Source organism: Triticum aestivum, chromosome 3B (genome assembly GCF_018294505.1).
Source record: "Triticum aestivum cultivar Chinese Spring chromosome 3B, IWGSC CS RefSeq v2.1, whole genome shotgun sequence".
NCBI classification, from domain to species: Eukaryota; Viridiplantae; Streptophyta; class Magnoliopsida; order Poales; family Poaceae; genus Triticum; species Triticum aestivum.
Window position 1 is genome coordinate 627,337,772 of NC_057801.1, and position 72,089 is coordinate 627,409,860.

The window sequence follows — 72,089 nt, forward strand, 5'->3', positions numbered from 1 at the left end:
ATTCGGAGTATGGTGCCAACTTTTTCTGGGTTAGCATCGATTCCTCGTTCTGAAACGAGAAAACCGAGTAACTTTCCGCCAGGTACTCCGAATGTGCACTTTGATGGATTGAGCTTGATATCATACCTCCTGAGATTGGCAAATGTTTCAGCTAGGTCAGTCAACAGGTCGGAACCCTTTCGTGACTTGACCACGATATCATCCATGTACGCTTCCACATTCCGACTGATTTGAGTGAGTAAACACTTTTGAATCATTCTCATGAACGTGGCTCCGGCATTCTTGAGACCGAATGGCATGGTGATATAGCAGAAGCACCCGAATGGAGTGATGAAAGCTGTTTTGATTTCGTCAGGTCCATACAGACGGATCTGATGATACCCGGAATAGGCGTCTAAAAAAGACAATCTCTCGCATCCCGCAGTCGAGTCGACAATTTGGTCGATGCGAGGGAGAGGAAAATGATCTTTTGGGCAGGCCCGATTGATATGTTTGAAATCAATGCACATGCGAAGTGAGTTGTCCTTCTTGGGAACCATGACGACATTGGCGAGCCACTCGGAGTGGTATATCTCTCGGATAAACTCTGCTGCAAGGAGTCGAGCCACCTCCTCGCCAATGGCTTTTTTCTTCTGAACGGCGGACCGTCGAAGATGTTCTTTAACAGGTTTCGCTTTTGAGTCGACTCTAAGGCGATGCTCAGCCAGCCCCCTGGGAACACCCGGCATGTCAGCTGGCTTCCATGCAAAGATGTCCCAGTTCTCACGGAGGAACTGGATGAGCGCTTCTTCCTATTTAGAGTCGAGTGTTGTGGAAATATGGGTCGGAGCTGCGTTGGGGTCAGTCGGGTGGATATGAACTGGCTTCGTCTCCCCTGACGACTGGAACGCTGACTCTGTGGCGGGCTTCTTGGCCCGCAGCAAATCACTCGGATCTGCATTTTTCTTGTATTCTTCCAGCTCTACCACTGTTATCTGGGCATCCGCAATCTTCGAGCCTTTCTGGAAACACTCTTCTGCCTTCTTCCGGCTGCCAGTGATAGTGATCACGCCTTTGGGGCCAGGCATCTTTAATTTGAGGTACACATAACATGGTCGAGCCATGAAGCGGGCATAGGCTGGTCTTCCCAAAATAGCGTGGTAAGCGCTCTGGAAATCCACGACTTCAAATGTCAGCTTCTCTTTGCGGAAATGCTTCGAGTCGCCGAACACTACATCCAGAGCTATTTGACCGAGTGACTCAGCCTTCTTTCCAGGAATGACTCCGTGAAAACTCATGTTGCTGGAGCTGAGCCTGGACATCGGAATGCCCATTCCCTTGAGCGTCTCTGCATACAGTATATTCAACCCACTGCCGCCATCCATCAATACCTTCGTCAGTCGAGTGCCTTCGACGACTGGGTCGACCACCAGCGCTTGCCTCCCAGGGGTGGCAATGTGAGTGGGGTGATCGGATTGGTCGAACGTAATGGGAGTTTGCGACCATTTCAGATAGCTTGGTGTCGCCGGGGCGACCATATTTACCTCTCGGTTGATCACTTTCAGTCGACTTTTGCTCTCTACATCAGCAAAAATCATCAGGGTGGAATTGACATGAGGGTACCCTCCATCACTGTCCTCCTTGTCCTCGGCCTTGTCCGACTCCTTCTCTTTGTCCTTGGGCTGTTTTCCTTGAAACTGCTGGATTAAGAGCCGGCACTGGCGAGTGGTATGTTTCGGGTAGATGAAGTTACCCTCTTCGTCTTTCTTCGTGTGGATGTGACACGGTAGATCCATCACGTCATTTCCTTCTTTATCCTTTACCTTCTTGGGGTTCCAAGATCCTTTGGGCTTCCCTTTGAATTTGCCCTGAGTCACGGCCAGAGCCTCTCCAGGAGCAGCTGGCTCGGCCTTCCGCTTCTGCTTCCGACTGGAGTTTCCTTTTTCCGATTGACTCGGCTTATACTTGCCACTCCGGAGCCTGTCCTCTTCTTCACCGTTAGCGTATTTGGTGGCAATCTCCATCATTCGACTCAGGGTCATATCTCCGGTTCGACCAAACTTCAGGCTCAACTCTCTGTTCTTGACACCATCCTTGAAGGCGCAGACCGCTTGATGGTCCGACACATTCTCCACGGTATGATGCAAAGTGATCCATCTCTGGATGTAATCTCTCAATGTTTCACTTGACTTTTGTACGCGGACTTGCAGCTCCGTCAATCCGGCCGGTCGCTTGCAAGTTCCCTCGAACGTCCCAGGTGTAAATGCTGCTACGAGCTAACTGATTCAACCACGCCCTGGCCGAACCCACTAACATGAGTGGCAAATGCTTCATGGCCACCTCATCATTACCACCACCAATCTGTACCGCCACTCGGTAGTCTTCAAGCCAAGTTTCAGGCTTGGACTCTCTGGTGAACTTACTTACCCCAGTCGCCAACCTGAAGTTGGGGTATCACTGCGGCTCTGATGGCTCTGCTAAATCATTCTGGACCTGAAACATGGACTCGGCTGCTAGTGGGCACATCTCTGTCATGGCCACCTCTATGAGCTCTGTTCCGATCGACCAGACCCTGCACGATGATGGATCACGCGTCAAAGCCTGGTTCTCTGGGGTCGACCGGAGCTCTCCGCCCAACACTAAGCTGGCGCCTGTCATCTTGCTGCCGATGGGCGTTAGACCCACTTCTCGGGGGAGGAGTGGGCACTCGACGCCTATTATCACGATCAAATCGGTCATCATAGTGGTCCCACCGGCCTTCACGTCCCACGCGCCTCGGAGGTGACCTTGGGCTGTGAGCCGACTGAACAGTATTCGCAGCGATGGATCGACTGTGAATCCTGTTGCGCGACTGTGACACAACTGAATTCTGATCTCCTGCCGTCCGGAGCAAATCCCTGATCTGCATCAAGCCTCTTCCAGCCTCCGACTGGGAGGGCTGAATTGACTCCGCTATACGGGCTGCAGCTGCCAAATTCTGAATCGGGGTTCGATATACCTGAGTCAGTTGCGGAAAGAGCTGACGTCGGCTGGAGTCAGGTACTCGTTGACGCGCACGCTCGTCGAGTGCTCGCTGGAGGTTCTCCAGTCGAGTGCGTTCAGCCAAGTTGGCCAAACGCGCCTCTTCCAAAGCACGAGCCTCAGGAGTTTCTCCTGCGATGGGAGTATGCAGGGCATCCATGTTCCGGCGGCGAAGATCTTCTCTTTGCTAAGAAGTGAGCGGCTCGGGCTGATATTCTTCGTGGGCCTGAGCGGGGTCGCCTCCATCGTCCATCCCGTCGATGCGGGGGAAACCGGGAGGGCTACGAGGCCCGTTGACCATCAGGACCTCCACCGCTGGATCACTGCTGTCGCACTCGGATGCAGTCTCTACGGAGCCAGTCGACAGATCGAACAGGCCGTAGAGAGATTCGTCGGGCTCAATTGCCGTGACTTGGATGGTGGCCGATTGGCGAGCCACTGCGTGTCTCGCCCATCGCTGAAGCCTCGACCGAACGGAGCGCTTGCGCTGGCAGGAGACAGGGAGGGAGGATGACACAGGAGTCGACCGGTATGGGGTCGACGGCTGGCGCAGCAAGACACCGCGGACACACGCCCGAAAGTGCGTCGCCCCGCGGACGGGGAGCGCGTCGATGTCGAGTGGTGCCTCCTGGAGCCAAGCGGAGTCGTCAGCGATAAAAGCGAGCGCACCGAGACGGATCTCACGGCCCTCGACCAGAGCTCTGCCAGAAACCATGATGAAGGCAATCGGACAAATTGCAACTTCTCCAAAAAGTCGCTAAGACACCGGCCCCATGGTGGGCGCCAACTGTCGTGGTTCTAAGTCTGACAGTAGAATGGGGGGTAGGTATGGAGAGGCAAGATCCTAGCTATGGAGTAGTTGTAAACACGAGTGTTTTACGAGTTCAGGCCCTTCTCGGAGGAAGTAATAGCCCTACGTCTCGGAGCCCGGAGGCAGTCGAATGGTTTCTGTGTATATGAGTTACAGGGATGCGAACCCTTTACACTGAGGAGGGGGTGGCTTATATAGAGTTCGCCAGACCCCTCCGGCCCTCAGTTATGTAGGGTTTAAAGTACATTAAGATAGGGGGTTACTGGTAACGCCCTCATAAAGTGCCATGAAGACTATTAAAGCTACTTAATGACAGACCGTTGCGTGCTGAGTGACTTTAGGTCTCCTGGCCGTCGAGTGGTTAGCTTCATGGTCGAGTGGCTATCTTCATCGTCGAGTGTCCTTGAGTTCATCGAGTGAAGTCCCTCTTGGTCGACTGGAAGGTAGCTTCTTCTAAGGATGTCCTTGGGTAGGGTATCCTAGATAGGTCCATGACCCTACCCTAGGTACATGACTTCATCATTAGGTACTGTTGATTTTTAATTTTGTAAAGGAGAAATTACCCAAAACCGCCATCTCACAATGTCGGCCACCGTCTCGCATAAGACATCGTCGACCCTCTCCTCCGGCGAGGCCGAGGCAGCCACATACAGCTCCCAGCTCAGTGTTAGCTATGGAACCTCATCCTCACCACGCAAACCCACCCCGGGAAGTGGTGCCGACAAACCACACCAAGGACCTGGTGGGCCTGCGGACACCAGAGGCATGTTTCCAACCCCTGCGGTATGACAAGGCCAACACATTAGATATTCATTTGAAAAAACATGAAGGCAAAAGGTTAAAAAAAGAGTAAATGCACTTACTTCTCCTCGTTAGGCTCAATCAACCACCTCTGGTAGCGGGTCGCCAGCATGGACCAAAGCTTTGTACAACCATGCTGGTAGACCTTCTTGCCCCCTCAACCAGCTCGCCCTCGCTATAGCTATCATTACAAAAGATGTCCTCGCCACCATCAGCATGGCCACTAGTCTCCGGAGTCACGTGGGACAAAGAATCTGGGACCCGGGTCTCATCGGACGAAGGCTCGGCGACCCGAGGCTCGTCAACCCGAGGCTCGTGGACCGGACTCCGAGACGGGTCCAAGTCAGACGAGTCCACCTGAGATGGAGCACTCTGGTGGTCCGGAGAATCAGCTAGGAGTGGCGGCGAGGAAGGCGCAACAGCCTTCCTACCTCTCCCGCCGCCATGTCCACCTCTAGCTACACCCATCTTCTTCTTCCCCCGACCTCTCCCGGCCGAAGAAGAAGCGCCCGCCGGTGTCTGCATGCTGTCTACCAGCGCTCTCCGAAGGTGCTGGGGTGGAATAATAGAACCCTTCCCAGCATGCACCGAGGAAGGAGGCTCGGAGCGCTCTCAACCTGCGCCCACCATCTGTCAACACCTGCAATCACAAAGAGTAAATGAAATTAGTACAACATAAACATAATAAAAAAAATTGTGTATCATCATCATGAACATAATAAAAAATTAAATACCTAATAACATGTGTTAATTAATAATATATATATATATATGTACATAATAATAATTGAATACCTGACCTAACTCATAATTCACAAATATATGACCGTGTCGGCCTCTGGAAGGCCGAAGAGCACCTTTTTGGGAGGTGTCGGGGGTCGAGGTGTCGGGGGTGTCGTGTCGGGGTCGGGGTGCTGAGTCAGGGTCGGGGGTGCCGTGTTGGGGTGTCGTTTCGGGGTCGAGGTGCTGTGTCGGGGTCGGGGTCGATCGGGGGTGCCGTGTCGGGGTCTCGGGGTATCGTGTCGTTGGTGTCATGTCGGGGTCAGGGGTGCCGTGTCGGGGTCGGGGTGCTGTGTCGGAGTCGCGGTGTCAGGGTGTCGAGGCGGGGTCGGGGTGTCGGGGTCACGGGCCGTGTCGGTGTCTCGGGGTGTCGTGTCGGTGGTGTCATGTCGGGGTGCCGTGTCGGGGTCGGGGGTGCCGTGTCGGGGTCGGGGTGCTATGTCGGGATCGCGGTGTCGGGGTGTCAAGGCGGGGTCAGGGTGCTATGTTGGGGTCGCGGTGTCGGGGTGTCGAGGCGGGGTCGGGGTGTCGTGTCGGGGTCGGGGTGTCAGGGTCAGGGGGTCGGGGTGTCATGATCGGGATGGCAAATCCTCGACCCCTCGACCCCTTTTCCCCTTTTCCCCTCGACCCCTCGACACCTCGATCCTCGACCCCTAGACCCTCGACCCCATTTCCTCTCGACCCTCGACACCTCAATCCTCGACCCCTAGACCCTCGACTCCTTTTCCCCTCGATCCGCAACCCCTCGACCACTCGGCGACCCTCGACCCCTCGGCGACCCTCCTTTTCTACTTTTCCTACTTCTTTTTTCCATCTTCTTCTTCTACTTCTTTTTTTCATCTTCTTCTTCTTTCTTCTTCTTCTTCTCCTTCTTCTTCTACTTATTGTTTTTTTCATCTTCTTCTTCCTCTTCTTCTTTTACTTCTTTTTTCATCTTTCTTCTTTATTCTTAACAAACAGAAAAAAATACCTAAACTAATTAATCTAAATAACCTAGACTAATTAAACCTAAACTAACTAAACTAAAAAACCTAAACTAACTAAACTAAATAACCTAAACTAATTAAACCTAAACTAACTAAACTAAAAAACCTAAACTAATTAAACCTAAACTAACTAAACTAAAAAACCGAAACTAATTAAACTAATTAAACCTAAACCTAAACTAACTAAACTAATTAAACCTAAACTAACTAACCTAAACTAATTAAAGAAAAATAGAAAAAAATAGGAGAGGGGGTGGAAGGGGCTCACCGTGGGGGCGGCGACGGGTTGGGGAGGGGGCGGCGATGGGGCTACGACAGGGCGGGATGGCGACGGGGTGGGGAGGGGCGGCGACGGGCGGCGCTCCTCGGGGGCGGTCAACCCGCGACTGTGGCGGGGAGGCTCGGGAGGGGGTGGGGAGGCAGGGAGGGGGCAGCGGCGACGGTGTAGGGTGGCAGTGAGGGGGCGGCGGTCTGGTGGGGAGGGGGCGGCAATGGGGCAGCGACGGAGCAGGATGAGAGGGAGGGGCCGGCGACAGAGAGGGGGTGGGCCGGTGGGGCGACGGGCGACGACGGTGCTCGTCGGGCGGGAAGAAAATAGGAGAGGAGAAAGAGAGAGGGCGACGGCGGGGGCGTGGCCCGTTAAATTATTTTGAAGCTTTGTCGTCCGCCTCGCCTTTGCTGTCTGCTCGCAGATAGCAAAGAGGTGTCCCGTTAGGGTTTAACAGCTTGTGGGCCAAACCCCCTCTTTGTCGTCTGCTAGCGGACAACAAAATGTTGGCTGATGGCAAAGCCCTCCTTTGTCGTCCGCTACCTCTTTGTCATCTGCTTTCTCGTGGCTGATGGCAAAGCCATTCTTTGCCGTCTGCTAGCAGACGAAAAAGAGGGGGCAGACGACAAAGAGGGGGCAGACGGCAAAGAGGGGGCGGACGGCAAATCTGCTTATTCCAGTAGTGCCTTCCTGAAAAGATGATGAATTTTAATTGCAAAGTTGACTGAGAACATAGTTTGTTGGTTTCTAATGGAGCTTATACTTTATACTTCGATGTTGTGATGAATTGTTACTTGTTCATGAGAAGTCTATGATAAAAGCTTTATGTTAAAGTTTTATTCCTATTATAATAAGTTATATGATGTTGCTATGTCCATGTTTTTATTTTTGTCGACACCTCCCTCTCTCTCTCTCTAAGCATGTGGACATATTTTTCGATTTCTGTTTTCGCTTGAGGACAATCAAGGTCTAAGCTTGGGGGAGTTTGATACGTCCATTTTGCATCATGTTTACCTACTGTTTTTATGTTGTTTTGTTGCATAATAATACTTTTTGGAGTAATTCTAATGGCTTTTCTCTCATAATATGCAAGGTATGCATAAAGGGGGAGAATTCTGGCAGCTGGAAAACTGGACCTGAAAAAGCTACGCCAGGTACCTATTCTGCACAACTCCAAATGAGCTGAAACTTTACGAGGACTTTTTAGGGAATAAATAAGATTTTTTAGAGACAATAAGTACTAGAGGGGGCCCACCAGGTGGGAGAAACCCACCTGGGCGCGCCATGGAGCCCAGGCACGCCCTGGTGGGTTGTGCTCACCCAGGTCCACCTCCGGTGCCCCTCTTCTGGTATATACGTTATTTTGACCTAGAAAAAAAAGGAGAGAATTTTCGGGATGAAGCGCCGCCGTATCGAGGTAGAACCTGGGCAGGAGCACTTTTGCCCTCCGGCGGAGCGATTCTGCCGGGGGAACTTCCCACCCGGAGGGAGAAATCATCGTCATCATCATCACCAACAACTCTCCTATCTTGGGGAGGGCTATCCCATCAACATCTTCAACAACACCAACTCCTCTCAAACCCTATTTCATCTCTTGTGTTCAATCTTTATACCGGAACTATAGATTGATGCTTGTGGGTCACTAGTAGTGATTATTACATCTTGTAGTTGATTACTATATGATTTATTTGGTGGAAGATTATATGTTCAGATCCATTATAATATTTAATACCCCTCTTATCTTGAGAATGATTATCATTTGTGAGTAGCTTGAGGTCACGTGATAAATCATGTTGCAAGTAATCATGTGAACTTGATATGTGTTCGTTTTTTTATGATATGTATGTTGTGATTCCCTTAGTGGTGTCATGTGAACGTCGACTACATGACACTTCACCATATTTGGGCCTAAGGGAATGCATTGTGGAGTAGTTATTAGATGATGGATTGCAAGAGTGACAGAAGCATAAACCCTAGTTTATGCGCTATTCCGTAAGGGATTGATTGGATCCAAAAGTTTAATGCTATGGTTAGAATTTATTCTTAATACTTTTCTCGTAGTTGCGGATGCTTGCAAGGGGGTTAATCATAAGTAGGAGGTTTGTTCAAGTAAGAACATCACCTAAGCACCGGTCCATCGACATACCAAATTATCAAAGTAGCGAACACGAATCGAACCAACATGATGAAAGTGACTAGATGAATTTCCCGTGTACCCTCAAGAACACTTTGCTTATCATAAGAGACCATTTTGGCCTGTCCTTTGCCTCAAAAGGATTAGGCTACCTTGCTGCACTTTTGTTACAACTACGGTTACTTGTCCGTTACAAATTGTCTTGCTATCAAACTACTCTACTACTTACAATTTTAGCACTTGCAGACAGTACCTTGCTGAAAATCACCTGTCATTTTCTTCTGCTCCTTGTTGGCTTCGACACTCTTCCTTATCGAAAAGGCTACAATTGACCCCATATACTTGTGGGTCATCACAGGACATGTGGGTCGCGGCGAGCGTGGGTGATGCTTATAGCCGGCGGGCTCTCTCGCCGGAGCTCGCCGACCACCCAACTCCCGTGCGCCTGTGGTGAGAGCGGAGATGAGAGGGGTCGGGGTCAGTGGCGGAGCTTGAGCCAAAATTATAAGGGGGGGGGCATGGGTTGGAGGGGGGCAACATGATTACTTCCAGCTGATTTTTAGTAAAAAATAGACTTAACACAAAGGAATATATACATGTTTTATTGTTAGCTTGGGGGAGGGCAGTGGCGGACCTAAAATTCCAGGCTCGGGGGTGCCATGGTTGGAAGTTTACACTAAACATCACCATAGTATCAACAAATAGTCTCAAAACATCAACAAATTGATGTGGGGCATGACTCAAGTTGGCCCCACGAAGCTCGGCCACTGGTCGGGGTGGATTTTTTGCTGCGTAGGCTCACATGGTTATGTCGATGATAGAAGGGGAAGACGATATTTGATGTGCGTGAGCGAATTGAACGGCGCGTGGGCGACCGGTCTGGTGTTCGGATCGGCCGCCCGGCGCCTAGCACCGGCTCTTTTGGCAAAGTACATTCCACATAAACTTGTTCCGATTTTCGGATCAGCAAAAAAAAATATCACATTTAATCTGCCGGGCCAACTGTCATTTCATTGTGAACCATCAATCAACAAATTGAAACGGATATATCAGTATCTTCCAATCTGCCACAAAGATCTAGTGACAAGGGCAAATATCTTTGCCTTCTTCCAAACATATCACAGGAATCCTTGGCGCTCGTCGCGTGGGCCTCGGTCTCGCCCTCGGCGCAGTACCGGGACATGTGCCCGCCCAGCGCCTTATGTACACCCTGCCCAGTAGCGGCACGGAGCACCGCCGCGCTCTTGCATTTGGCGCAGTTCTCCGAAGGCGTCAGGTTCAGGTCCAGGCAGATCCCGGCGTCGTCGCACGAAGCCACCACCATCTCGGTCGCCGCCGCCGCCTTGCTGCTCGGGGCGTTGGCCCCGGCCTCGGCCTCGGCTTCGACGCGGTGCCGGCGCATGTGCCCACCCAACGCCTGGCCGACGGCGAACTCGAGCCCGCAGATGGGGCACTCGTGCACCCTCGGCCTGGCCGGCTGCGGCGGCGCCTGGGGCGCCCGGCGGCCGAGGCAGAGCGCTGCGTCGTCGTCGACGCCGACGAGCGCGTGCTGCGGGGGTGGGTGGTGGAGCCTGGGGCGCTTGTGGCTGGCGCGGTGTCCCCCGAGCGCCTGGAACGTGGGGAACTGCCGGTTGCACGTCTTGCACTGGAACACGCGGCCGCCGGTCATCGCCTGCGCCGCCTCGGCGACGCCGCGGTGGTGGTGCTGGTGCTGGTGCTGCTGGGCGAGGAGCATTAGCAGGCGGGTCGTGTCGAGGCTGCCCAGCTCCATGTCCCACACGCCCCTGCCTCTCTTGCTCATGGCCGATGGCTCTCGACAGTCGGCTCTGGACTCGATCGCTGGCGGGCTAGTCCCCCGACCAAAAGTCGCGGCGAGCTACTCGATCGTGTAAAATCACTTTCGGCTAATCGGCTGATTGCTGCACTGTGTAATGCATATGTGGCTCTGGGTTGTCTTGTCTGGCCGATGCCTCTATATATAGTGCCTACTTGGGGTTTGGTGCACGTACGAAATGGGGCACGCACGCACGACCACTAGTGCCCACCAAGTCTTGGTTGGAGTACGTACGGCTGGCTTCTAGACGTGGACGTGTGTGCATGTACTTTTCTGGCTGTTTGACCGCTCCCGCGCGGTGTGGGAGTCTATGGTACGTACACGTAGTCCCGATCTACGTTCAATTTCGTCATGTGAGTCTAGCTAGTGGCAGTAGCTAGTCTAGTCAACATGTGTGTGTTCGAACGAGCTGACTCTTCTAGAGCGGCTGGCTGCCGCGTGTTGAAATATATTGCCCGCCTTTTTCCATCAGTTCGGACTTTTGGATGAGTTGGCTGAAGCATGAATTCAATATGGTATCCGAGCCAAGAGGTCTTGAGTTTAAGATCCTGCCAACGCATTATTAAATAAAACGATTATGCGGCCTACATCGATCCCAAGTCTAAGGACTAAAATAGCCTAGACATGAGGGGGAGTGTTGAAATATATTGCCCACCTCCCTCCATCAGTTCAGACTTCTGGATGAATTGGCTGGAGCATCAATTCAATACCGCGCGCCGCGGCGGAGCATGTGCGCGGGTGGCGTTCTGCCTTTGGTTCATTCACCGTGCGTGCGTGTTTTACTTCCGCGCGGGCGGCGATCTCGACCGGCCTCTGCGCGGGCGGCGGACCGGGCCGCTGGTAGACCCATGGATTTTTTCGGATAATCAACTTTTGGTCTTCTTTCTTTCCAAAGAACGAATGATCAAGTTTGGTAATGACGAGAGCAACTTTGCAGCAGCCTAATCAAATGTTATCGTGTGTCAGCCCGTGTTCTTAGCCATGCCATTTGTCAGGAATCATATTCAAACAAACATAATTAAAGGTCTTGTGGTTTAGAATTTAAAACCAACTGGTTGACTAACCCGGCCAATTAATTAAGGAGAAAAGAGAAGATCGGAAAGAGAGACGAAGCTTGGCTGGGCTGCAAGGTATTGTTGGTGACATTGGACAAATGATGCCCTGCATATGCCGTCGTTAGGAAGGGTGCAGTGCACTGCAGTCTGGTCTTGGCGGCAAAACGATTTGACCAATCTAATCCGAATGAAAATGACTGGATCTTACGTCCCGCAACAAATCGTATTTCTAGCTCATTAGTGCGTCGCATGTCGTATTACCTCCGACCAATGTATTTAAGACAAGTAATCTGGGACGGAGTGAGTAGTATGTATGAATGTATTTTGCTTGGTTCGCCGGGGTCCCAGTCCCACCCAATTCCTTTCTGCGCGTAAATAATTAGATACTTCGATGATCAAGTACACTACGTCTCTAATCATGATGTAGCACAACTAATGCACGTCCTTTAATTGTTTTCTAGGCCCAAAATTAAACAAATGAAACTAATAGCATATGCACACATTAAAAAGATGTCGTCGGAACCCTTCAGCCTCACAAAAGTATGGCACAACCATTCTCGAGTATAAGAGCATCTTTAATAGCCGCGTTATACTAGCGCCGCGCCGCAAATTAGACCGTTTTAGCGCGCGCGACGCGGCGGGTCGCTCCAGCGGACGCGCAAAAACGGCGCGCGCGCTATAACGGGTTGGACGCGCAGTCGAAAGCACTATCCCGCGCGGTGTATTTCGGGCGCCTGCTACAACGCGCGGCACACTCGACCGCTCGCGCCGCACTCTCTCCTCTCCTCCTCCTACGCCCCGCGCGCGCCGGCGCCCTGCCACCCATGGACGCGCCCACCGGCACCCCGCTCACCCCGCTGTACAGCCGCGACCCCCCGCCGTCGTCGTCGCCGCTGCCGCCGCCGCCGCCGCCGGAAATCCTAGCGCGGGGAGCGTTGGCGGCGCCACCGCCGGAGCTTCCCCGAGTGTCGGCCTCGCGCGCAGCCTCTTCTTGCCGTCGCGGATGACCACGGCGACAGGTGGCGTCGCGCCGGCGCCGTCCCGTGTCGCCGCCGCACCGTCGAAGCTCCCCAATGCGGCATGGGTGGCGGTGGCCTTGGCGCCATGGGAGGCATGGGTGGCTTGGGAGCCATGGGAGGCATGGGTGCACCTCCGGCCGCCATGGGAGGCATGGGTGGATTTGGAGCACCCTCTGACAATATGGCCGCCATGGGAGGCATGAGTTTCGCTTCTCTTATGGGAGGCATGGGTGCACCTCCGGCCATGGGAGGCATGAGTTTCGCTCCTCACACACATTCCCATGAAGATGCCGTTGAAGATCTTGCCAACACCGTCGGAGCTTCACCTGATGCGATGCGTGATGAGGATAGGGAGGAAGATTCATCTTCGGAGGCAGAAGAATCGTCTTCCGAATATGAGGACGAAGACGAGGAAGATGTTTGATGTGTCTTTCGTTTATGTCTTGAACTTTAGTTTGCATTTTGAACTTGGTTGGATGAACTTGTGGGCATGGACTTTTATTTTCGTCAACTTGTTTGTGACAAATTTCACATGTTCATTGCATTTTGATGATTGTTTCAAACTCATTTTGTTGCTAAAATGACATGCCCGGCGAGTCGCGCGGGCTGTATTTTTGCGCGCTGCTGGAGCGGCGCGCGTGCTGCATTATAGCGCGACCGCTGGAGGCAGCGCTGGCGGCCGCGCTAAACCAGTCGAAACGCGCGCGGCAAACATGTTTTTTGCGTGCGACGCATAGCGCGGCTGTTGGAGATGCTCTAAGCTCTTTGCATAGCCGAATCCTCACCACGCGGAGAATCTGACAATCAACAACTATCCCATAGCCAACCTATCAACTGTGACTTGTGAGCAATGAGACGGTTGTGCATCTATGTAAGGATCGCCCTTCCTCGCAAGAGGTATGGAAGACAGTCAATGTTTAGACAGGCCTTTCACTGTAGTCTATGTGACAGAGAGGAGGAATCGTCATTCCATGCGCTGCTAGTATGCCCTAATGCTGCTCGCATGTGGGACACAATGCAACTGTCATGGCCTTTGCCTAATAGGTCGGATATCACATGCACTGGCTCGGAATGGTTGCTGCATCTTCTTGCTGAATAGGACGAACATATCAAGAGCAGGATCATCATGGTGCTATGGCGGACATGGCATCTTCGGAATGAACTTACGCATGGTAAAACCATCCCCCCAGTGGAAACATCTCGGTCATTTCTTTCTAGCTATTACAACACATATCAACAAATCTCGTTGAGTGTCGAGGAGATTTTGAAAGGGAAGACTCTGGTGATGGATGTGAGGCATGGTGCAGAGCCCCAATTTGTGGAGAGCAAACACCGTCAGCTATGGCCAAGTCTGGCGGTGCATGAGGTAGCACTTTCAGTAGATGGCTCGTTTGAGTCTGAAGATGGGTCGGCTGGATCGGGCATGATTCTTAGGGACAGTAAGGGGGCTGTCATCTTTGCCTCGTACCATAAGCTCTTCCATTGCAATGATGCCCTCGAGTCAGAACTACAAGAAATGAAAGAAGGTCTAAAGCTCGCCACTGAGCACTCTCAAGCTACAATCATATTACAATCTGACTGTGTTGTGGCACTCAAGATGCTTGCGGATGTCTCCTCCAACAGATCAGCATATGGCCATTTGGTGTCGGAAATCAAGAATTACATGAGTAATAGGGTTGTTATTCCTGTTAAAATTCTTCGTGAATAGAATAGGGTTGCACATTGTTTAGCGAACTTTGGTAGATGTGGTGATAGCACAGCCTGCTGGTTGGGCCGTCCACCTCCATACATCAGCAGTCTAGTCGATGAAGATTGTAACACTATCATTTTGGAATAAAAACCCTATGATTCTTCGTAAAAAAGAAAAGAAAAGAAAGCATTAACCAATGGTGGGATGACTTACTTTATCACCCCTTAGATCATAAAGCACATGTCTGGTACTAATTTGAATTATGAGTTGTGGAACATTTGGAAGAGAAAGAAACAGTGTAATTTTATTGTCCCAAGATAGACCTATGAGGAGGTGACTCATCTAGCTTTGGCAGAGATCCACATGCATAATTCTTGTATCTTTTTACTGCAGGAGTAGTTTGCATGCCATCTCGGGGATCCAGCTAAGCCTCGCCAAAAAAACAGTTCTAAATGTGTGTAGCAAAACTCTTATCTTGTACTCCCACCGTTGCTAAATATTTGTTTTTCTAGAGATTTCAACAAGTGACTACATACGGAGCAAAATGAGTGAATCTACACTCTAAAATATATCTATATACATCCGTATGTAGTAGTCTATTTGAAATCTCTAAAAAACAAATATTTAGGAACGGAGGGAGTAATTGAAAGGCATAATAAAAAAGGAAATATACCGTTTCTTCTGTTTGTATGGCTCGGTTTCAAAGTAGCTAAGGTTTCAAGCCAACACAATCATGCGAGGCTTATTTGGTTGCAGGATTTATTTATTTGTTTACGAAATTTGGTTGCAGGATTTCAAAAACATATGGAAATAAGAAAACATAAAATTAATGCTACTTACTGTAGGAAAAATAAACATTCTCACAATTTTTAGTCCAACAAAACAAACAATTATTATAGGAAATTCTTGCCACAAAATGAAACGGGAAGTAGTGGCTGAACCCCAGCTCGGTGCACCAAAGCTACACCCACGCAAGAAAACATAGCAAAATCTTTCAAAAAATTCTGAAACTTTGGAATGACTATGAACAAATGTTAGAAGTGCTTGCAAAGTTTTGTGGTCAAATGATATCCGAGGAGCATTGTACATTTTTTTTTACAAATTTTGCCCAAAAGTGCACATACATTTTGAGTATTTTTTTTTGTACAGAGGTACTCGAATGTCATTTGACAAACAAACTCTGCAAGCACTATCATTCCCACAAAGTTTTAGATTTTTTAAAATGGTTTGCTATGTTTTCTTGGGTCGGTGTAGCATGGGTGCACTGAACTGGGGTGTAAAAAAACCACTCTCCAAATGAAATTCTTCAAAAAAAATTCACAAAACTACTTTAGATGGAAGTGGACAGGCCGTTAGGGCGGCGGGGCCCTAACCCTAGTTTTTGTGGGATGCTGGTGGTTCCTCCTTCGTTCGATGAGGCCCAGTCTTTATGTTTGCTCAGTCGACGAGCGGATGTGGAATGAAAAAAGAATGAACCAATGGCAAGGTGGGTAATTTTCGTCTAACATCGTACATCAAGGTGATGGAAGTTTGGATTGGACGGCTACGAGGTTTGCACTACACGAACGTTGTTGTGGTTGTGGTGAAAAATACCCTTGGTTGGGCTTCAGCTTCTTCAAATAGAAATTTGGTTTAGAAGATCAAAGCTTATTAGAGACCTAACTAAAAGTCTTAAATTTTGTAGTACGTACATAACGACTCCTAGCACATGATTATGACTCGTGCATGGTGGACGAGTCCTGTATAGTGTCACCAACCAATCCCTGCCTTTTCAACAGAAACACCACGAGTGGAGAGGAGAGGACCAGCTGGTTAGAAGCGGATCTTGGACTCGATCGGACTAACAACACGCTTACGACTCGGCATTCAGCAAGGAACATGATATATACACCGCCACGATTCACGAGACGTGCTCGTTGAATTTGATTGCATCTAGAGTAGTGTAGATGATTACGCGCGGGCTAGATCATGCTTCGCATTAGTCCCATGCATGGCCACATGAGTTACTGGCACTGCACTATTCTGGCTGAAGTGCAAAAGACAACCTGGCTTGTTCGATCGTGGGACTTTTTGGATTTGTTAGTGGCCGAGGTGTCCGCGTTTTTCTTTATCTTCCTGGTTGCTTGGATTTGCAGATTAAAAAAGGTCTGCAAAAATTAGGTCGTCCGTGTCAAGTTACCCTCAACTTACCGTCGGTAAATTCAGCATGACGCATGCGATCCCATAATTTCGGCAGCCTAGTTTCTTTATCTGCAAATCTTAAGCATATGCGAACTGGCTACCTTGTCTAGGATGGAAATTCTGCAGCTTAAAAAATGTCTATCAAAATTAGGCCGTCCAAGTCAAATTACCTCCACCAACCGGACGACATCGCAAAGTCAGCATGATGCCTCAATGATCTCATAATTTGCAGTAATCAAGTTGATTTTGTTATCTGGGAAAAATTAGGCCCATGGTAATACTACTCGATTGGGAGGATACATGGTTAGGAGAGATGCCTTTGGCTTTGTAATATCCCTCCTTATATAATATTGTGCAGCGTAAGAAGGATTATGTTGCTACAATATTAAATTCGATACCGCTTAATATTCAATTTAGGAAATCACTAGTAGGGGAACGTTGGAATGCTTGGTTGCACTTGATTCGTAGGTTGATGGAGGTTCACCTATCGGATCAGCACGGTATAATTCACTGGAAGTTAACTACGAATGGAATATTCTCAGTGAAAACCATGTATTCGGACCTAATTGATTCCGGGCCATTGTCGAGGTCGTTGCACATTTGGAAGATTAAAGTTCTGCTTCGTATTAAGATCTTTATGTGGTTTGTCCATAAAGAAGTCATTCTAACCAAAGATAACTTGGCAAAACGGAGTTGGGTTGGCAATTCTAGGTGTTGTTTTTGTGATCAAAATGAAACGGTTAAACACCTCTTTCTCAAATGCCCTCTAGCAAAATTATTATGGCGATCAATTCATACAACCTTTAACGTTGAACACCCAAAGAGTATAAACACATTATTTATATTTGGGACGTGGCTTAATGGAGTGCACGTACACTTAGCTAAACATATTCGGATAGGAATATGTGCACTACTCTGGGCTATATGGAACACTAGAAATGATATAATTTTTAATGGAGCACAATTCACATTTTTTTTGCAGGTTATTTACAGAGCTACAACTTGGATCCGTTTGTGGTCCTTACTCATGTGGACTTCAGGGAGCTTATGGTTATTAGCTGCAACCGTTGGGAGACGATAGCACGGGCTATCTTCAGCCGATTTGGATGTTGAACTAATAATAGGCTAGTGAAGGAAATATGCTCTAGAGGCAATAATAAAGTTGTTATTTATATTTTCTTATATCATGATAAATATATATTATTCATGCTAGAATTATATTAACCGGAAACTTCGTACATGTGTGAATACATAGACAAAACATAGTGTCCTTAGTATGCCTCTACTTGACTAACTCGTAAATCAAAGATGGTTATGTTTCCTAATCATAGACATGTGTTGTCATTTGATAAATGGGATCACATCATTAGGAGAATGATGTGATGGACAAGACCCATCCGTTAGCTTAGCATTATGATCGTTACAGTTTTATTGCTACCGCTTTCTTCATGACCTATACATGTTCCTCAGACTATGAGATTATACAACTCCCAAATACCGGAGAAACACCTTGTGTGCTATCAAACGTCACAACGTAACTGGGTGATTATAAAGATGCTCTACAGGTGTCTCCGAAGGTGTTTGTTGGGTTGACATAGATCGAGATTAGGATTTGTCACTCCGTGTATCCGAGAGGTATCTCTGGGATCTCTCGGTAATGCTCATCACTACAAGCCTTGCAAACAATGTGACTAATGAGTTAGTTGCGGGACGAAGCATTACGGAACAAGTAAAGAGACTTGCCGGTAACGAGATTGAACTAGGTATGATGATACCGACGACCGAATCTCGGGCAAGTAACATACCGATGACAAAGGGAACAACGTATGTTGTTATGCGGTTTGACCGATAAAGGTCTTCGTAGAATATGTAGGAACCAATATGAGCATCCAGGTTCCACTATTGGTTATTGATCAGAGATGTGTCTCGATCATGTCTACATAGTTCTCGAACCCGTAGGGTCCGCGCGCTTAACGTTCGATGACGATTTGTATTATGAGTTATGTGTTTTTGATGACCGAAGTTTTGTTCAGGGTCCCGGATGAGATCACGGACGTGATGAGGAGTCTCAAAATGGTCGAGACATAAAGATTGATATATTGGAAGGCTATATTCGGATATCGAAATGGTTCCGGTGAAGTTCGGGTATTTTCCGGAGTACCGGGAGGTTACCGGGACCCCCCGGGGAGTTGTTGGGAAGAGGAGGCATGGGCCAGGAGGTGCCCCCCCAAGCCCAGTCTGAATTGGACAAGGGGTTGGCCCCTCCCCCCTCTCCCTTCGTTCCCCCTTCTCCTTTAGGTGGAAACCTACTAGGACTTGGAGTCCTAGTAGGATTCCCCTTCTCCCGGCGCGCCTAGCTTGGCCGGCCGGCCTCCCCCTCCCTCCTTTATGAAGGAACTATGCCATAGACGCAATAATAAAGTTATTATTTATTTCCTTATGATAAATTTTTATTATTCATGCTATAATTGTATTAACCGGAAACATAGTACATGTGTGAATGCATAGACAAAACATATTGTCCCTAGTATGCCTCTACTTGACTAGCTCGTTAATCAAAGATTGTTATGTTTTCTAACTATAGACATGTCTTTTCATTTGATGAATGGGATCAAATCATTAGGAGAATGATGTGATGAACATGACCCATCTGTTGGCTTAGCATTATGATCGTTATAGTTTCATTGCTACTGCTTTCTTCATGACTTATACATGTTCCTCAGACTATGAAATTATGCAAATCCCGAATACCGGAGGAACACTTTGTGTGCTATCAAACGTCACAACGTAAAAGGGTGATTATAAGGGTGCTCTATAGGTGTCTCCAAAGGTGTTTGTTGGGTTGGCATAGATCGAGATAAGGATTTGTCACTGCGTGTTTCGGAGAGGTATCTCTGGGCCCTCTCGGTAATACTCATCACTATAAGTCTTGCTAGCATTGTGACTAATGAGTTAGTTGCGGGATGAAGTATTACGGAACAAGTAAAGAGACTTGCCGGTAACGAGATTGAACTAGGTATGATGATACCGACGATCGAATCTCGGGCAAGTAACATACCGATGACAAAGGGAACAACGCATGTTGTTATGCGGTTTGACCAATAAAGATCTTCGTAGAATATGTAGGAGCCAATATGAGCATCTAGGTTCTACTATTGGTTATTGACCGGAGGTGTCTCGGTCATGTCTACATAGTTCTCGAACCCATAGGGTCCGCACGCTTAACGTTCGATGACGATTTGTATTATGAGTTATGTGTTTTGATGACCGAAGTTTGTTCGGGGTCCCGGATGAGATCATGGACATGACGAGGAGTCTCGAAATGGTTGAGAAGTAAAGATTCATATATTGGAAGGCTACATTCGGACACCGTAATGGTTCGGGTCATTTCGGATAAGTTTCGGAGTACCGGGGGTTCCCGAAACCCCCTCCGGGAAGTTATTGGGCCTCATGGGCCTTATTGGAGAAGAGAGATGGCCGACCAGGAGGTGGCCCGCGCCCCCCTTGCCCCAATCCGAATTGGACAAAGGGAGGGGGCGGCGCCCCCTCCTTCCTTCTCTCCTCCTCCTCCTTCCCCCCTTCTCCCACTTGGAATAGGAAGGGGGGAATCCTACTAGGTTTGGAGTCCTAGTAGCACTCCCCCCCATGGCGAGCCTCCCCCATTGGTCGGACTCCTCCTACCCCTCCTTTATATACGTGGGGAAGGGGGCACCCTAGAACACACAAGTTGATCTTTTAAACGTGTGCGGTGTCCCCCCTCAACAGATACACATCTCGGTCATATCATCGCAGTGCTTAGGCGAAGCCCTGCGCCGGTAACTTCATCATCACCGTCGCCACGCCGTCGTGCTGACGAAACTCTCCTTTGGCCTCAACTGGATCAAGAGTACGAGGGACGTCATCAAGCTGAACGTGTGCTGAACATGGAGGTGTCGTACGTTCGGTGCTAAGATCGGTTGGATCGTGAGACGTATGACTACATCAACCGCGTTGATAAAACGCATCCACTTTCGGTCTACGAGGGTACATGGACACACTTTCCCCTCTCATTGCTATGCATCACCTAGATAGATCTTGCATGATCGTAGGATTTTTCATGAAATTACCACGTTCCCCAACAGTGGCATCCGAGCCAGGTCTATGCGTAGATGTTTTATGCATGAATAGAACACAAAGAGATGTGGGCGATAATAGTCATACTGCTTACCACCAACATCTTACTTTGATTCGGTGGTATTGTTGGATGAAGCTGCCCGGACTGACATTACATGACCGTGTTAATGAGACTGGTTCTACCGACGTGCTTTTGCACAAAGGTGGCTGGCGGGTGTCTGTTTCTCCAACTTTAGTTGAATCAAGTTTGACTACGGACGGTTCTTGTTGAAGGTTAAAACAGCACACTTGACGAAAACTTGTTTTGGTTTTGATGTGTAGGTAAGAACGGTTCTTACTAGAAGCCCGTAGCAGCCACGTAAAACTTGTAACAACAAAGTAGAGGACGTCTAACTTGTTTTCGCAGGGCTTGCTGTGATGTGATATGGTCAAGACATGATGTGATATAAATTGTTGTATGAGATGATCATGTTTTGTAACAAAGTTATCGGCAACTGGCAGGAGCCATATGGTTATCGCTTTATTGTATGCAATGCAATCGCCTTGTAATTTCTTTTACTTTATCACTAAGCGGTAGCGATAGTCGTAGTAACAATAATTGGCGAGACGACAACGATGCTACGATGGATATCAAGGTGTCGCGCCGGTGACGATGGAGATCATGACGAAGCTTCGGTGATGGAGATAATGAGCACAAGATGATGATGGCCATATCATGTAACATATTTTGATTGCATGTGATGTTTATCTTTTATGCATCTTATTTTGCTTAGTACGGCGATAGCATTATAAGATGATACCTTACTAAATTTCAAGGTATAAGTGTTCTCCCTGAGTATGCACCGTTGCTACAGTTCGTCATGCCGAGGCACCACATGATGATCGGGTGTGATAAGCTCTACGTTCACATACAATGGGTGCAAGCCAGTTTTGCACACGCAGAATACTCGGGTTAAACTTGACGAGCCTAGCATATGCAGATATGGCCTCGGAACACTGAGACCGAAAGGTCGAACGTGAATCATATAGTAGATATGATCAACATAGTGATGTTCACCATTGAAAACTACTCCATCTCACATGATGATCGGACATGGTTTAGTTAATTTTGATCACATGATCATTTAGATGAATAGAGGGATGTCTATCTAAGTGGGAGTTCTTAAGTAATATGATTAATTGAAATTTAATTTATCATGAACTTAGTCCTAATAGTTATTTTGCATGTCTATGTTATTGTAGATCAATGGCCCGTGCTACTGTTCCTTTGAATTTTAATGCGTTTCTAGATAAAGCTAAGTTGAAAGATGATGGCAGCAACTACACGGACTGGGTCCGTAACTTGAGGATTATCCTCATTGTTGCACAGAAGAATTACGTCCTGGAAGCACCGTTAGGTGTACCGCTCGCGCCAGCAACTGCATACATTGTGAATGCCTGGCAGACGTGTGTTGATGACTACTCGATAGTTTAGTGTGTCATGCTTTACGGCTTAGAATCGGGACTTCAAAGATGTTTTGAACGTCAAGGAGCATATGAGATGTTTCAAGTGTTGAAGTTAATATTTCAAGAAAATGCCCGAGTTGAGAGATATGAAGTCTCCAACAAGTTCTACAGCTGCAAAATGGAGGAGAATAGTTCTGTCAGTGAACACAGATGTCTACTACGCAACCTTCTTCTTGTAGACGTTGTTGGGCCTCCAAGTGCAGAGGTTTGTAGGACATTAGCAAATTTCCATCAAGTGGATGACCTAAGGTTTATCAATCCGTGGGAGGCGTAGGATGAAGATGGTCTCTCTGAAACAACCCTGCAACCAAATAACAAAGAATCTCTTGTGTCCCCAACACACCCAATACAATGGTAAATTGTATAGGTGCACTAGTTCGGCGAAGAGATGGTGATACAAGTGCAATATGGATGATAGATAAAGATATTTGTAATCTGAAATTATAAAAACAGCAAGGTAACTAATGATAAAAATGAGCGTAAACATTATTGCAATGGTAGGAAACAAGGCCTAAGGTTCATACTTTCACTAGTGCAAGTTCTCTCAACAATAATAACATAAATGGATCATATAACTATCCCTCAACACGCAACAAAGAGTCACTCCAAAGCCACTAATAGCGGAGAACAAATGAAGAGATTATGGTAGGGTACGAAACCACCTCAAAGTTATCCTTTCTGTTCTATCTATTCAAGAGTCTGTAGTAATATAACATGAAGCTATTCCTTCCGTTCAATCTATCATAGAGTTCATACTAGAATAACACCTTAAGACACAAATCAACCAAAACCCTAATGTCACCTAGATACTCCATTGTCACCTCAAGTATCCGTGGGCATGATTATACGATATGCATCGCACAATCTCAGATTCATCTATGCAACCAACACAAAGTACTTCAAAGAGTGCCCCAAAGTTTCTACCGAGAGTCAAGACGAAAACGTGTGCCAACCCCTATGCATAGGTTCATGGGAGGAACCCGCAAGTTGATCACCAAAACATACATCAAGTGGATCACATGAATATCCCATTGTCACCACAGATAAGCACGGCAAGACATACATCAAGTGTTCTCAAATCCTTAAAGACTCAATCCGACAAGATAAATTCAAAGGGAAAATTCAATCCATTACAAGAGAGTAGAGGGGGAGAAACATCATAAGATCCAACTATAATAGCAAAGCTCGTGATACATCAAGAACGTGCCATGGAGAGAACACGAGAGAGAGAGAGAGAGAGAGAGAGAGAGATCAAACACATAGCTACTGGTACATACCCTCAGCCCCGAGGGTGAACTACTCCCTCCTCGTCATGGAGATTGCTGGGATGATGAAGATGGCCACCGGTGAGGGATCCCCCCTCTGGCAGGGTGCCGGAACAGGGTCCTGATTGGGTTTTGTTGACTACAGAGGCTTGCGGCGGCGGAACTCCCGATCTATCTTCTCCTTTGATGTTTTTAGGTTATATGGGATTATATAGGTGAAAGAAGTCGGTCGGGGGGTGCTCGAGGGGCCCACGAGACAGGGGGGCGTGCCCTATAGGGGGGCACCCTCCTATCTCCTGGCCTCCTCGAAGCTTCCCTGGCTCGTACTCCAAGTCTCCCGGATCATGTTCATTCCAAAAATCATGCTCCTGAAGGTTTCATTCCGTTTGGACTCCGTTTGATATTCCTTTTCTTCGAAACACTGAAATAGGCAAGAAAACAACAATATGGGCTGGGCCTCCGGTTAGTAGGTTAGTCCCAAAAGTAATACAAAAGTGTATAATAAAGCCCGAAATCTTCCAAAACAGATAATATAATAGCATGAATGCTTCATAAATTATAGATACGTTGGAGAGTATCAGCATCCCCAAGCTTAATTCCTGCTCGTCCTCAAGTAGGTAAATGATAAAAGAAAGAATTTATGAAGTGTGAATGCTAGCAGGTGCACAAGTTTGTTCAATGATAATTTCAATCACCTTTTCTAGCATGTTTGTATGTCATAACAGTAGTTCATCTCATAAAACTTCTCACGGTCAAGTAACAAGCTATTCACATGTTAGAACATAGACCATAAACTTTATTGAAAACTAGCAAACTTCATTCTCAGTCATCAAACAATTGCAATTCATCTTATTTTCAGGAAGGGTCTATGTCAGAGCTTTGATTTAGCAAACTCGACATACTCAACTATCATATAGTCTTCTACAATTGCTAACACTCACGCAATACTTATGGTTATGGAGTTTTAATCGGACACTCAGAAAGATAGGAGCTTATAGTGTTGCCTCCCAACGTATTCACCTTTGGGTGATGTCAACAATAATAGTTCATGCTAACTTACATCCAATATGATATATATATCAGGATCACCCCAACACATGCCAAAGGAAAAAAAATAAAAAGGAAAGGTGTTGATCACCATGACTCTTGCATAAAGTAAAAGACATGAAGTAAAAGATAGGCCCTTCGCAGAGGGAAGCAGAGGTTGTCATGCGCTTTTATGGTTGGATGCACAAATCTTAGTGCAAAAGAACGTCACTTTATATTGCCACTTGTATATCGACCTTTATTATGCAGTCTGTTGCTTTTATTGCTTCCATAACAAGATCCTATAAAGCTTATTTCCTTCACACTAATAGATCATACATATTTAGAGAGCAATTTTTATTGGATGCACCAATGACAACTTACTTGAGGGATCTTACTCAATCCATAGGTAGGTATGGTGGACTATCATGGCAAAAACTGGGTTTAAGGATATTTGGAAGCACAAGTAGTATCTCTACTTGGTGCAAGGAATTTTGGTTAGCATGAGGGGGAAAGGCAAGCTCAACATGTTTGAATGATCCATGACAATATACTTTAACTGAGATGTGAGAAAACATAACCCATTATGTTGTCTTCCTTGTCCAACATCAACTCTTTAGCATGTCATACTTAATGAGTGCTCACAGTTATAAAAGATGTCTGTGATAGTATATTTATATGTGAAATCTCTCTTCCTTCAATATTCTTTCATGAATTGTTCAAATGACCAATACAATGCTTGCTAATCTTCAATAAATTTACAACCTCTACTTCTTAGATGTGAAGTCATTACTCCCCATGGAATAGGCAAATGAAACATATATAATTTCAGATTTATGACATTCAACTCATTTAACCATTTACTCATAGGATATAAGTGAAGCACATGAGTAAATGACAAACTACTTCAAAAAGATATAAGTGAAGATCAATGAGTAGTTAAATAATTATGTAGCTATATGAAGACTCTCTCTCATTTAAAAATTTCAGATCTTGGTATTTTATTCAAACAGCAAGCAAAGCAAAATAAAATGACGGTGCAAGGATAGCACGACTCATGTGAAGAAGCAAAAAACTTAGGTTCAACCAATACTAACCGTTAATTGTTGAAGAAGAAAGGTGGGATGCCTACCAGGGCATCCCCAAGCTTAGATGCTTGAGACTTCTTGGAATATTATCTTGGGGTTCCTTGGGCATCCCCAAGCTTGAACTTTTGTGTCTCCCTAATTCCTCTCATATCATGGTTTCTCTATTTCTCAAAAACTCCATCCACATAAAACTCAACAAGAACTCGTGAGATAAGTTAGTATAAAACAATGCAAAACCTTATCATTTTCTACTGTAACAAATCACTAAAATTATTATTCAACATTGCATACTAAATGACTCTGCATATTTAATACTCCTATCCTCAAATAGAATCATTAAGCAAGAAAGCATATGCAAACAATGCAAACATAACAGCAATCTGCCAAAACACTATAGTCTGTAAAGAATGCAAGGTTTGTCATACTTCCCTAACTCCAAAAATTATAAGAAAAATACTACGTATCAGATCTCAATATGCAAAAAGATTCAATATTATATCACTCTCTGACTTTTCTAGGGAATTTTTGCAACAGCGGTAAACTTTCTGTTTTGAAACAGCAACATGTATACTTGCAAAATAAGCATGGTAAAGGCTATCCTTGACATTTTTATTGAAAATATAGATGCAAAACATTATTATAAATAACAGAAAGCAAATACTAACAAAAGAAAATGACGCTCCAAGCAAAACACATATCATGTGGCGAATAAAAATATAGCTCCAAGTAAAGTCACCGATGATCGAAGACGAAAGAGGGGATGCCTTCCGGGGCATCCCCAAGCTTAGGCTCTTGATTGTCCTTGAATATTACCTTGGGGTGCCTTGGCCATCCCCAAGCTTAGGCTCTTGCCACTCCTTATTCCATAGTCCATCGAATCTTTACCCAAAACTTGAAAACTTCACAACACAAAACTCAACACAAAACTCGTAAGCTCCGTTAGTATAAGAAAATAAAACCAACACTTAGGTAACGTTGTAAACTCATTCTAAATTCATATTGGTGTAATATCTACTGTATTCCAACTTCTCTATGGTTCATACTGTAATGCCCCGGATTCGATGCGCCAGGTGTCTCCCAGTTATTCGCTGCAGCCTGCCACGTGGCCCTCCGCCACCTCCCGCCGCTGTGGCCCGCGGAGCCCAGGGAGGGCCCGCGCGAGCCTAGGGAGGGCCCGCGCGAGCCCGCACCCTGCCGTCCGATCCCGAGCGGATCCCGCGCGGCTCCTAGCCGCCCGCGCCCAGCGCCTCCACCGCCGGTCGCCGGATCCCTCGCCGCCTCCTCGTCGCCGGTGCACACCCGTGCCCGCCGGATCCCGCGCCGCAGCCTTGACCCCGCCGCCTTGGAGCCCGCCTTCGCCGCTGCCCCGTCTTCGGTCGCCGTCCGTACCCCTGGAGGCCGCGCCCCTCGCCGGCGCTTCCCCGCGGCCGGATCCGTCGCCTCCCGCCCAGATCCGCCTGCTCCCTTCCTCGCCGGCGCCGCCACGCCTTTGTCGTCGCCTCGCCTCCATCGTCATCAACCACCGTCGCTGCCATGACCTAGCTCAGGAGCGAGCAGAGGAGCCGCTCGCTCCCTTGTGCCGTTGACCTCGGCCCCGTGGGCCACGGCCTCTTCCGCCGGCCTGCCTCCTCGTCCATCCTGGGCCAGGCCCGTGGTGAGCCGCCCCCCTATCCCATGCCCTAGGCGTCTTTTAGCATTTGGGCGCCCGCCTGTTTTTTTCTTCCAGAAACTGCCAAGTCCCTAAAAATCAATATCATGTGTGCATATTCATCAGGCCATAACTTCATGTGTGCTGCTCCATTTCATGCATATAATATGTCAAAATGTTCATTGAGAGATGCTCTTCATTTCCTTCCATTGTGCCATGTTTGTTTGAGTCCATCTTGATGCCCTAATCATTGTTGCAAGAGTGCTATATGATGTTAACTGCTGTCTGTTAACAGAACTTGATGATTTGTCTTTTTCATTGCATTTTGTGTGTGCATCCTATGAGCATGAGCTCTAAATGTATTTTGTACTACATCATGCCATCTTTACAGAGGTGCATTCCATGTATTTTTGTGAGTCTTGTACTGACTGCATCGAGCTTGTTAAGTAGGGTACTTGTTGTTGCTGTTTTGCTAGGCTGAATCTATTATTTCGTGATGCTATGTAAACCTGCTGCTATAAGTCATTCTATGCATAATCTGGAGATGTTCACTAAGGATGTTTTGTTATACATGGCATGCTCTATCCATCCATGCCCTTGGTTGCATTTATAGCTTGTTGTAGATTGTTCATATATTGCTCCAAATTTGCTAAATAATGTTGCTGTCAGCCTGTTAACATGAAGTTCAGTTTTGCCATGTGTTTTGCTAGTGATCCATGCACTCTATGAACTTGTTCTTACCATGATTAGCTTAATAAATATGTCATATTACTGTTGGTCACCTTGTCATGCCATGTATTGCTCTGTGGTGAGTGGTACAAGCTCACCAACATGCCTACTTATTGTTGTTCCTGCCATGTTTGAATCTGTCATATAACTTGCCATGTTTACATGGGTGCCATCATATCTTATATTCCTTTTTGGCTCATGTTCAGTAAAGGACTTTTGTTCTATGCAATTAGTAGATTCATTCCATGCCTTTTTTGCCATGATAAGTTCCTGTAGCATGTTGTTTGATAGCTCTAAACATTGCAACCTGATATTATTTCTGATAAGCCTATAAACTGTTATTATTTGCAATCTTTCCATGTGTTTTGGAGCATGTTCTATTGATTTCTGGAGATAGCTCAGTGTTCATGTTTTGTCATGATTTACCTGTACATCATGGCCATGCCTTTTGTTTTCGTTTTAAGGTGTTGTAGCATGTTGTTTTGATGCTTGCAATATGCCTAATTGCTGTTTTGGACATCTTGTCCTTTAAACTTGTTTCATGTGTGTGTTGAACCGTTGCTCCGTTTTGAGTGTGCTCTATATGAAACTTGCTTAGTTTTGCATGTAGTGTCATATAATCATGTTGCATCCTTGTTTTGGTGTGTTTGCTTGATGTTTGAATGCATTTTGCATCAATGCCATGTTTAACTTGTTTTGCTAATATCTTCTAGGCCGTAGCTCCGAATTAAATGAACTTTATATGTAACTTGACTAGAATCTCGTGTAGATCATCTTGGTGCATCTTAACTTGCTGTTTAACAACTTCAACTTAATGTTTGTTCAGTTCTGGACCAATATCGAAAATTGCATATGAGGACTTACCGGAATTGTTATATGTTGTTTCCGGCCTCTTTTAAACTTGCTTTGATGTGTTGCTCTTGTATGCATCATCTCTTGCCATGAGTAGCTTCATGTAGTCTTGTCTTGCATCATACTTGGTTGAGCATCATGTCTTGTATATATGTGGTGTGTTTACCATGTTGTGTGCTTCTTCTCGATAGTTCCCGTTTCGTTGCGATCGTGAGGATTCATTCGACTGCGCTTGGTTCATCTTCGTGGCTTCATCTTCTTCATGGACTCGTTCTTCTTCCTAGCAGGATTTCAGGCAAGATGACCGCTACCCTGGATCTCACTACTATCATTGCTATGCTAGTTGCTTTGTTCTATCGCTTTGCTGCGCTACCTATCACTTATTCTTCAAGCCTTCCCAAATTGCCATGTCAGCCTCTAACCTTTTCACCCTTCCTAGCAAACCGTTGCTTGGCAATGTTACCGCTGTTGCTCAGCCCCTCTTATAGCGTTGTTAGTTGCAGGTGAAGTTGAAGATTGCTCCATGATGGACAGGGTTATGTTGTGATATCACAATATCTCTTATTTAATTAATGCATCTATATACTTGGTAAAGGATGGAAGGCTCGGGCTTATGCCTGGTGTTTTGTTCCACTCTTGCCGCCCTAGTTTTCGTCATACCGGTGTTATGTTCCCGGATTTTGCATTCCTTACGCGGTTGGGTGATTTATGGGACCCCCTTGACAGTTCGCTTTGAATAAAACTCCTGCAACAAGGCCCAACCTTGGTTTTACCATTTGCCTCACCACCACCTATACCTTTCCCTTGGGTCGGCCAACCCGAGGGTCATCTTTATTTAGCCCCCCCCTCGGGCCAGTGCTTCTCTAAGTGCTGGTCCGAACCAGAGCCACTTGCAGCGCCACCTCGGGGAAACTTGAGGTCTGGTTTTAGTTGTACGTAGTGTTCATCCGGTGTTGCCCTGAGAACGAGATATGTGCAGCTCCTATCGGGATTGTCGGTGCATCGGGCGGCTTTGCTGGTCTTGTTTTACCATTGTTGAAATGTCTTGTAAACCGGGATTCCGAGTCTGATCGGGTCTTCCTGGGAGAAGGTATATCCTTCGTTGATCGCGAGAGCTTATCATGGGCTAAGTTGGGACATCCCTGCAGGGTATAAACTTTTGAGAGCCGTGCCCGCAGTTATGTGGCAGATGGGAATTTGTTAATGTCCGGTTGTAGATAACTTGACACCAGATCCGAATTAGAACGCATCAACCGTGTGTGTAGCCGTGATGGTCTCTTTTCAGCGGAGTCTAGGAAGTGAACACGGGTTTGGGTTATGTTTGACGTAAGTAGGAGTTCAGGATCACTTCTTGATCATTGATAGCTTCACGACCGTTCCGTTTGCTCTCTTCTCGCTCTTATTTGCGTATGTTAGCCACCATATATGCTTAGTCGCTGCTGCAACCTCACCACTTTACCCCTTCCTTTCCCATCAAGCTTTGCTAGTCTTGATACCCATGGTAATGGGATTGCTGAGTCCTCGTGGCTAACAGATTACTACAACAATAGTTGCAGGTACAGGTTATGCGATGATCATGACGCGAGAGCGATGTTTTGCTTGCTTTGGAGTTCTTCTTCTGCTTCTTCTTTGATCAGGGGATAGGTTCCAGGTCGGCAGCCTGGGATAGCAGGGTGGATGTCATTTGAGTTTCTGTTTGTGTTTCATCCGTAGTCGGATGGTGCTCTTATGTAAGATGATGTTGTATTCGTGTTGCATTGTATGCCTTTTGTATGTATCCCCATCTATTATGTAATGTTGATGTAATGATATCCACCTTGCAAAAGTGTTTCAATATGCGGTTCTATCCTTGGTGGGACCTTCGAGTCTCTTTAGGATAGTATCGCATATTGGGCGTGACACATACTCTCCGATACTACTCATAGATTCATCAAAATAAGCAAACAACACAATGAAAACAGAATCTGTCAAAAATAGAACAGTCTTTAGTAATCTGTATCAAACGTATACTTATGGAACTCCAAAACTTATGAAATAAATTGGTGGACCTGAGTAATTCGTCTATTAATCATCTGCAAAAAGAATCAACCTAAAAACACTTTCCAGTAAACAATGACAGCTAATCTCGTGAGCGCCAAAGTTTCTATTTTTTACAGCAAGATCACAAAGACTTCACCCAAGTCTTCCCAAAGGTTCTACTTGGCACAAACACTAATTAAACCACATGTCACCAGAGGCTAGATGAATTATTTATTACTAAACAAGAACAAAAAGTAAAGAACAAAAATAAAGTTGGGTTGCCTCCCAACAAGCGCTATCGTTTAACGCCCCTAGCTAGGCATGATGATTTCAATGATGCTCACATAAAAGATAAAAATTGAAACATAAAGAGAGCATCATGAAGAATATGACTAGCACATTTAAGCCTAACCCACTTCCTATGCATAGGGATTTTGTGAGCAAACAACTTATGGGAACAATAATCAACTAGCATAGGAAGACAAAACAAGCATAACTTCAAAACTTTAAGCACATAGAGAGCAAACTTGATATTATTGTCATTCCTACAAGCATATGTTCCTCTCTCATAATAATTTTCAGTAGCATCATGAATGAATTCAACAATATAACCATCACCTAAAGCATTCTTTTCATGATCTACTTGCATAGAAATTTTACTACTCTCCACATAAGCAAATTTCTTCTCATGAATAATAGGGGGAGCAAACTCAACAAAATAATTATCATGTGAGGCATAATCCAATTGAAAACTAAAATCATGATGACAAGTTTCATGGTTATCATTATTCTTTATAGCATACGTATCATCACAATAATCATCATAAATAGGAGGCATGCTTTCATCATAATAAATTTGCTCATCAAAACTCGGGGGACAAAAAATATCATATTCATCAAACATAGCATCCCCAAGCTTGTGGCTTTGCATATCATTAGCATCATGGGTATTCAAGGAATTCATACTAATAACATTGCAATCATGCTCCTCATTCAAATACTTAGTGCCAAACATTTTATAGACTTCTTCTTCTAGCACTTGAGCACAATTTTCCTTACCATCATTCTCATGAAAGATATTAAAAAAATGAAGCGTATGAGACAAACTCAATTCCATTTTTTTGTAGTTTTCTTTTATAGACTAAACTAATGATAAAACAAGAAACTAAAAGATTCGATTGCAAGATCTAAAGATATACCTTCAAGCACTCACCTCCCCGGCAGCGGCGCCAGAAAAGAGCTTGATGTCTACTACGCAACCTTCTTCTTGTAGACGTTGTTGGGCCTCCAAGTGCAGAGGTTTGTAGGACAGTAGCAAATTTCCCTCAAGTGGATGACCTAAGATTTATCAATCCGTGGGAGGCGTAGGATGAAGATGGTCTCTATCAAACAACCCTGCAACCAAATAACAAAGAGTCTCTTGTGTCCCCAACACACCCAATACAATGGTAAATTGTATAGGTGCACTAGTTTGGCGAAGAGATGGTGATACAAGTGCAATATAGATGGTAGATAAAGGTATTTGCAATCTGCAATTATAAAAACAGCAACGTAACTAATGATAAAAATGAGCGTAAACATTATTGCAATGGTAGGAAACAAGGCCTAAGGTTCATACTTTCACTAGTACAAGTTCTCTCAACAATAATAACATAACTGGATCATATAACTATCCCTCGACATGCAACAAAGAGTCACTCCAAAGCTACTAATAGCGAAGAACAAACAAAGAGATTATGGTAGGGTACGAAACCACCTCAAAGTTATCCTTTCTATTCTATCTATTCAAGAGTCCGTAGTAAAATAACATGAAGCTATTCTTTCCGTTCAATCTATCATAGAGTTCATACTAGAATAACACCTTAAGACACAAATCAACCAAAACCCTAATGTCACCTAGATACTCCATTGTCACCTCAAGTATCCGTGGGAATGATTATATGATATGCATCGCACAATCTCAGATTCATCTATTCAACCAACACAAAGTACTTCAAAGAGTGTCCCAAAGTATCTACCGGAGAGTCAGGACGAAAACATTTGCGAACCCCTATGCATAGGTTCATGGGCGGAACCCGCAAGTTGATCACCAAAACATACATCAAGTGGATCACATGAATATCCCATTGTCACCACAGATAAGCACGGCAAGACATACATCAAGTGTTCTCAAATCCTTAAAGACTCAATCCGACAAGATTACTTCAAAGGGAAAACTCAATCCATTACAAGAGAGTAGAGGGGGAGAAACATCATAAGATCCAACTATAATAGCAAAGCTCGCGATACATCAAGATCGTGCCATAGAGAGAACACGAGAGAGAGAGAGAGAGAGAGAGAGAGAGATCAAACACATAGCTACTGGTACATACCCTCAGCCTCGAGGGTGAACTACTCCCTCCTCGTCATGGAGATTGTCGGGATGATGAAGATGGCCACCGATGAGGGATCCCCCCTCTGGCAGGGTGTCGGAACAGGGTCCGATTGGGTTTTGGTGGCTACAAAGGCTTGCGGTGGCGGAACTCCCGGTCTATCTTCCCCTTCAATGTTTTTAGGGTATATGGGATTATATAGGTGAAAGAAGTCGGTCAGGGGGTGCTCGAGGGGCCCACGAGATAGGGGGCGTGCCCTATAGGGGGGCCCTCCTATCTCCTAGCTTCCTCGAAGCTTCCCTAGCTCATACTCCAAGTCTCACGGATCATGTTCGTTCCAAAAATCACGCTCCCGAAGGTTTCATTCCGCTTGGACTCCGTTTGATATTCCTTTTCTTCGAAACACTGAAATAGGCAAGAAAACAGCAATATGGGCTGGGCCTCCGGTTAGTAGGTTAGTCCCAAAAGTAATATAAAAGTGTATAATAAAGCCCGAAATCATCCAAAACAGATAATATAATAGCATGAATGTTTCATAAATTATAGATACATTGGAGACGTATCAAACACATACTCGGAATGTCTGGGTACCATAACCACTTGACTCAGCTGGGAGTTAATCTTCCTGTTGATAGTGCCATTGACAGAGTTCTTAAATCACTGCCACCAAGATATAAAGGCTTCATGATGAACTATAATATGCAAGGGATGAACAAGACTATTCCCGATCTTTTCGCGTTGCTAAAAGCTAAGGAGGTAGAAATAAAAAAGGAGCATCAAGTGTTGATGGTCAACAAGACCACTAGTTTCAAGAAAAAAGGAAAAGGGAAGAAGGGGAACTTCAAGAAGAACAACAAGAAAGTTGCTTCTCAAGAGAAGAAACCCATGTCTAGACCTAAGCCTGATACCGAGTGCTTCTACTGCAAAGGGACTGGTCACTGGAAGCGGAACCGCCCCAAGTATTTGGCGGACAAAAAGGATGGCAAAGTGAAAGGTATATTTGATATACATGTTATTGATGTGTACCTTACTAATGCTCGTAGTAGCGCCTGGGTATTTGATACTGGATCTGTTGCTCATATTTGCAACTCGAAACAGGGGCTACGTATTAAATGAAGATTGGCTAAGGACGAGGTGACGATGCGCGTGGGAAATGGTTCCAAGGTCGATGTGATCGATGTCGGCATGCTACCTCTACATCTACCTTCGGGATTAGTTTTAGACATGAATACTTGTTATTTGGTGCCAGCATTGAGCATGAACATTATATCTGGATCTTGTTTGATGCACGACGGTTATTCATTTAAATCAGAGAATAATGGTTGTTCTATTTATATGAGTAGTATCTTTTATGGTCATGCACCCTTGCTGAGTGGTCTATTTTTGTTGAATCTCGATGGTGATGATACACATATTCATAATATTGAAGCCATAATATGCAAAGTTGATAATGATATTGCAACTTATTTGTGGCACTGCCGTTTGGGTCATATCAGTGTAAAGCCCATGAAGAAACTCCATGCTGATGGACTTTTGGAATCACTAGATTATGAATCACTTGGTGCTTGCGAACCATGCTTCATGGGCAAGATGACTAAAGCTCTGTTCTCCGGAACAATGGAACGAGTTACTGACTTATTGGAAATAATACATACATATGTATGTGGTCCAGTGAGTGTTGAGGCTCGTGGTGGGTATCCTTATTTTCTTACCTTCACAGATGATTTGAGCATATATGGTTATATCTACTTAATGAAGCATAAGTCTGAAACATTTGAAAAGTTCAAAGAATTTCAGAGTGAAGTGGAAAATCATCATAACAAGAAATTAAACTTTCTATGATCTGATCGTGGAGGAGAATATTTGAGTTACGAATTTGGACTTCATTTGAAACAACATGAGATAGTTTCACAACTAATGCCACCTAGAACACCACAGTGAAATGGTGTGTCCGAATGTCATAAACGTACTTTATTGGATTTGGTGCGATTTATGATATCTCTTACCGATTCCCTCAAGTGGATGACCTAAGGTTTATCAATCCGTAGGAGGCGTAGGATGAAGATGGTCTCTCTCAAACAACCCTGCAACCAAATAACAAAGAGTCTCTTGTGTCCCCAACACACCCAATACAATAGTAAATTGTATAGGTGCACTAGTTCGGCAAAGAGATGGTGATACAAGTGCAATATGGATGGTAGATAAAGGTATTTGTAATCTGAAATTATAAAAACAGCAAGATAGCAAGCGATAAAAGTGAGCGTAAACGGTATTGCAATGATAGGAAACAAGGCCTAGGGTTCATACTTTCACTAGTGCAAGTTCTCTCAACAATAATAACATAGATAGATCATATAACAATCCCTCAACATGCAACAAAGAGTCACTCCAAAGCCACTAATAGCGGAGAACAAACGTAGAGATTATGGTAGGGTATGAAACCACCTCAAAGTTATTCTTTCGGATCGATCTATTCAAGAGTTCGTACTAGAATAACACCTTAAGACACAAATCAACCAAAACCCTAATGTCACCTAGATACTCCATTGTCACCTCAAGTATCTGTGGGCATGATTATACGATATGCATCACACAATCTCAGATTCATCTATTCAACCAACACAAAGTACTTCAAATAGTGCCCCAAAGTTTCTACCGGGGAGTCAAGAACGTGTGCCAACCCCTATGCATAGGTTCATGGGTGGAACCCGCAAGTTGGTCACCAAAACATACATCAAGGGGCACATGATATCCCATTGTCACCACAGATAAGCACGGCAAGACATACATCAAGTGTTCTCATAAAAGACTCAATCCGATAAGATAACTTCAAAGGGGAAAACTCAATCCATCACAAGAGAGTAGAGGGGGAGAAACATCATAAGATCCAACTACAATAGCAAAGCTCAGGATACATCAAGATCATGCCATATAGGGAACACGAGAGAGAGAGATCAAACACATAGCTACCGGTACATACCCTCAGCCTCGAGGGTGAACTACTCCCTCCTCGTCATGGAGAGCACCGGAATGATGAAGATGGCCACCGGTGAAGGATCCCCCCTCCGACAGGATGCCAGGAAAGGCTCCCGAGAGGTTTTTGGTGGCTACAGAGGCTTGCGGCGGTGGAACTCCCGATCTATCTTCATATTCGATGGTTTTAGGGTACGCAGGCTTATATAGGCGAAAGAAGTCGGTCGGGGGGTGCTCGAGGGGTCCACGAGACAGGGGGCCGCGCCCTATAGGGGGGGCGTCCCCTATCTCCTGGGCTCCTCGAGTATCTTCTGACTTGATCTCCAAGCCTCCAGGATGATATTCTTCCAAAAAATCACGATGCCGAAGGTTTCATTGCGTTTGGACTCCGTTTGATATTCCTTTTCTTCGAAATACTGAAACATGCAATAAAACAGCAATATGGGCTGGGCCTCCGGTTAGTAGGTTAGTCCCAAAAGTAATATAAAAGTGTATAATAAAGCCCATAATCATTCAAAATAGATAATAAAATAGCATGAGTGCTTCATAAATTATAGATACGTTGGAGACGTATCAGCATCCCCAAGCTTAATTCCTACTCATCCTCGAGTAGGTAAGTGATAAAAGAAAGAATTTATGAAGTGTGAATGCTAGAGGTGCACAAGTTTGATCAATGATAATTTCAATCACCTTTACTAGCATGATAATATGTCATAACAGTAGTTCATCTCATAAAACTTTTCACGATAAAGTAACAAGCAATTCACATGTCAAAGCATAGACCATAAACTTTCTTGAAAACTAGCAAACTTCATTCTTAGTCATCAAACAATTGCAATTCATCTTACTTTCAGGAAGAGTCTATGTCGGAGCTTTGGTTTAGCAAACTTCAAATAGTCAACTTGTTGGAAATATGCCCTAGAGGCAATAATAAATTAGTTATTACTATATTTCCTTGTTCATGATAATCGTTTATTATCCATGCTATAATTGTATTGATAGGAAACTCAGATACATGTGTGGGTACATAGACAACACCATGTCCCTAGTATGCCTCTAGTTGACTAGCTCGTTGATCAATAGATGGTTACGGTTTCCTGACCATGGACATTGGATGTCGTTGATAACGGGATCACCTCATTAGGAGAATGATGTGATGGACAAGACCCAATCCTAAGCCTAGCACAAAGATCGTGTAGTTCGTATGCTAAAGCTTTTCTAATGTCAAGTATCATTTCCTTGGACCATGAGATTGTGTAACTCCCGGATACCGTAGGAATGCTTTGGGTGTACCAAACATCACAACGTAACTGGGTGGCTATAAAGGTGCACTACAGGTATCTCCGAAAGTGTCTGTTGGGTTGGCACGAATCGAGGCTGGGATTTGTCACTCCGGTTGACGGAGAGGTATCTCTGGGCCCACTCGGTAGGACATCATCATAATGTGCACAATGTGACCAAGGGGTTGATCACGGGATGATGTGTTATGGAACGAGTAAAGAGACTTGCCAGTAACGAGATTGAACAAGGTATCGACATACCGACGATCGAATCTCGGGCAAGTACAATACCGCTAGACAAAGGGAATTGTATACGGGATCGATTGAGTCCTTGACATCGTGGTTCATCCGATGAGATCATCGTGGAACATGTGGGAGCCAACATGGGTATCCAGATCCCGCTGTTGGTTATTGACCGGAGAACGTCTCGGTCATGTCTGCATGATTCCCGAACCCGTAGGGTCTACACACTTAAGGTTCAATGACGCTAGGGTTATAAATGAAGTTTGTATGTGGTTACCGAATGTTGTTCGGAGTCCCGGATGAGATCCCAGACGTCACGAGGAGTTCCGGAATGGTCCGGAGGTAAAGATTTATATATGGGAAGTCCTATTTTGGTCACCGGAAAAGTTTCGGGTTTTATCGGTAACGTACCGGACCACCGGGAGGGTCCCGAGGGTCCACCAAGTAGGGCCACCATCCCGGGAGGGCTGCATGGGCCAAGTGTGGGAGGGGACCAGCCCCAGGTGGGCTGGTGCACCCCCCACAAGGGCCCAAGGTGCCTAGGGTTGGGGGAGGGGGCGCACCCACCTAACTTGGGGGGCAAGTTTCCCCTCTCCCCCCCCTTTGGCCGCCACCCTAGATGGGATTGGGGCTGCCGCACCCCTTGGGGTGGAAACCCTAGAGGGGGCGCACCCCCTCCCTCTCCCCTATATATACTTGAGGTCTTGAGGGCTGCCAACACATGGTTTTTCACCTCTCCCTGGCGCAGCCCTACCTCTCTCCCTCCTCCTCTCACGCGGTGCTTGGGGAAGCCCTGCAGGATTGCCACGCTCCTCCACCACCACCACGCCGTTGTGCTGCTGCTGGACGGAGTCTTCCTCAACCTCTCCCTCTCTCCTTGCTGGATCAAGGCGTGGGAGACATCATCGGGCTGTACGTGTGTTGAACGCGGAGGTGCCATCCGTTCGGCACTAGGATCTCCGGTGATTTGGATCACGACAAGTACAAATCCTTCAACCCCGTTCTCTTGAAAGCTTCCGCTTAGCGATCTACAAGGGTATGTAGATGCACTCTCCTTCCCCTCGTTGCTGGTTTCTCCATAGATAGATCTTGGTGACACGTAGGAAAATTTTGAATTTCTGCTACGTTCCCCAACACAACTATCATATAGTCTTCTACAATTGCTAACACTCACGCAATACTTGTGGTTATGAAGTTTTAATCAGACACAGAGAAAGATTGGGGCTTATAATGTTGCCTCCAAACGTATTCACCTTTGGGTGATGTCAACAATAATAGTTCATGCTAACATACATCCAATTGGATATATATATCAGGATCACCCTAACACAAAGTGCTTGCCAAAGGATAAAATGAAAAAGGGAAAGGTGAAGATCACCTTGACTCTTGCATAAAGTAAAAGACACAAAGTAAAAGATAGGCCCTTCGCAGAGGGAAGCAGAGGTTGTCATGCGCTTTTAGGGTTGGATACACAAAATCTTAATGCGAAAGAACGTCACTTTATATTGTCCCTTGTATATGGACCTTTATTATGCAGTCCGTCACTTTTATTGCTTCCATAACAAGTTCGTACAAAGCTTATTTTCTCCACACTAATAAGTCATGCATATTTAGAGAGCAATTTTTATTGCTTGCACCGATGACAACTTACTTGAAGGATCTTACTCAATCCATAGGTAGGTGACTCTCATGGCAAAAACTGGGTTTAAGGATATTTGGAAGCACAAGTAGTATCTCTACTTGGTGCTAGGAATTTTTGGCTAGCATGAGGGGGAAACGCAAGCTCAACATGTTTGAATGATCCATGACAATATACTTTAATTGAGATGTGAGAAAACATAACCCATTACATTGTCTTCCTTGTCCAACATCAACTCTTTAGCATGTCATACTTAATGAGTGCCCACAATTATAAAATATGTCTATGATAATATATTTATATGTGAAATCTCTCTTCCTTCAATATTCTTTCATGAATTGTTCAAATGACTAATACAATGCTTGCTAACCATCAATAAATTTACAACCTCTACTTCTTAGATGTGAAGTCATTACTCCCTATGGGATAAGAAAATGAGGCATATATAATTTCATCTTTATGACATTCAACTCATTCAACCATTTACTCATAGGATATAAGTGAAGCACAAGAGTAAATGAAAAACTACTCCAAAAAGATATAAGTGAAGACCAATGAGTAGCTAAATAATTATGCAACTATGTGAAGAATCTCTCCCATTTAAGAATTTTAGATCTTGGTATTTTACTCAAACATCAAGCAAAGCAAAACAAAATGACAATGCAAGGATAGCACAACTCATGTGAAGAAGCAAAAACTTAGGCTCAACCAATACTCACTGATAGTTGTTGAAGAAGAAAGGTGGGATGCCTACCGGGGCATCCCCAAGCTTAGATGCTTGAGACTTCTTGAAATATTATCTTGGGGTGCCTTGGGCATCACCAAGCTTGAGCTTTTGTGTCTCCTTAATTCCTCTCATATCATGGTTTCTCTATTTCTTATCAAAAGCTTCATTCACAACAAACTCAACAAGAACTCGTGAGATAGGTTAGTATAAACCAATGCAAAACCTTATCATTTTCTACTGTAACATACTACTAACACTATTATTCAACATTGAATACTAAATGTCTCTGCATATTTAATACTCCTATCCTCAAATAGAATCATTAAACAAGCAAACATATACAAACAATGCAAACATAACAGCAATCTGTCAAAACAGTATAGTCTGTAAAGAATGCAAGATTCATCATTACTTCCCTAACTCCAAAAATTATGAACTAAAATTCCCACTGTAATAAATTTATCAGAGCTTAATATGCAAAAATATTCAACGTTATACCATTCTCTGAATTTCTAGGGAATTTTTGCAACAGCGGTAAACTTTCTGTTTTCAAACAGCAACATGTATACTAGCAAAATAAGCATGGCAAAGGCTATCCTTGACTTTTTTTATTGAAACTAAAGATTCAAAACATTATTCTAAATAACAGCAAGCAAACACTAACAAAAGAAAATGATGCTCCAAGCAAAATACATATCATGTGGCGAATAAAAATATAGCTCCAAGTAAAGTTACCGATGAACGAAGACGAAAGAGGGGATGCCTTCCGGGGCATCCCCAAGCTTAGGCTCTTGGTTGTCCTTGAATATTACCTTGGGGTGCCTTGGGCATCCCCAGTCTTAGGATCTTTCTACTCCTTATTCCATAGTCCATCGAATCTTTACCCAAAACTTGAGAACTTCAACCACACAAAACTCAAAACAAAACTCGTAAGCTCCGTTAGTATAAGAAAATAAAACCACCACTTAGGTACTGTAATGAACTCATTCTAAATTCATATTGGTGTAATATCTACTGTATTCTAACTTCTCTATGGTTCATACCACTTAATACTAGCCATAGATGCATCAAAATAAGCAAACAACACAATGAAAACAGAATCTGTCAAAAACAGAACAGTCTGTAGTAATCTGTATCAAACGTATACTTCTGGAACTCAAATAATTCTGAAATAAATTTCTGGACCTGAGGAATTTGTCTATTAATCATCTGCAAAGAGAATCAACCTAAAATCACTCTCCAGTAAACAATGGCAGCTATTCTCATGAGCGCAAAAGTTTCTGTTTTTTACAGCAAGATCATAAAGACTTCACCCAAGTCTTCCCAAAGGCTCTACTTGGCACTTTATTGAAACAAAAGCTATAAAACATGATTAATATTGGGTTGACACACAAAAACAGTAAGGATAAATATTGGGTTGTCTCCCAACAAGCGCTTTTCTTTAATGCCTTTCTAGCTAGGCATGATGATTTCAATGATGCTCACATAAAAGATAAGAATTGAAACATAAAGAGAGCAACATGAAGAATATGACTAGCACATTTAAGTCTAACCCACTTCCTATGCATAGGGACCTTGTGAGCAAACAACTTATGGGAACAATGATCAACTAGCATAGGAAGGTAAAACAAGCAAAGTTCAAAAATTGAAGCACATAGAGAGGAAACTTGACATTATTGCAACTCCTACAAGCATACATTCCTTCCTCATAAAAAATTTCAGTAGCATCATGAATGAATTCAACAATATAACTAGCACCTAAAGCATTCTTTTCATGATCTACTAGCATAGAAGATTTACTACTCTCCACATAAGCAAAATTCTTCTCATGAATAATAGTGGGAGCAAACTCAACAAAATAATTATCATGTGAGGCATAATCCAATTGAAAACTAAAATCATGATGACAAGTTTCATGGTTATAATTATTCCTAATAGCATACAAGTCATCACAATAATTATCATAGATAGCAACTTTGTTCTCATAATCAATTGGAACCTCTTCTGAAATAGTGGAATCATCACTAAATAAAGTTGACACTCTTCCAAATCCACTTTCATATTCATCACAATAAGATTCAATATCCTCCAAAATAGTGGTACCACTACTACCTAAAGTTGACACTCTTCCAAACCCACTTTCATCAATATAATCATCATAAGTAGGAGGCATGCTATCATCAAAATAAATTTGCTCATCAAAACTTGGGGGACAAAAAATATCATCCTCATCAAACATAGCTTCCCCAAGCTTGTGGCTTTGCATATCATTAGTATCATGGATATTCAAGGAATTCATACTAACAACATTGCAATCATGCTCATAATTCACATATTTCATGCCAAGCATTCTATGTAATTCTTCTTCTAGCACTTGAGCACAATTTTCCTTTCCATCATACTCATGAAGGATATTAAAAAGACGAAGCATATGAGACAAACTTAACTCCATTTTGTTTGTAGTTTTCTTTTATAAAATAAACTAGTGATAAAACAAGAAACTAAAAGACTCGATTGCAAGATCTAAAGATATACCTTCAAGCACTCACCTCCCCGGCAACGGCGCCAGAAAAGAGCTTAGTTGACATGGTGTGAGTGAGTGCCCTTTACCTAGCCTCCCCGGCAACGGCGCCAGAAAAGAGCTTGATGTCTACTACGCAACCTTCTTCTTGTAGACGTTGTTGGGCCTGCAAGTGCACAGGTTTGTAGGACAGTAGCAAATTTCCCTCAAGTGGATGAACTAAGGTTTATCAATCCGTAGGAGGCGTAGGATGAAGATGGTCTCTCTCAAACAACCCTGCAACCAAATAACAAAGAGTCTCTTGTGTCCCCAACACACCCAATACAATAGTAAATTGTACAGGTGCACTGGTTCGGCGAAGAGATGGTGATACAAGTGCAATATGGATGGTAGATAAAGGTATTTCTAATCTGAAATTATAAAAACAGCAAGATAGCAAGCGATAAAAGTGAGCGTAAACGGTATTGCAATGATAGGAAACAAGGCCTAGGGTTCATACTTTCACTAGTGCAAGTTCTCTCAACAATAATAACATAGATAGATCATATAACAATCCCTCAACATGCAACAAAGAGTCACTCCAAAGCCACTAATAGCGGAGAACAAATGTAGAGATTATGGTAGGGTACGAAACCACCTCAAAGTTATTCTTTCGGATCGATCTATTCAAGAGTCCGTACTAGAATAACACCTTAAGACACAAATCAACCAAAACCCTAATGTAACCTAGATACTCCATTGTCACCTCAAGTATCCGTGGGCATGATTATACGATATGCATCACACAATCTCAGATTCATCTATTCAACCAACACAAAGTACTTCAAATAGTGCCCCAAAGTTTCTACCGGAGAGTCAAGAACGTGTGCCAACCCCTATGCATAGGTTCATGGGCGGAACCCGCAAGTTGGTCACCAAAACATACATCAAGGGGCACATGATATCCCATTGTCACCACAAATAAGCACGGCAAGACATACATCAAGTGTTCTCATAAAAGACTCAATCCGATAAGATAACTTCAAAGGGGAAAACTCAATCCATCACAAGAGAGTAGAGGGGAGAAACATAATAAGATCCAGCTACAATAGCAAAGCTCGGGATACATCAAGATCGTGCCATAGAGGGAACACGAGAGAGAACACGAGAGAGAGAGAGAGAGAGAGAGAGAGAGAGAGAGAGAGAGAGATCAAACACATAGCTATCGGTACATACCCTCAGCCTCGAGGGTGAACTACTCCCTCCTCGTCATGGAGAGCGCCGGGATGATGAAGATGGCCACCGGTGAAGGATCCCCCCTCCGGCAGGATGCCGGGAAAGGCTCCCGAGAGGTTTTCGGTGGCTATAGAGGCTTGCGGCGGCGGAACTCCCGATCCATCTTGATATTCGATGGTTTTAGGGTATGTAGGCTTATATAGGCGAAAGAAGTCAGTCGGGGGTGCTCGAGGGGTCCACGAGACAGGGGGCGCGCCCTGTAGGGGGGGCTATCTCCTGGGCTCCTCGAGTATCTTCTGACTTGATCTCCAAGCCTCCAGGATGATATTCTTCCAAAAAATCACGATGGCGAAGGTTTCATTCCATTTGGACTCCGTTTGATATTCATTTTCTTCGAAATACTGAAACAGGCAATAAAACAGCAATATGGGCTGGGCCTCCGGTTAGTAGGTTAGTCCCAAAAGTAATATAAAAGTGTATAATAAAGCCCATAATCATTCAAAACAGATAATAAAATAGCATGAGTGCTTCATAAATTATAGATACGTTGGAGACATATCAATAAGGTAATTATACTTTCTCCCTTATTGGAAAGTTGTTCATCATAGAAATCAGTTCCAGTGATTCCTACACCAATTAGTGAGGAAGTTAATGATGATGATCATAAAACTTCGGACCAAGTTACTACCAAACCTCGTAGGTCTTCTAGAGTGAGATCTGCACCAGAGTGGTACGGTAATCCTGTTCTGGAAGTCATGTTACTAGACCATGGTGAACCTACGAACTATGAGGAAGCGATGATGAGCCCAGATTCCGCGAAATGGCTTGAGGCCATGAAATCTGAGACGGGATCCATGTATGAGAACAAAGTGTGGACTTTGGTGGACTTGCCCGATGATCGGCAAGCAATAGAAAATAAATGGATCTTCAAGAAGAAGACCGACGCTGACGGTAATGTTACTGTCTACAAAGCTCGACTTGTTGCGAAAGGTTTTCAACAAGTTCAAGGAGTTGGCTATGATGAGACTTTCTCACCCGTAGCGATGCTTAAGTCTGTCCAAATCATGTTAACAATTGCCACATTTTATGATTATGAAATTTGGCAGATGGATGTCAAAACTGCATTCCTGAATGGATTTCTGGAAGAAGAGTTGTATATGATGCAACCAGAAGGTTTTGTCGATCCAAAAAGTGCTAATAAAGTGTGCAAGCTCCAGCGATCCATTTATGGACTTGTGCAAGCCTCTCGGAGTTAGAATAAATGCTTTGATAGTGTGATCAAAGCATATGGTTTTCTACAGATTTTTGGAGAAGCATGTATTTACAATAAAGTGAGTGGGAGCTCTGTAGCATTTCTAATATTATATGTAGATGACATATTATTGATTGGAAATGATATAGAATTTCTGGATAGCATAAAAGGATACTTGAATAAGAGTTTTTCAATGAAAGATCTCGGTGAAGCTGCTTACATATTGGGCATCAAGATCTATAGAGATAGATCAAGACGCTTAATTTGAATTTCACAAAGCACATACCTTGATAAAGTTTTGAAGAAGTTCAAAATGGATCAGTCAAAGAAAGGGTTCTTGCCTGTGCTACAAGGTGTGAAGTTGAGTCAAACTCAATGCCCGACCACTGTAGAAGATAGAGAGAAAATGAGAGTCATTTCCTATGCTTCAGCCATAGGTTCTATCGTGTATGAAATGTTGTATACCATACCTTATGTGTGCCTTGCTATAAGCATAGCAGGGAGGTACCAAAGTAATCCCGGAGTGGAGCACTGGACATCGGTCAAGAACATCCTGAAATACCCGAAAAGGACTAAGGTTATGTTTCTCGTTTATGGAGGTGACAAAGAGCTTGTTGTAAACGGTTACGTCGATGCAAGCTTTGACACTGATCCAGATGACTCTAAGTCACAAACCGGATACGTATTTTTATTGAATGGAGGGGTTGTTAGTTGGTGCAGTTCCAAGAAGAGTGTCGTGGTGGGATCTACGTGTGAAGTGGAGTACATTGTTGCTTCGGAAGTAGCAAATGAAGGAGTTTGGATGAAGGAGTTCATATCCGATCTAGGTGCCATACCTAGTGCATCGGGTCCAATGAAAATCTTTTGTGACAATACTGGTGAAATTGCCTTGGCAAAGGAATCCAGATTTCACAAGAGAACCAAGCACATCAAGAGACGCTTCAATTCCATCCGTTATCAAGTGACGGAGGGGGACATAGAGATTTGCAAGATACATACGGATTTGAATGTTACAAACCCGTTGACTAAGCCTCTTCCATGAGCAAAACATGATAAGCACCAAAGCTCCATGGGTGTTAGACTCATTACTATGTAATCTAGATTATTGACTCTAGTGCAAGTGGGAGACTGAAGGAAATATGCCCTAGAGGCAATAATAAAGTTATTATTTATTTCCTTATTTCATGATAAATGTTTATTATTCATGCTAGAAATGTATTAACCGGAAACTTAGTACATGTGTGAATACATAGACAAAACATATTGTCCCTAGTATGCCTCTACTTGACTAGCTCCTTAATCAAAGATGGTTATGTTTCCTAACCATAGACATGTGTTGTCATTTGATGAACAGGATCACATCATTAGGAGAATGATGTGATGGACATGACCCATCCGTTAGCTTAGCATTATGATCGGTACAGTTTCATTGCTACTGCTTTCTTCATGACTTATACATGTTCCTCAGACTATGAGATTATGCAACTCCCGAATACCGGAGGAACACTTTGTCTGCTACCAAACGTCACAACCTAAAAGGGTGATTATAAAGGTGCTCTACAGGTGTCTCCAAAGGTGTTTGTTGGGTTGGCATAGATCGAGATTAGGATTTGTGACTCCGTGTTTCGGAGAGGTATCTCTGGGCCCTCTCGGTAATACTCATCACTATAAGCCTTGCAAGCATTGTGATAAATGAGTTAGTTGCGGGATAAAGTATTACAGAACGAGTAAAGAGACTTGTCGATAACAAGATTGAACTAGGTATGATAATACTGACAATCGAATCTCGGGTAAATAACATACCGATGACAAAGGGAACAACTTATGTTGTTATGCGGTTTGACCGATAAAGATCTTCGTACAATATGTAGGAGCCAATATGAGCATCCAGGTTCCGCTATTGGCTATTGACCGGAGATGTGTCTTGGTCATGTCTACATAGTTCTCGAACCCGTAGGGTCCGCACGCTTAATGTTTGATGACGATTTGTATTATGAGTTATGTGTTTTGATGACCAAAGTTTGTTTGAAGTCCCAGATGAGATCACGGACATGACGAGGAGTCTCGAAATGGTCGAGACATAAAGATTCATATATTGGAAGGCTACATTCGAACACCGGAATGGTTCGGGTCGTTATGGATAAGTTTCGGAGTACCGGGGGTTACCGGAACCCCCTCCGGGAAGTTATTGGGCCTCATGGGCCTTAGTGAAGAAGAGAGAGGGCCGGCCAGGAGGTGGCGCGCGCCCCCCTTGTCCCAATCTGAATTGGAAAAGGGGAGGGGGCGGTGCCCCCTCCTTCCTTCTCTCCTCCTCCTCCTTCCTCCCTTCTCCCTCTTGGAATGGGAAAGGAGGGGGGCGAATCCTACTAGGTTTGGAGTCCTAGTAGGACTCCCCCACCCCATGCCCCCCCCTGGTTGGCCTCCTCCTCCCCCTCCTTTATATACGTGGGGAAGGGGGCACCCTAGAACACACAAGTTGATCTTTTAGATATGTGGGGTGTCCCCTCCACAGATACACACCTCGGTCATATCGTCGCAAACCACTTTATCATCGCCGTCGCCACGCCGTCGTGTTGACGAAACTCTCCTTCGGCCTCAACTGGATCAAGAGTACAAGAGACGTCATCGAGTTGAATGTGTGCTGAACACGGAGGTGCCGTACATTCGGTGCTAAGATCAGTCGGATCGTGAAGACGTACGACTACATCAACTGCGTTGATAAAATGCTTCCGCTTTTGGTCTACAAGGGTACGTGGACACACTTTCCCCTGTTGCTATGCATCACCTAGATAGATCTTGCGTGATCATAGGAATTTTTTTGAAATTACCGCGTCCCCCCAACACTTTATATACGGGGGCAGGGGGCACCCTAGAACACACCAAGTTTTGCCTTAGCCGTGTGTGGTGCCCCCTCCACAGTTACACACCGCGATCATACCGCCGTAGTGCTTAGGCAAAGCGCTGTGCCGGTAACATCATCATCACCGTCGCCACGCCGTGTGCTGACGAAACTCACCCTCGTCCTCAACTGGATCAAGAGCACGAGGGACGTCATCGAGCTAAACGTGTGCTGAATGCGTAGGTGTCGTACGCTCGGTACTTGGATCGATTGGATCGCGAAGACATTCGACTACATCAACCGCGTTACTAAACGCTTCCGCTTTCGGTCTACGAGGGTACCTGGACACACTCTCCCATCTCGTTGCTATGTATCTCCTAGATATATCTTGCGTGATTGTAGGATTTTTTTTGAAATACTACATTCCCCAACAGTGGTATCAGAGCCAGGTCTATGCGTAGATGTTTTATGCACGAGTAGAACCAAAGCGTTGTAGGCGATAATAGTCATACTGGTTACCACCAACGTTTTACTTTGATTCGACGGTATTGTTGGATGAAGCGGCCCGGACCGACATTACATGACCGCGTTCATGAGACTGGTTCTACCAACGTGCTTTTGCACATAGGTGGCTGCCTGGTGTCTGTTTCTCCAATTTTAGTTGAATCGAGTTTCACTATGGCTGGTCCTTGTTGAAGGATAAAACAACACACTTGACGAAAAATCATTGTGGTTTTGATGCGTAGGTAAGAACGGTTCTTGCTAGAAGACCGTAGCAACCACGTAAAACTTGCAACAACAAAGTAGAGGACGTCTAACTTGTTTTTGCAGGGCTTGTTGTGATGTGATATGGTCAAGACATGATGAGATATAAATTGTTGTATGAGATGATCATGTTTTGTAACAGAGTTATCGGCAACTGGCAGGAGCCTTATTGTTGTCGCTTTATTGTATGGAATGCAATCGCCATGTAATTGCTTTACTTTATCACTAAGCGGTAGCGATAGTCGTAGAAGCAATAGTTGACAAGACGACAACGATGCTACGATGGAGATCAAGGTGTCGCGCCGGTGACGATGGAGATCATGATGATGCTTCGGTAATGGAGATCATAAGCACAAGATGATGATGGCAATATCATGTCACATATTTTGATTGCATGTGATGTTTATCTTTTATGCATCTTATTTTACTTAGTATGGCGGTAGCATTATAAGATGATCCCTTACTAAATTTTAAGGTATAAGTGTTCTCCCTGAGTATGCACGGTTGCTACAGTTCATCGTGCTGAGACGTTCACATACAACGAGTGCAAGCCAGTTTTGCACACGCAGAATACTCAAGTTAAACTTGACGAACCTAGTATATGCAGATATGGCCTCGGAACACTGAGACCAAAAGGTCGAACGTGAATCATATAGTACGCATGATCAACATAGTGATGTTCACCATTGAAAACTACTCCATCTCACGTGATGATCGGACATGGTTTAGTTGATTTGTGTCACGTGATCATTTAGATGACTAGAGGGGTGTCTATCTGAGTGGGAGTTCTTAAGTAATATGATTAATTGAACTTTAATTTATCATGAACTTAGTCATGATAGTTATTTTGCATGTCTATGTTATTGTAGATCAATGGCCCGTGCTACCGTTCCCTTGAATTTTAATGCGTTCCTAGAGAAAGCTAAGTTGAAAGATGATGGTAGCAATTACACGGACTGGGTCCATAACTTGAGGATCATCCTCATTGCTGCACAGAAGAATTACGTCCTGAAAGCACCGCTAGGTGTACCACCCGCGCCAACAACTGCAGACATTGTGAATGCCTGGCAGGCGCGTGTTGAACGTGTGCTGAACGCGGAGGTGCCGTACGTTCGGTACTTGGATCGGTTGGATAGCGAAGACTTCGACTACATCAATCGTGTTACTAAACGCTTTCACTTTCGGTCTACAAGGATACATGGACACACTCTCCCATCTCGTTGCTATGCATCTTCTAGATAGATCTTGCGTGATCGTAGGAAATTTTTTGAAATACTGCATTCCCCAACAGCTAGGTGGGTAGGCATCGTAGCTTGTTGTTTTATCGCCGGATGTGGCATTTTTCATTTCTTTATCGCCGGTTGTGGCGTCTTTCAGATTTTATTTCGATTTATGCTCATTTTATGAGCTTCTCTGGACCTCATGACTTTGTTATGTTTTTTTTTAATAATATGCTTGCATGCATCGATTGATGCAAAGGCCGGAGGTGATCCTTCTTTTTTAGAAAATGTGATGCAAACATGATTTCAATAATTCAGCGTCACACCTCCGTTCAACTCAGGTTTCCTTTTGTATGAACTGATTTTTCTTTCAACAGGTACGTAAGAACAAATCCTTTTGGAAGCAGAAGGCCAAAAGGAGGTAGGTACGTACGAGCACACGTTCCTAACGGCGACTGATCCCGAATGCTGATCCACTGGTAGAACACGATCTTAATCCGCACATGCTAGCTAGCTAAGTCAAGAAGAAATAAGGATGCAGATGGAAATGGAATGTACATGCACGCGCCATCCACAGAGCAAGCAGGCCAGCCGGTCGGAAGAGAAGGGTTTCATATGGGTCAATGGCTCAACTAGCTAGCTTTGTTTCCGAGGTTTATCGGCTGTCGTGGAATTCCTCTAACTCTTTGCCTTGGGTAGGAGTACGAGATGTGACCTAGTGGTGAGGTCGAGATTGGTCACACATATGCATTGCCGGTTTTGCCAAGTTAAGCTAAGCTACTGAGAGTCAAATCAAATGAGCGAAATGCGTCTCTGTCACACGGCAGGTAGCTGCGATTGATTATGAAATGAGGATCTATGTGCTGGGAATTACATCAGATGTACGTGGCATCGCAATCTCAGGTCAGATCTTAGTTAATGGCGAAGTGCCCAGCATGTATGCAAATCTAAGGCATATATGGTGGTATCTGCTGAGCAAATGATGCAGCAGAATAATTAATCTGCGCCAAAAAATTGCTACGCCTGTTGATCAGGTTCCGGCCGGCATCGTGGATGGCATGAAACCCGTTGTCGCTAGCTGCAGTTCGCGGGCGATGAGCCTCCCAGGATCTTCGGTGGCTGCAATTGCAATCAATTTTCTTTTTCTTTTTAGAAAAGGAGGATGACCTCCGGCCTCTGCAAGATGCATATGGCCATTTTATTAATTATTTTTATAAGACCTTACAAAGCTATACAACAGTAAGACTAAAGCCACCATCTAAGTAACAACTGTCGCTACACTTATCTAATTGATGAAGGGGCGCAGATAGTCTGGGCCTAATACCAAACAGACATCGCAATCAATTTCTTACTGGTCTTTTATTTCAACAAGGACTTATTATAGGCTACGACTAATCAAAACTCTACAAACTATAATATAGGGCATATAGGATTTTTTAAATCAAACTTTTCAAACTAGCTAGAGACCTTGAGTCTGTACTGTCAGCTCAAATGGTGGAGTAGTACTATTCTCTAATGTAGTGTATATATATTTTTGTAAAAATCAAACTTTACAAACTTTGACCGAGAAAAATATCTTCATCTAGAATACCAACTACATTTCTTTGAGTTGGAACTACATATACTAGATACATTATTAGACATATTTCCACATTGTATATACCTATTATTTATACAAGATTTTATATATAATATTCTCTATAAAATTGAGCAAAGTATGACTTTTTAAAAAACCTACAAAGACTACATTATAAAACAGAGGGAGTATGTTTTTCACTCTAGGCCAAAACGGATACTCCTACACGTTTCTCGTTTAACTTCGGCTGCTCAGACTCCATTCCTCTAACAGTATGATGTAAGGTATGTAAACTCCAAGTTTACCTCTCTTACCCCCCCTCCCCCCCCAAAATCAGATCTCTTTCCTCCTGCACAAGAAAAGCTCTTCTTCTCCCGTCAGCGCCGCCATCATTCCGTGCCATCTCCGATGACCTCTAGGCTACGGAGGATCTCGGCCGCGCCCCCCGCCGGCGGGAGGGACTCCGTTCTCGTTCTTGCTAGAGTCAGCGTCTTGGTTAGGGATGTGTGGTGGCAACGGTGTCCCTTAGTAGGAATAATGTCTCTTGTTCTATCCCCGTCCCGATGGTGCATCTAGCATCGTTGGAGGGCGTGTGGAGGTTTGCCTCCGTCAGATCTTGCGGGATTCGGTCGGTGCTGCTCTTCGGTGGATCTATTTGGATCCGGTCTTCGTTCTTCTTCATTTAGGTGTTTACATGTTTGATCTTTCTGATCGATGACTTTCTTCATTGGCGATGGTTGCTACTCTGGTGCGCTGGTCCTATGGGGCCTTAGCACGACGACTTTCCGACTGTCTATTAAAACAAGGTTTGCCCGGCTCCGGTGAGGAAGGGGCGATGACGGCGGCGCGCCTTTGGCTCGCTCCAGTGCTTGTAGTCATCGCCAGGCGGTCCACTAACATGGTTGCAATTTTTGTTATCTTTGTTGTTCTTTGTACTGCCATGATTGAAAATAAGTACTCTCACCCGTTTCTAAATATAAGTCTTTCTAGAGATTTTAATATGGGCTACATACGAAGCAAAATGGGTAAATCTACGTTCTAAATTATGTCTATATACATCCGTATGTAGTTTATATTGAAATCTTTAGAAAATCTTATATTTAGGAACAGAGGGAGTAATAGATAGGATGTTTCTCGAAAAAAAAAGTCCAAGCTTACCTAAGTTTTATGACTGTAATTTTCGGCAGACTAATCTAACTCCATGTCCATGTCTATGTTTCAGAACCCAGAAGATTAGGACGTGTTAGCAGCCAACTTCTGGTTTGTGCCTCCCGTCTGCGTGTAAACAAGAAAGATCCGGAAGATATATCCACATCAGCACATCATATCTCATCGCTGTTTAGGCGACTGATGGAGTGCCGTGTACTGATTAGTACTAGTACGGCACTGCCGACTAGGCTCACCCACCAGTAAGAAAGTCAGCACACGAGGTGGACTTCCAGTTAGTCCCACAGTCAGCTCAGTTACGCACTATAGCCACTTCGGAGCTCAATGTGGTTGCTTTCACGAGTAGTCGAGTTTGGCTTTTGAGGCCTTCCTGGCTGTTGCTGAAGAGAGTTTGTGGGGAAACGAGGCCATTTTTCCTAACGACCTGATCAGAGTTCCATTTTGATCGACAAGGTTTGGCATGTACGTGTGCGCGTACGTGGTTGCGTGACGGTGTGAGCATTGCGTGTGGTTGTATGTCTCTCTCTTACATGTTGTTAAGAAAAAAAAAAGGTGTCCCTCACTGACTTGGCTTTTCTTGCCTTGGACTATTTTTTGTTTTTGACCGAGCCTAAGACCATGTTTGGACTCACTAGTCGTTTGAAAATAACCCCATCCGTTCTCTTTTTCTTTTTCATCAGGTGTATTAAAAATTTCAAAGGTTGAACTTGAACTTCTTTCTGTCTTTCAGAAAGTTTGTAGAACTCTTTTTTTGTCAAAATCAACATCTCTCAACTAATAAAGTTCCCCTCTTTGCCATAGGAAAATCCAATACCATTAGATCCATTGTGGAATATTTTTTTAGTTTAATACTTTTTGTACTGGTTTTTTATAAAATTGGTCAAAAAAGAGAAATTTAGACTTTTGAAAAGAGATTATCATGTCTGAATCATTTTAATCCATGCCTAATTAGTTATAAAAGGATAAAGCTGCACTTATTTTTTCAAAAAGAAATCCAAAATATACTCACACATACAACTTTTGGGGTGCGGACGTGTAGTGTGTACGAGTAAAATTTTGTTTAAAAATATGATATAATTTGATCCGTGCAAATACTAACAAATAAGTTTATTTTTTTTCTGAGGTCAAAATTTTCATAATTTACACATATATAGTTCACCCCACAAAAATGATATGGATCTTTTAGATTTCTTTAGAAACGTTCAGGTATGTATTATTTTCTCTTTCACATAAAATAAGCAGCATAGCCCGGGCGCCCCTATGTCTTTGACGCGAGACGTAGGACAGCCTCGCCTGAGGGAGCGCAAGACTGGGCCAGCCTAGCTCGCTGGAGGCCACAAAACCGTTTTTCTCTATTTTGTTTTGTTTTCTGTTTTCATTATTTTACTTTTGTTAGACTGCCAAATATTCTAGATATACCCCTCAAAAAAACATTCTAGATATAAGTATTAGAAAAACACTCTACATAAAATATTTAAATTTGTTAATCTAAAATGTTAAATGTGTATAGGAAAACATGTTCTCATGTATATGAAAATACAATGTTAATGAAAAAAGTTGATCATATATTTTAACGTTTTGAATGGAGCATTTGATAAAATGTTAATAATACATTTTAAAAATGTTGAAAATGTATAAAAGTATTTTTGATGATACCAAAAAAATTAATGCGTATAAAAATGTTGAACATAAAAACATGAACTTTAGAAAATGTTGACTATGTATCAAAGAAATGTTAATCATATATTTCAAAAATATAACCATGTATAAAACATTGTTCTTGATATATACCAAAATGTACAATGTGTATGAAAAAGTAGTCACCAAACACAAAAATTTGAAAACATCTTAATCATCTATTGAAAAAAATGTTAAACGTGTAAAAAAACTGTTCCTCACATATATGAAAATTTTAGAACATGTCTTAAAATTTGAATATAAAAATTAAAATTTTAAAATATTGATCATGTATAAAAAAGTTAATCTTACATTATAAAAATGTTAAACACGTAATAACTTTTTTGTTGATATATACCAACAAAGTGCAATATTTATTAAGAAATTAGTCATCAAACAATTTTTTTCAAAATGTTAATGATGTATTTGAAAAATATTAAACGTGTGTATACAAAAATCCTGATGTACACATAAAATCTACAATTATATATAAAAATATAGATATGTGTTGAAGAAAAAGAAAAAAAAGAAACAGAACAAAGAAACAAAAGAAATACCACAGAAATGAAGAAAAACAGAATACTCAAATAAAACTATGAAAATCTATGCGAAAATGAAGAGAAACCAAGAAATAGAAAACAAAACTGGAGAAAAGAATTGAAAAAAAAAGAAAAGAAAGAAAGAACAAAAACCGAGAAGAAACAAAAAATTGAAGAAAAGGGAAAAACAAGAAAGAAGCCAGAAATCCGATGAAAAAGCAAAAAAGGAAAATAAAACTGTGAAGAAACAAATAAACCGATAAGAGCCTAAAAATTTGAAAAAATTGATTAAAAATAGAAAATAAAGAAAACCGTAAAGAAAACAAAAAAATTGAAATAAAACCGGATCAAACCAGTGCAACGATCGAGCGAGGATCGAAAGATTACTCGATCCCAAATGAGCGATGGAGGAAAACCTTTAAACGAGAGATGCTATAGCGAGACGTAGTGACATCACTAATTAAGGGTACCCTTGCAAAGTTTATTCCCACCTTTCCAGGATGCGACAAGTTGCATCTGTATTTGCGCCACTTGTCGCAACCTGGAAGTTTCTTTTTTTGTTGATTCGTTTTTTCAAACGTTTTAACTCTTAAACCATGTGACCAAATCGTGGACCGTTTTCACCGTTTAATTTCTCACTATATCCCATATTAATAGGTTTGACGAATTTATTTTCAAAAAGAATCTGAGAAAAACCAAGCTGGAGGCAAGATTTCACCCACCTTTTTTCTCTTTTCGAGAGGCATAGTTGTGCCTCTTGTGAAAGCGAATCTGTGCCTCCAAAGAACCAAAAAGAAAAAAAAAGAAAACATTTTTTTCCTATCCGAGAGGCACAACTGTGTCTCTCGTGGAAGCAAACTTGTTCCTCCATGAGAAGCAAATATGTGCCTTGCGTGGAAGAAAAAAACATGTTTCCCCCTTTCTGAGAGACATAGCTATACCTCTGGTGGAAACAAATCTATGCTTCTCGCGGAAGCAAATCTATGCCTCTCGCGGAAGAAAAAACATTTTTTTTCTCTTTTCGAGAGACACAGTTTGTGTCTCTTGCAAAATCAAACATGTGCCTTCATGAGAAACTTATCTATGCCTCTCGCAGAAGCAACAAGAAAGTTCGGTTTTCTTTTCAAGAGGCATAACTATGCTTGTCGTAGAAGCAAACAAACACGATTTTCCCCTTTCCTAGAGGCACAACTATGCCACTCGCGGAAGTAAAACTGTGTCTCCACGAGAATCGAATCCGTGTCTCTCGGGAAAGGGAAAAAACGCGCAGTGAATCTGCCTCTCGCAGAAGCAAAAAAAGATTCTCGATTTTTTTTCTCCAAAAACTAAGAAAAACTGGACAAAAGACAAAAAGAAGAAAAAACAGAAAAAGCATCTAAAATCCGAAAATGCTAAAAAAAGAAAGAACAAAATCCGAAGGAGCGTCCAATACTTCTTTTTGAGAGTCGCCAACACTTTATTCATCTAGCTAGGCAATTAAGCTGGATACACGAAGGGTCATGGGGGTGAACGAGCCACAGGTGGCGACCCTGATCGAGTGATAAAGAGTGTTTGGCAAGATTATGTGCATCAGTATTCGATGCTCTATTTTCGAAAATAAAATTACAACTCCTCCATGTATGTCATCAACTATTGTTTTGCAATCACTTGCCACCACCAAACTCTGAAGTGATAGGTCTTTAGCAAGCGCAAGTGCTTCGCGGCAAGCTATGGCTTCGACCACTGCAGGGTCAGTAACTTCTAAAAACACAAGAGCCGACGAGCCCAAGAACGAGCCCGTATTGTCCCGACAGACTGTTGTTGTTGCTGCTACACCTATGTCAGATAGGCCTGCATCTACATTCATTTTCATGTGTCCGCTCGGCGGGGGCGTCCAAGTCGACCTCGGTTGTGCAGCCATACGAACTGATGGCCTCCTCCTCATCCTATGGGTCAGCTCGTTGATAGCTTCCAGCTCTGTTAAGAAGTGTTGTACAAACTTGTGTGTTGCCATTTGATAGACCTCTTCGTGAAATGCCTTGCGTCTGGCTGTCCAAGTTGCCCACAATGTGACTGCCATCTCCATAAATTGTGCGTGCGATAGTGACTCCTGAGCATGAAATAACCAGTGTTTGGCACTAGGTTCAGTAATATCAGCCATCTCTTCCACTATCTCCTCATTAGCCAAAGACCATACACATCGTGCCATTGAGCACTCTATTAAGGAATGTTTCTAGGAATCGATGCAACCACATAGTTGGCAATTACCGACTATACTCATATGCATGTGCTTTCTCGCATCCTCCGTCGGCAAGGAATGCCTAGCGAGCCTCCACAGAAAAGTTTTGATTTCTGAAGGGACCTTAATATTTCAAAGTGAACTCCACCCCTTCTCCTCCTGTGACAAATTTGAAACTGATGTCCGCCCATCAAGCAGATCATCTCCTCTCCTCTTTGTTTCTGCTAGCAGTCTATAGGCTGATTTCACTTAGAAAGAGCCTTTCTTTTCATACTGCCAAGCCCAAAAATCTGACATGGGAATGGTGCACAAAGGTATGTTCTTGATGGCCGCAACATCGACTGGCAAAAAAAAACTGGTGTAGAAGATTAGCTCGCCATGGCGGATTCGGTGACAAGAAGGCAATTGGCTTCATTTGAAGTGTACCTGGGAATCCAATTGTGTGACCATATCTGCGTGGTACCCCCATCGCCTATCCTTCGGATTAAACCTTGAGCTAGCATGTCCCTCCCCTCCATCAGCCATCGCCAAATCTGCGAGGGGTGAGAGCCCACAACAGCATCCAAGAAGCTCTCTTCCGGATAATAAATCGCCTTGTGAAACTTTGTACAGAGAGTCAGGCGTAATCAACAAACGCCATGCCTGTCGGGCTAATAGTGCAAGATTGAAGAGTTCAAGATCTCTGAAACCAAGCCCGCCTTACTTTTTTGGTTGTGTCATTGTATGCCAAGAGACCCAATGAGGCTTTCTCTTGCCCTCTTTGCTCCCCCAAAAGAATTGTCGTATGAGCTTGTTTAAGTGTTCACACAGCCCCATCGGGAGCTTAAAACATGACATAGAAAACACTGGGACCACTTGCGCCACTGAATTGATCAAAATTTCTTTACGCACAGAAGATATTGCTTTCTCAATCCACCCCTTAACCTTGCTCCAAAGCCTATCCCTTAGATACTTGAAAGCCCCGATTTTACTAGTTTCAATACCAGATGGCATTACCCAAATACTTTTCATTAAGAGTTTTAGTTTGCACATTGAGTATAGCTTTAACCTTCCGCCTGATAGACTTTGGACATCCTTTACTGAAAAAGACCGAGGACTTATTACTGTTGATCCTTTGGTCTGAAGTTTGACAATAAGAATTCAGTAAATTTGACACCTCCCTCGCCCCTGCACCATTTGCCTTGAAAACAACAGGCTATTATGAGCAAATAAAAAGTGATTAACCGGGGGCGCCGAAGGAGCCACCTGAATTCCACGAACTTGCGACGACTGATCTCTGGATTTGAGGAGGCCGTGACGCGCACTCTCAGCCTACCAAAATATCCTTGCGGGGCTGTCGCAATGGGTACCCAATGAAACTGAGAATTGCCCAGGGTAGCCCAATAAGCAGCCTCGGTCGTAGCTTGGGCCGGGTCCGCATAAACCAACGCTTTTCTCACACGAAAATGAAAAGGGAAATGAAAAAAACTACTCCACTCTGTCCTCGTTGTCATTATTGATCTTCGTCTTGGTCGCCCTCCCTTCGCCTGCGCTCGCGCAGCAGCAACCCGCCGCTCCCTCCGGCTGGCCGTCGTCCGTCCCGCTCCCGGCGCCCGCAAATTCTTCCTCCCCCCTCGACATGGTAATCCCTTGACCCGCCCCCTCCTCCGGCAAAATCCGACCGCGCGCGTCTCCGTTTGCCCGGTTTACTTAGGGTTTATGCCCCAGAACGGATGGCAAAATCAAGTATTTCTGGCGCAATTTTCATCTCTGTCTCGGCGGAATTAGCGTACTGCGATGTGTTACTCCACGAATTTCGCCTGCCAGGAGTGATTATTTCTCAGAGGTTGTTGGCTTTGGTCTCTGCCCGTGCAGGCGTCCTGCCCTTCGGTCAAGAACATCCTCGTGCTGGACGCGGAGGGGAAGCGCGTGGCCGTCAAGTACTATGCCGATGACTGGCCCTCCGCGTCCTCCAAGCTGGCTTTCGAGAAGTCGCTCTTCGTGAAGACCCAGAAGACCAGCGCCAGAGCAGAGGGTGAGTTTGCCTCTTGAAAGACGAGGAAAGTGTTTCTTTTTTCACTGCATCTGTGCGCTGCGAGGGTAAATGTAAAATGCAAGTTTACATTCTCCTCATGGACCAAATGTGAAATGTGCATAGCGTGTAGAAAAACCGCCATCTTCATGGGAACACTGATTAAGACCTCACTCTCTGCCAACCAAATGGGCCTAGTTGTTTAACACTGTTACTGGCTACAGTTTGTGAGGTCCCTGCAGTACATTCATCAGGTGTACCTTCTTGTTGGAGCATCGTGCCTTTTTTTTGGCTCATCTCTTTCAATCCCTTGTTGCCTTGCTGTGTTGAACAAGGATGCTATAATTTTGTCATCTGGAAATTTTTTATTTCAAAAAAGAACACGCATGAGTATTGCGTGTTACTCCTTCTGTAAAGAAATAAGTATAAGAGTGTTTAGATCACTAAGATAGAAAAGAGTCTGTTACAACCAGAATGGGAAACGGAACACCCTGGCCATCACGAAGTAAACCACAGAACTACTCCTGACTATCAAATAGAACACCACCCTGCATCATTGATCAAGCTGCTGGATCTCCCACTCGTGTCCAATGTCATCGGCCACTGTCGCAGTGGACCAAGTCGTATTGATGAACACTCATGTCCAACGTCATCGGCCACTCGTGTCCATGTATTTTGCATTTTTCTTGTAATCTTGTCTTGCTAGGCTTAGTTCTCATGTTTGAGTTTTCCTCAGGTTTCACTGCAGAGTATTATGCTCATGAATTCTGCAACTATTTGTAAAATTCACCAAACAATTAGAAATTCTGATAAAAGACTCTGTATGCACCATTGCATTATTTCTAAGTGATGCTCGGCATCATTTTATATGTATTACCTTTTCTTGGGTAAACATTAGTTTTCGGTAATTTCAATTGCTCTTATAGTTTTGATGAGAAAACAGAGTAATTTACTTGTTAGTATGGTGTTTTTTTTTCTGTTATAGTCGTCCAGCTATTTGCACCTATTAGTTTGTTTTGTTTGTCATTTTGCAGCTGATGTGGTAATGTTCGATGGCTACATCATTGTGTACAAGTTCATCCAAGATCTCCATTTTTTTGTAACTGGAGGAGATGAGGAGAATGAGCTCATTTTAGCGTCAGTTCTTCAGGGATTTTCTGATGCTGTTGGCATTCTTCTCAGGTCCCGCAAATCCCTTGTATTGTGGTTTATCCTCCCTCCATGTTGCCAGATTGTTTCCTCTTGCTTTGCTAATCAAAGTGAGTATTTTCTCTCCTTCCAGAAACAATGTAGACAAAAGGACCGCACTTGAAAATCTGGATCTCATCTTTTTGTGCCTTGACGAAGTTGTTGATGGAGGGTAATTCTCATGCTTCCACATGCTATTATGCTATAGTGTTGGTTTCCTTTAAAAATAAATAAATTTCGGCTCCTTATTTCTGTGGAATGGTGCGTGCAATAGTCATTTTCTAGTTTTTTGTATCTTCAGCAGTGAATTCAGTTACTCTGTCCGTCCCATATTAATTGTCGCCCAAAAGGATTTATCTAGCACTAAAATACGTCTAGATACATCCGTTGGAGCGACAATTAATATGGGACGGAGTGAGTAGCACTTTTACTTTCACAATTAGGATCACCTATATAGAGTTGATAGCAAAGACAAAGGGACTAAGGAGGGCGGATGTTTGTGGTGCTTTATTTATTGGTATCTTTTAGTTTGAATTCGTGGTAATTAATTTGAGCGTTAGGGATTTTTTGCTGTTCACTGTTTCAAAAAAACATCTGTACCTGATTTCTATCACCACACAATAATCGTTCAGATTTATGAAATTGGAATATGATGTATGTCTTGAGCTGTTGAGGACATGAGCAAAATAGCCTCAACTTAACATTTGCACGTGTGCCATGATAATTCAGACTTTTTGGTCAGGCAGATTGTTATTTATTTGATGAGTTGCGGACCTGCATATAATCGATTGAATAGGTTTGATTGTTCACAAATGGCCTTGCAGGATTGTTCTGGAAACAGATGGAAATGTGATAGCCGAGAAGGTGTCAGGCCATGGATTGGAAGGAGCTGGGTCGTTCACTGAGCAGGTATAACACAGTTGTGATAATGGTTCCAGCTGAAACCTATCTACTTCCAGATGACTTATTCTTCTCCCCTCTACTTGCAGACGATAAGCCAAGCCCTAGCGACAGCAAGAGAGCACTTCGCGAGGTCTCTTCTGAAGTAGTGTGTGTAGGCATCTTTCGGGTTGGCGATGCGCCCAGCATTGAACTCGTGTGTTTCCTCTTGTAGCACAGTGCACCTAGTTTGCAAGAAAGAAAGAAAGAGCGAGAAAATGACTTGAATCTTTGCACGTGAGTTCGTTCGTTCGTCTATTGTTGTGGTGCTCGTCGACATTTTGTCGCAGAGATGTACTCCCTCCGTTCGAAATTACTTGTCTTGAAAATGGATGTATCTAGAACTAAAATTCCGAACGGAGGGAGTATGTGCGGCCTAAGTGCCTAACTGGTTACCAGATTCCCTTCTAAGGTCTGTATAAGAAACTTGTGATGGTGCAGTCGTTGGTCTTGTTGTCTCACCTCTCTTTTGGTGCATAATAATAATCCAGCAGCAGCCCATGATGCTACCAATTTCTTGTGATCTGCAACTTTCTTCCATCCTGTTAAATCATTTGAGTTTTCCCCTATGATTCTACTGAATCATCCAAAACAGCTTAATCGAACGATTCACAGACTACATAAGGAATCAAAATCTCAGGTTGCTAATTTCATGAGACGAAGGTAGAATTCCAACAATACCCTTGCCTGAGAATATCATTGCCAATAACGAGCAAAGCAGACTCTCTTCAAAGTAACCGCAATTCAGGTTACAACTTCTATGACCTATTTAATAATACCAATAACAATCGCAAGGGTAACAAATATCCAGATCACGATTCTATGTTCTGTAGCTATCATTTGTTTCATGTCGAGCAGAGAGAAAAATAGGCGAAGAGGCGCACGGTATGCAGCTAGAGGGCGAGAATCACTACGGCAATTTGCTGCCTGGCCTGCTGACATACTGGCAAAGCACGTCCCTCTGCACGACCGCACCATCATCGGCCACATTGCTGAACTGCTGATAGTAACCGTCATCATGGTCGTGCGACGCTGGTGCCCGTTCTCTGTGTGTGTCGCCGAGGTCGATCATGATGTTGGTGAGCAAGCAGCAGGCGTAGATGATCCTCGGCAGCCGGTGCTTGTCAGGCCTCCACAACTCCCCCTTGAGTACCTGCCACCTTTCCTTCAGCCTGGCCATAGCACCCTGCACCACCATTCTCGCCGCGGCGTGCTGCTTGTTGAATGCTGCTTTTGCCGGAGACAGATCGCGCTCTTGGTATGGAGTCATCAGCCAGGGAAGGAGAGGGTAGCCCGTGTCCCCGATGATGTACTCTCTGACCACTGACCCTGCTGGCTCCCCAGGAAGCTCCATTTGGCCGTCCAGCCTCCCGCCTTTCTCGCACAGCTTGTAGAAGCCTGAGGTGCGCAGGATGCAGGAGTCATCCATGCTCCCAGGCCAGCCACTGACAACGTCTCTGAACCGCATGTCGGGGTCGACAACGGCCTGCAGGACCATGCTGTTCCTGTTCTCACAGTCAAGCCAGACATTGCTGTTAGGCTGAGCTGAAGAGCACATGAGGATGTGTGTTGTGTCTATGGCGCCACAGCAGTTGGGGAGGCCCTGGAGCTTTTCGAACTTTGCTTTGATGGTCGCCATCTCCTCAGGGTCAGGCCACTTCAGATGACTGATTGCGTGATCCTCCAAGGACTCGATGAACTTCCAAGTGATGTTTGAGATTGCTGAGTGGTTCATTCCAAAGCGATTCCCTATGCTCAGAAGTGACTCACCAGTCGTCAGTCTCAACAGAGCAACAGCTACTTGATCCTCCAACGCAAGAATTGTCTTGTCTCCAAACCTGAAATTTCTGAAACCCTGTGTCTTTCTTGAGAAGTCCCCGGTAATAAGAGTGCAAATGTAGTCGAATGTCTTCCTCGACATCTTGAAGACTGACTCAAAGTTTTGGCAGTCTTTGGAGTAGTGTCCTGTGTAAACAAAAGATTGCAGTGTCACAATCTGATATCATAATTTATTGTACCACAAAACTGTGTGGCAAACATGAACATGAAATGTATACATTTTACAATGCAAGAGACCCAATTCATTCTTCCCATGCTTTTTCAATGCAAGAGATTCAATTCATTCTTCAACATGAACATCAAATGTATAAGTCTTATCCCTATCATGTCTACATACACTTTGGCAAGGAAGAAGGTACCTAATCCTTACAGTGAGTTAAAACTTAGAAATGACAGGTAATAAAAATCTTATAGCAATACTGGGAAATTTCCACCAACTAATAGATAAGTCTACTCTATCAGCATATCTGCTGCAACCTAAACAGAGTTATGAATGTGCTGGGAAACTGGTACAAGAAATGGTTAAACTAGGAAAAAACAAATTGTATGAGTGACTGCAGAAGATAATTCAAAGTATACGAGTAAATCATTGATCCAAGTTAATTAAATATATAAATTAAATCAGTACATGCCTTCAGCACTCAGTTTAAAGAGTTGGGTAAATTTCAGACAAAACATTTCCTAGAGCTTGAGGGATTCCAAAATCCACTGTCTAAGGACTTGAGAAACATTTCTTGACCATAAGAGAGCATGGCATCATGCTACATGAGGAACATTTGTTCAGGAGAACTTCTCTCGGGCAACTGTCTGTAATGACCCATTCACTTCATACTCATACACCATGTTGACAGAGCCTACTGAATCTAAATAGATTAGTCGACTATTTAATTGAATATACAGATAACTTCTTTGAGAAAGGACCTATGAGTTACATACTAGAGTTGCAACCTTGTAGATATCATTACCATTTTTAAGTAAAGTGGTCGTGGATTCAAACACTTCCTCTTCTTAAGTACGTATTATAAGTGTGAGAAGTTTTAAGAGTTACCCTGGAAAAACATTTAAGCTAGTACTGCATCGCTCAACCCATGTGATGATCTGTATGAGCCACAGTAACTGTTTTCTAAATTAGCAGTCCGTCTATTTCTACCCAAATAGTAGCAATAATACTATGACCACCAACAGCACAGAATAAAAACAATTATCGAATTGTGTGGAACTGTCTGTGAACAGATAGGCCGGTTTTTCCTCTACAACATGTACAGCAACTTTTGACTGAATTTTTCAGGAAATGTAAACAAGTTACTTCACATGCTTCAGAAAAGAAAAAGAAGGGTTAGTTCTTGCAGCATCGAGGCTTGAACAATCGAGCAACCGATTGTAGACGAGGTCGACGCAATGGGCACAACTGACACCAGCTACAGAGTTATGAAGCCCCAAAACACCATTGCACACATGCTTGGTAGATCTGAAATGGAGACGAAGAACCAAGAAAACCACAACAAATGTCAAAACTAACCGCTCTCCCCCAACAATCCCCGACCCGATCGAGACCAGCCGGAGCCGCCGCACTCGCAAGCTCCTATTGTTCGTGCCCTCGGAGAACAATCTGGACCACCCCGCCCGCCGGAGATTGCCCGTTCCTCCGTGCACCGACCGTACACGAGCCTCTGCAGCCGACCACCCCTCCAACAAGCGCACCGAACAAAGCAGATTCACTGCACTAACCGCCCAGATTAAGGCCGCGGATTAAGCAACGCCATCGAAAACGCGCGCGCAGGAAGCAGTGCAAATTCAACGGCGGCCCTCCCTGATCCAGCACCACCGCGGAAATCTGCCCACGCGCAATCTCGTACGCGAGGCGAGAGGGTGCCGCGCATTACCGAGGGCCGCGAGGCCACGGCGAGCCGTGGGACGAGGGACGGGCACGGGCAAGGACGGGCAGCAACAGTGGTCCAACAGGGAGACGGAAAGAAAGAGATGAAGGAGGGATGGAGCATGGACGTGTGTATACCTGCTGCAAGCCTGCGGGAGAAGGAGTCCCACCAATCGGCGGCGTCGGGCGGGGGCAAGGGCGCCATCACCCCCGCCGGCAGGGCTTTCTCGGGGTGCCGCTTCCGGCGCTTGGCCCCCCTCAGTGGTGCCATGACGAGGAGGAGGAGGATAGCAAATTTCCGGAGGAGAGATCAAGAAAAGCAGCCGAGGCAGGGCAGGGCAGGGCAGCGGCAGCAACCCCCCAATGACTTAAAAAGACCCACCCAGTTGTTGTTCACAGTGCCAAAGAAACAGAGTTCGCTGCCGCCGCTATGTTTTTTTGTAGTGGTGGTGTACCTTGCCCCAGCGCCGCGGCCACATAGCCGCATGCAACAAGCCAAGTAGTAGTATGTTTTTTGGTCACAAGATGGCATGCAATTTTTGCATCATGCAAGTGAGACTAGGATCTTGGCAAGATGGGAGCTCTTGGGTCTGGTCAAGCTCTTGGGGTTTTGCAGAATTGTCTTTGTGTCTATCCGTGATTCTATCTATGGAAACAATGTAATTCTTTTGCCGGTTTTTATTACTTGCTATGACCGTGTGCGCGGACCGATATAGAGGCTAGGGGCGCTACCCTGTTGTATCTGATAACACTCGTCTCGTCGATTTGTATAATAGGAAAAAAATCCACATATTTCGAGCCGTGATTTATGATTGTAACGTAAAAAGTTCAGGGAACATCGCTGCTGCCTGGTCCCCCTTTATTAATACCGAGCCAGCTCATGCTCGCTTGTTTGCTCCTTTGCGCGATCTGATCTGAGCCGATGGTTTGCGTATGATGCCTCTCGCGAGTTCGTCAATGTGGACCCATGTGCGGCTCGTGGTTTCTATGCTCGTGTTTGGCGTGTTGCGCTGCATGTAGGGCCATGATCACATTGTATTGGCTTACTTACTAATATGCTAAGCAACACTTTTGCCACATTTTAAAAAGATAAAAATGCCCCAACACATTCATGTGTTGCCGACTCGGGCTTGTTCGGTAAACACCCACAATCTCAAACTCCTCAGTCAACATCCATTTGCGAAAAAGAGACTCGAAATAGTTGTTCTGGTGTACTCGGGGTGGCTGGCATTGTGATCCACGAAGGAAATCATTGTTAGGGTCCTATATGTACCGTTTGTGTATGCTCTTTACGATCTTAGATGCATATGGATGGATAGAACATGACGTGCATAGATGCTTCAGACAATACACAAAGTATTACTACTTCTTATTGTCATAGAAACAATAGAGAGATGGGATATCTCATGAAATGTTTTCGAGGCAATCATAAATACAGGTGGGTACGATGGTATTATAGTGAAGGTTGTCGTAAATAAAAAAATTGACAGTTTGATGTTTTTAAATAAGTTAAACCAGTTTGTCGGAGCCCGACCCAGTCCTATGGTAGAAGCGACTTCTTGGGAAGCTTGAGTGCCAAGTTGCGTCGATTCAAACTAGGGCTCTCATCTTAGATTTCTTGTCTCTCTTGATTTATGTATACTAGGGGTCTTTGACAAACAACCAAGGCTAACCATGAGAATGGTAGGTGGGAATGTGTCGAGGGAAAGTGGTTCCAATGCATCCTCATGTTGGGAAACATAGTAGAAAACAAAAGGATCCGCCTTGCGTGTCAAGTTCTCATGATCACTATGAAGATGCATAAGGGGTTAGATCAGATCGTTAGCAACTCGGAGTTGCAGCAGAAAATGAGTTGGTGAAGAACTATTGATAACCCACAAGTATAGGGAATCAACTGTAGCCTTTTTGATAAATAAGAGTGTCAAACCCAACGAAGAGCTAAATGTAGGATTAATATCCTCTCAAGTTCTATCGACCCCGATACAACTCTACGCACGCTAACGCTTGCTTTATCTAGAACAAGAAATAAAACTACTTTATAGACGTGATGGGATAGGTTTGCAACATAATAAAGAACCTGGAAATAAAAGTTAGGTATTGTTTTAATGGAAGAACAATAAAGTAAATATAGCAAGTGTGGGGAAGTGGTGGTAGGATGTGCGGAATTGTCCCTAGGCAATTGAATATGACACGATAGTGATACTTATCATACTTATGAGGGAGAGGCCTAAGCTAAGATACTCTCCGTACTTGGATCATATGTTCTTATGATTGGAACTCTAGCAAGAATCTGCAAATACTAAAGATGCATTAAGGTAAAACCCGTTAAAAGTCCCCTTTAATCTCATATGCAACAACTCACGAGCTCAGATTTAGGTTTCAGTCACTCTCGCAGCCCACTATAAGAAAATCTTTAACATACTGCAACACCCTGCAATGGGAACCCCACACGCTTGCGCGAGATGGTGGGCACTATAGGACATCACTATAATAACATACATCTCATATCATACAACAATTAACCCATATGACAAAAAGAAACTACTCAAACATAATAGAGGTGCAACACATCATTGGATAATAATATATATCATAGAGCACCATGTTCATGTTAGGAAACATTGCATGGAAAACAAAAAAAAAATTCTATGCACACACAAGATCTATTCATGGATATGCATAGCTACGAGAGGGGGAGAGCATCTACATACCCTTGTACATCTCTAAGCGGAAGCGTGTATAATGTGGTTGATGTAGTCGTACTCTTCGCTATCGGATCACGATCCAACCGGTATAGTGCTGAACGGACGGCACCTCCGAGTTTAGCACACCTGCGGCTCGATGACGTCTACTCCTTCTTGATCCAGCAAAAGGGAGAGGAGAAGTAGATGGAATCACAACCAACACGACGGCGTGGTGGTGATGGTGGTGGTGGAGCACCGACAACGCTTCGCTAAGCGTTGCCGGGATGAGGCGGTGGAACTACGGAGTAACGAGAAAGAGAGGGGTGCCAAGGGCTTTGTGTGTCCTCTTGGGGTGCCCCCACCCCTGTATATATAAGTGGAGGGGCGTGGGGAACAACCCCTCCAAACCCTAGGGCGCAGCCAAGGGGGGGGGGTGGTGGAATCCTAGTCCTCCTCCTTCCCTTCCATACAAAGGTGGACTTTCCAACTTTCCCAACTGCATGGACCTTGAGGGACTTGTGTGCGCCTGGCCCAATAAGGCCATGGCACCTCCCCTCAGCCCATGCCGACCCTTGAGACGTGGTGCAACCCTTGGTGGACTTTTGAACTCCTCTGGAAGTTTCCGGAACCTTCCCGGTACAATATCGAAAAAACTGAATTTTTTTCCGGAACCCTGAAAACAACTTTCCATATATAAATCTTTACCTCCCCACCATTTCGAGACTCCTCGTGACGTCCGGGATCTCATCTGGTACTCCGAACAACATTCGATTACCAATCATCAAATATCCCAATACTACTCTAGCGTCAACGAACGTTAAGCGTGCGGCCCTGCAGGTTCAGGAATCATGTAGTCATGACCGAGACACCTCTCTGATCAATAACCAATAGCGGGACCTGGATGCCCATATTGGTTCCTACATATTCCATGAAGATCCTTTATCGGTTGAACCATGATGTCAAGGATCCGGTTAATCCCGTATGCAGTTCCCTTTGTCCGTTGGTATGTTACTTGCGCGAGATTCGATCGTCGGTATCTCATACCTAGTTCAATCTCATTACCGGCAAGTCTGTTTACTCGTTTTGTAATACAAGATCCCACGACTAACTCCTTAGTCACATTGCTTGCAAGCTTCTTGTGACATTGTATTACTGAGAGGGCCCAAAGATACCTCTCCATCAAACAGAGTATCAAATCCCAGTCTTGATCCATGCCAACCCAACATACACCCTCAGAGATACCTGTAGAGCACCTTTATGATCACCCAGTTAGGAAGTGACGTTTGATAGCACAACATGTATTCCTCTGGTATCCGGGAGTTGCATCATCTCATGGTCGAAGGAACAGATATTTGACATGAAGAAAGCTATAGCAAATAACTTAAAACGATCTGATGCTAAGCTTACGGTTGAGTCTAGTCCATCACATCATTCTCCTAATGATGTGATCCTGTTATCAAATGATAACTCATGTATATGGTTAGGAAACCTTAACCATCTTTGATCAATGAGCTAGTCTAGTAGAGGCTGACTAGGGACACGGTGTAGTTTATGTATCCACACATGTATTTAAGTTTCTAACCAATACAATTCTAGCATGAATAATAAACTTTTATCATGAACGAGAAATATGATAATAACCATTTTATTATTGCCTCTAGGGCATATTTCCAATAGTCTCCCACTTGCACTAGAGTTAATAATCTAGTTCACATTGCCATGTGATTAACACCCAATGAGTTCTGGGGTTTGATCATGTTTTTCTTGTGAGAGAGGTTTTAGTCAACGGCAGCTCTGCATGGAGCTACTCTAGCTAATTGCTCCCATGTTCAATACGTATCCAGATTGAGACTCGGGATATTCTTGATTGTTGTCAGTAATATACTCCTGGATCACTTTGGTACCTCCTTCCCAGACTTATGGCAAGGCACACATTAGGTCTGGTACACAACATGGCATACATTATATAGCCTATGGCTGAGGCATAGGGAATGAATTTCATTCTCTCTCTATCTTCTGCCGTGGTCGAGCTTTGAGTCTTACTCAACTTCACACCTTGCAATACATGCAAGAACCCTTTATTTGAGTGATCCATTCTGAACTTCTTCAAAACTTTGTCAAGGTATGTGCTTCGTGAAATTCCTATTAGGCGTGTTGTTCTATCTCTATAGATTTTGATGCCCAATATATAAGCAGCTTCACAGAGGTATTTCATTGAAAAATTCTTATTCAAATATCCTTTTATGCTATCCAGAAATTCTATATCATTTCCAGTCAGCAATATGTCATCCACATATAATATCAGAAATGCTACAAAGATCGCACTCACTTTCTTGTAAATACAAGCTTCACCATAAGTCTGTATAAAACCAAATGCTTTGATCACCTCATCAAAGCATATATTCCAACTCCGAGATGCTTGCACCAGTCCATAGATGGATCGATGGAGCTTGCACTCTTTGTTATCACCCTTAGGATCGACAAAACCTTCTGGTTGCACATCATATACAACTCTTCTTTAAGAAACCCGTTAAGGAATGCAATTTTGATGTCCATTTGCCAGATTTCATAATCATAAAATGCGGCAATTGCTAACATGATTCTGAAAGACTTAATCATCGCTACGGGTGAGAAAGTCTCATCGTAGTTGCTACTTCTTGAGCTTGCGTTGATTTTCCCTTGAAGAGGAAAATGTGATGCAGCAAAGTAGAGATAAGTATTTCCCTCAGTTAAGAACCAAGGTATCAATCCAGTAGGAGAAGAATGCACAAATCACCAATACATGCACAAACAATCAAACACTTGCACCCAACGCGAAAAGGGGTTGTCAATCCCTTCAGGTCACTTGCAAAGGTGAGATCTGATAGAGATAGATAAATAAAACTAAACAAAAGATAAAATATTTTTGGAATTTTTGATTTATAGATATGAAAATAAAAGATTACAAAATAGTAGATTGGAAACTAATATGATGGAAAATAGACCTGGGGGCATAGGTTTCACTAGAGGCTTCTCTCATGAAGGCAAATAATACGGTGGGTGAACAAATTACTGTCAAATAATTGATAGAAAAGCGCAAAGTTATGAAGATATCCAAGGCAATGATTATGCCTTATAGGCATCACGTCCGTGTCAAGTAGACCGACTCCTGCCTGCATCTACTACTATTACTCCACACATCGACCGCTATCCAGCATGCATCTAGAGTATTAAGTTCATAAAGAACGGAGTAACGCCTTAAGTAAGATGACATGATGTAGAGGAATAAACTCATGCAATATGATGAAAACCCCATCATTTTATCCTCGATGGCAACAATTCAATACGTGTCTCGCTACCCCTACTTTGTCACTGGGTGAAATCACACAATATTGAACCCAAAGCTAAGCACCTCTCCCATTGCAAGAAAAACCAATCTTGTTGGCCAAACCAAACCGATAATTCGAAGAGAAATACAAAGATATCAAATCATGCATATAAGAATTCATAGAAGATTCAAATAATATTCATAGATAAGCTGATCATAAATCCACAATTCATCGTATCTCGACAAACACACCGCAAAAGAGTATTACATCGAATAGATCTCCAACAACATCGAGGAGAACATGGTGTTGAGAATCAAAGAGAGAGAAGAAGCCATCTAGCTACTAGCTATGGAACTGTAGGTCTGAAGTGGACTACTAATGCTTCATCGGAAGGGTAATAGAGTTGATGTAGATGCCCTCTATGATCGAATCCCCTTCCGGCAGGATGCTGAAAAAGGCCCCAAGATGGGATATCATGGGAACAGAAGGTTGCGGCGGCGGAAAAGTGTTTTCGTGGATGCCTTTGGTGGTTTGGGAATATATGTGAATATATAGGAGGAAGAACTAGGCCAGGGGGTCACGAGGGGCCCACAAGGTAGCCCCCCCCCGGCTAGGGCGCGCCCTCCACCCTTGTCGCCGCCTCGTGGCTCTTCTGACTTGAACTCCAAGTCTCCTGGGTGTCTTCTGGTCCAAGAAAAATCATCGCGAAAGTTTTATTCCGTTTGGAGTTCGTTTGGTATTCCTTTTCTGCGAAGCTCAAAAACAAGGAAAAACAGAAACTGGCGTTGGGCTCTTGATTAATAAGTTAGTCCCAAAAATAATATAAAATGGCATATTAATGCATATAAAACATCCAAAAAAGATAATATAATAGCATGGAACAATAAAAAATTATAGATACGCTGGACACGTATCAAGCATCCCCAAGCTTAATTCATGCTCGTCCTCGAGTAGGTAAATGATAAAACCAGAATTTTTGATGTGGAATGCTACCTAACATATTTATCCATGTAATTTCCTTTATTGTGGCATGAATGTTTAGATCCATGAGATTCAAAACGAAAGTTTAATATTGACATAAAAACAATAATACTTCAAGCATACTAACAAGGCAATTATGTCTTCTCAAGATACTATGGCTAAAGGAAGTTATCCCTACAAAATCATATAGTCTTGCTATGCTCCATCTTCATGACACAAAATATTCAAATCATGC

At 44.0% G+C, this 72,089-nt stretch overlaps 3 protein-coding genes across 3 annotated transcripts; 1 reads left to right on the forward strand and 2 right to left on the reverse strand.

Moving 5' to 3' along the window:
- Positions 1-9,785: 9,785 nt before the first annotated feature.
- On the reverse strand, positions 9,786-10,764 carry LOC123065902 (zinc finger protein ZAT18-like). Its single transcript, XM_044489096.1, has one exon. It carries the CDS (start codon positions 10,579-10,581, stop codon positions 9,808-9,810), a length of 774 nt encoding a protein of 257 aa, XP_044345031.1. The 5' UTR covers positions 10,582-10,764; the 3' UTR covers positions 9,786-9,807.
- A 47,686-nt stretch (positions 10,765-58,450) lies between these two features.
- Positions 58,451-61,675, forward strand: LOC123071352 (coatomer subunit zeta-1). Its single transcript, XM_044494893.1, has 6 exons — positions 58,451-58,649; positions 58,883-59,042; positions 60,074-60,221; positions 60,322-60,399; positions 61,052-61,136; positions 61,217-61,675. Exons 1-6 carry the CDS (start codon positions 58,647-58,649, stop codon positions 61,274-61,276), a joined length of 534 nt encoding a protein of 177 aa, XP_044350828.1. The 5' UTR covers positions 58,451-58,646; the 3' UTR covers positions 61,277-61,675.
- A 181-nt stretch (positions 61,676-61,856) lies between these two features.
- On the reverse strand, positions 61,857-65,276 carry LOC123071351 (protein ALP1-like). The gene is made up of 2 exons (XM_044494892.1): positions 65,020-65,276; positions 61,857-63,131 (listed from the first exon to the last, which is right to left on the reverse strand). Exons 1-2 carry the CDS (start codon positions 65,150-65,152, stop codon positions 62,077-62,079), a joined length of 1,188 nt encoding a protein of 395 aa, XP_044350827.1. The 5' UTR covers positions 65,153-65,276; the 3' UTR covers positions 61,857-62,076.
- Positions 65,277-72,089: the final 6,813 nt, after the last annotated feature.

Excerpts from the sequence above, each read along its gene's own strand:
- LOC123065902 (XM_044489096.1), bottom strand. The coding sequence starts at position 10,581 with ATGAGCAAGAGAGGCAGGGGCGTGTGGGACATGGAGCTGGGCAGCCTC.
- LOC123071352 (XM_044494893.1), top strand. Across the intron at positions 59,043-60,073 it reads GACCAGCGCCAGAGCAGAGG|CTGATGTGGTAATGTTCGAT; the intron begins GTGAGTTTGCCT and ends GTCATTTTGCAG. Across the intron at positions 60,400-61,051 it reads GACGAAGTTGTTGATGGAGG|GATTGTTCTGGAAACAGATG; the intron begins GTAATTCTCATG and ends ATGGCCTTGCAG.
- LOC123071351 (XM_044494892.1), bottom strand. The coding sequence starts at position 65,152 with ATGGCACCACTGAGGGGGGCCAAGCGCCGGAAGCGGCACCCCGAGAAA. Across the intron at positions 63,132-65,019 it reads CTCCCGCAGGCTTGCAGCAG|GACACTACTCCAAAGACTGC; the intron begins GTATACACACGT and ends TTGTTTACACAG.